This window comes from Octopus bimaculoides, chromosome 2 (genome assembly GCF_046866305.1).
Source record: "Octopus bimaculoides isolate indiv1 chromosome 2, ASM4686630v1, whole genome shotgun sequence".
In the NCBI taxonomy this organism is placed as follows: Eukaryota; Metazoa; Mollusca; class Cephalopoda; order Octopoda; family Octopodidae; genus Octopus; species Octopus bimaculoides.
Window position 1 is genome coordinate 187668379 of NC_142929.1, and position 72089 is coordinate 187740467.

At 36.5% G+C, this 72089-nt stretch overlaps 1 protein-coding gene and 1 pseudogene across 2 annotated transcripts; one reads left to right on the forward strand and one right to left on the reverse strand.

Annotated features, from left to right (window-relative positions):
• Nucleotides 1-6720: 6720 nt before the first annotated feature.
• Nucleotides 6721-59044, reverse strand: LOC106872597 (adenylate kinase 1). 2 transcript variants are annotated; one of them, XM_014919633.3, is made up of 12 exons: nucleotides 58669-59044; nucleotides 35317-35329; nucleotides 25205-25243; nucleotides 23503-23666; nucleotides 22932-23048; nucleotides 20391-20582; nucleotides 17210-17285; nucleotides 16009-16047; nucleotides 14856-15019; nucleotides 12595-12711; nucleotides 10010-10201; nucleotides 6721-7021 (listed from the first exon to the last, which is right to left on the reverse strand). In XM_014919633.3, exons 1-12 carry the CDS (start codon nucleotides 58672-58674, stop codon nucleotides 6950-6952), a joined length of 1191 nt encoding a protein of 396 aa, XP_014775119.1. In that variant the 5' UTR covers nucleotides 58675-59044; the 3' UTR covers nucleotides 6721-6949. The 2 variants fall into 2 exon arrangements, with proteins under 2 accessions (XP_014775119.1, XP_052821744.1); XM_052965784.2 differs by lacking the exon at nucleotides 35317-35329 and having other exon boundaries at nucleotides 58669-58939.
• Nucleotides 22113-22231, forward strand: LOC128247197 (5S ribosomal RNA; annotated as a pseudogene).
• Nucleotides 59045-72089: the final 13045 nt, after the last annotated feature.

Genomic DNA, 72089 nt, shown 5'->3' on the forward strand with positions numbered 1-72089 from the left:
CTGGTTTATGTTGGGTATAAAATGAATATGTTTAATTTATGACATGTCAAAAGTACAGATATGCAAATTAGCCTATTTACTAATTGTTAGTCTAATTTATAAACAGCTGATTCATGCTATTGATTAGATAATGAAGCTGGGTATGTCTTATCTGGGGAGCAGTGAACAAGCTAGTACATGGTTAGATTATGTACTCCCAGATACTTCTAAAAGGATGGGATGGTCATGTCTGGAATGTCTGATCATAAGCTTGCTCATTAAACCAACATCAATACAATGATAATATTAACAATCATAATAATATATGTTTATAATCATAGTCATTGGATTAAATCTCATTGTGCATCAGTTGTGTTGTCAACGATAGCTTTGTTCCAGTTCAAGTGATATTGGGTGGATGGAAACCTTTCAGAAGATTGCCAGTTTGACTGGATGATAAACCTACTCTGTCGATCATTTCAGTATTACCACTTGGTCTTTGGGTGTCCACCCTTGAAAGTTAGATCAGATCTCCAGCTTGATGACAAGTTGATTGAGTTGTGTTGCTTCCCACAAGTGTAACAATCCACGAATCATGTTTTTATGTTTTCATCCTTTATTTCTACCACAAGTTTTGGAATCCCTTACAAAAAAGTCATGAGTACACCAGCCTTCTTTCAACTATGAAAGCAAATCTGGCTTACTACAGATGGTGTATAACACTGTCAAGTGCTTGATGTTTTATCCCTTTTTCTCCTGTAATGTAACAACAACAACATTAACATCAACACCCACAATGACAAGGAAAATGTCCATGCAATCAGGAATGACTGGAAATATAAAACAACAAAGAAAATAGAATTTGGATTTTTTAGAGTATTTTATTTCATATGTATTATAATTGTTAAAGTTATAACATTGGAAAATATTATGTTTATTTGGGTATTTGTTGAAACTTTGAGTCAGAAGTGGACGTGTATATTGCTTAATGTGTGTGTGTGTGTGTGTGTGTGTGAGTGTAAATGTTTAGCAGTTACTTGCAAATTAATATGGCCTGGTAGTATGCATCACACTTCTGCAAACTGTTATAAGTGCTTATATAGTTGCAAGCAGATACAAACACCCTCTCTTCCTTCCCACTCTCGACTCAGCAGAACATCAAGGATGAGAGAGAGAGAGAGAGAGAGAGAGAGAGAGAGAGAGAGAGAAAGAGAGAGAGAGAGAGAGAGAGAGAGAGAGAGAGAGAGAGAGAGAGAGCTAAACCAGCACAAAGCTGGTATAATTCATTTACAGCTGAGTAGACAAGAGCAATGTGAAATGAAGTGCCTTACTCAAGGACACAATGTGGCAATCAATCCAGGGATCAAAGTCACAACTTTATGATCATGAGTCCAATGTTTTAATCACCTGGCCACACAGCCTTACAAATATAAATATGTGTATTTGTGTATATGTAGTCGTCAAATGGTAGAATAAGTTTCTGGATCCAAAGTAGATACTTGAGGGCAAATTACACACCTATATATGTATGTATGTACGTACATATGCATGCATGTTTGTGTGGATAGATGGATGTCTAGCAGTTATGAGTTGACCTAGGCCTACAATTTGAAGTAGCAGCATGTGAAGTTGACTTTGAATCTGTAATAAATGGTATTTCTTTAAAGTAGTTATTTTATGTTGAGTAGTGTTCTAATGGAGCTGTGTGTTTTTAATATACTATAGGATATAAAGTTAAGCCTTTCAAAATCAAGTCAACTGGGAAAGTACTTTAAAATTGATTTGTGTGGGATTAAGTGCGTTGACTTACAAATTTACATACATTTGCAAGATGGAACACCGGACTGTCACCGGTATCATTCACAGAATAAGCTGCATCTACATCTCTCAGACAGGTGAATTAAGATATATAGAATGAAGTATATTTCTGAATGACAAACTGAAGTTATTTGAACTGACCATATAATCTTAATTCTCTCCATATAAGAGTTGTGTAATTTAAACCTATTGCCTGATGTAGTTAAGTCATGTCTGATATAGTAAGATTCTGGTTACAAATTCCTATACCAAATACCAACTCTACCAGATGAGTAGAAGTATGTGGAAATTTCACAAAATTCATTTGAAGAAACATGATGACATCAAAATATTTGGCTGTATTGAATCTCAAAGAAGTCCTGAAACCAATCAAATAGAAAATAGAAAAAATGCTCCCAAAATACATAAACAGAAATATGAATAAGATTCAGAATGGATATTTTGTGTTAAATATTTTCTGCAGTTATCTTATTAAATTTATACTTATTTTTTTTTTTTTGTATCTATAAAAACTGCTCAAGGTTTTCAGAAGTTAGAAAAGCACATAATTATTTAATAAATATTGGTGTGACGTGGCACACATATAGTAGGTGAGGATGTACAAATAATGATCACACACAGGCATAAATGTGTCCACAAATGTGTGATAGAGTGTCTACACACACACGTGTATGCACACACACGTGTATGCACACACACGTGTATGCACACACACGTGTATGCGCACACACACACACACACACACACAAACAAACAAACACAGGCACACACACACACACACAGAGTCAACAGGTGAGATGCACAGATGCTCAACATAGAAGAGATGTAGTAGTGCTCAAATGATTTGATCATACACTCCAAAATATTTATTGCAGGCTAAATCAGCAGCGTAAAGAGTGGGTATAACAGGAATTTAGGTGAGTTGATATGGACATAAAAAAAACCAAACAAACATGCCCAAGCAGGTTCTTTTGTTTATTGTAGGTATATATAAACATATATATACATATATATATATATATATATACTTTATTTAAAAGCAGCAGAAATATAACAAAAGACTGTTACTCTGAGTTTCACGTTCCCGTTCATTGGACAGTTTTGTTAGAAAGTGCTTACTCCGGTATATATATATATATATATATATATATATAAATATATATACTTATATATAGATATATATAAATATATATGTATAGAGATGTATGTATATATATATATATATATATATATATATAAAGATGTATATATAGATGTATATATATGTATCTATATATATAAATGTGTGTATAAATATATATGTGCGTGTGTATATATGTGTGTGTGCATATACAGATGTGTGTGTGTATATATATATGTACATATATATGTGTGTTCGTGTGTTTATAATTTACTTTCTTTTTAGTCATTTTGACTGCGACCATGCTGGGGCAGCGCCTTAGTTGAGCAAATTGACCCCAGGACTTATTCTTTGTAAGCCAAGTACTTATTCTATTGGTCTCTTTTGCCGAACTGCTAGGTTAGGAGGGATGTAAACACACCATCGGTTGTCAAGCGATGTTGGGACACACATACACACACATACATATATATATATGTACATATGTAGGTAAAACCAAAGTCCTAATAAGTAGGAAGATAGAAAAAACACAAACCCCTTCAGGTAGATGGCCCTGCTCGATCTGTAGAAAAGGCGTAGGTAGAAACTCTATAAGATGCACCCAGTGCAAGCTATGGACAAATAAGAGGTGCAGCAATATCAAAGGAAGGTTAACTAGGAAGTTAGTTTTTGTATGTAGCAGATACTCAGGAGCTATAAACACTGTAAATGTGCAGAAAACAACTTCTGCCACATTCCAGGGAGAAAAACTAGACGTAGTTGATAGCTTCCACTATCTAGGTGACCAAGTTAGTAGTGGGGGAGGGTGCACTGAAAGTGTAGCTGCTAGAATAAGAATAGCCTGGGCAAAGTTCAGAGAGCTCTTACCTCTGCTGGTGACAAAGGGTCTTTCTCTCTCAGAGTAAAAGGCAGACTGTATGACGCATGTGCACGAACAGCCATGCTTCATGGCAGTGAAACATGGGCCGTGACTGCTGAAGACATGCGTAGGCTCTCAAGGAATGAAGCCAGTATGCTCCGATGGATGTGTAATGTCAGTGTGCAGTCAGGCGGTACTGGCAACGGCCACGTTCAAAATGGTGTATTTTACGTGCCACCTGCACAGGAGCCAGTCCAGCGGCACTGGCAACAATCTCGCTCGAATGTCTTTACACGTGCCAAGAAGGCGACGCTGGGCATAGGTGCCATCACGATTTCACTTTCGCTTGCCTCAACAGGTCTTTGCAAGCGGAGTTTCGTGTCCTATGAAGGAAAGGTACATATAAGTGGGCTGGCTACACCCCTGGCAAAGGCCATGGCTTATGGTCTCACTTGGCTTGCCGGGTCTTCTCATGCACAGCATATTTCCAAAGGTCTCAGTCACTAGTCATTGCCTCGGTGAGGCCTAATGTTCGAAGGTCGTGCTTCAGCACCTCATCCCAGGTCTTCCGTACACATGCGTCATACAGTCTGTGTTGAACTCTCTATATAAATATATATATACTTATATATATACATATATATATAATATATATATATATACATATATATACATAACATATTTACATATATATATACAGATATATACATATATATATACAGATATATACATATATATATATAATATATTTACATATATATATATATATATGTACACATATATATAATATATTTACATATATATAATATATATACATATATATAATATATATACATATATATAATATATATACATATATATAATATATATACATATATATAATATATATACATATATATAATATATATACATATATATAATATATATACATATATATAATATATATACATATATATAATATATATACATATATATAATATATATACATATATATAATATATATACATATATATACATATATACATATACATATATATATAATATACATATATATATACATATATATATACATATATATATATATATATATATATATATATATATATATATATATAATATATATATCCATATATATATATACACATATATATATATATATAATATATATACATATATATATCCATATATATATATACACATATATATATATATATATCTACATGTATACATATACATATAATATATATACATATATATAGATACATATTTACATACACAATATATACATAATATATATACGTACACACATATATCATATATATATATACATATATGTATAATTTATTTACATACCTTTTGTTCTCACTGTTCTGTTTTGTTTTTACTGTCTTGTTCTCACTGTCCTGTTCTTGTTTACACCTTCACCCTCTGCAAAAATTTCCAAATTTTAATTAATTTGCTTGCGGGAAGGACTGTTCCAACGAAGTCACGTATTGTCCTTGCCTTCGAAACTCAGAGTAGATGCAGCAGGGACAACTGAAGAAAGGTAATATTCTTTATGTTGCATGTCTCGTTTCTCTGTTTGTTTTTCTCGTTGTTTGAAAAAAAAAGTTTGTTTTCTGTCTTCGTCTTTGTTTTCGTTTCTCATTGTGTTTAACGTTTTTTGTGATGTCCTGTACCCATATATGCTTGTATGTATACATATAGATGTAGGTATGTACATATATGTATGGGTATATGCATATAAGTATATATTATTTATATATATATATATATATATAATTTTACATATATGTATATAATATATACATATATACACATATATAAAGTATATATACATACACATATATAATACACACACATATACATAAAGATACATATGCATACACACATGTATATATATTATACATACATATACATGATTATATATATATATATATATAGATATATATATGCATGTGTAAGCATTTACATGTTTCTGTGTATGCTTACATATATGTGTGTGTGCGTGTGTGTGCAGGTGTGGCAATGAAATACTATAAAAATGGTGACCAATGCTGGATGAATTGTAATCAAATATAAAATCAAATTTAATTTTAAAAGAAATTTAATTACATCCAAGTAGTTTGTAATAATTAAATATAAATATAAATAGTTATACATAAATAAATTTATGTATATATATATATAAGCTTAGTTATTATGATCATTATTATTATTTTTTATTATTATTATCATCATCATCATCATCATCATCATTATTATTATTAAGGCAGCAATCTGGCAGAATCATTACCGTTCCAGACAAAATGCTTAGCAGTATTTCTTCCAACTTTACATTCCGAGTTCAGATGCTGCTGGGATTGACTTATCCTTTCAGCGTTGATAAAACAATTACTAGTTGAGCACTGTGGTTGATATTATCAACTTACCCCCTCCCACGAACTTGTAGGCTTTGTGCCAAAATGTGAAACCATTATTAATATCTTAATTATTATTATTATTATTATTATTAGATAATATAATTTATAGAAGACTGCAGCAGTAAATAACAATACCAGCAACAGCGAATTTAATTATAAACATAATAGAAACAATGTTTCCTTATATTGGCTTAAGGTCACAAATTTGTGTAGTGAATCCATGTAACCCCAAATATTTTAGTGGTAAAGGGCCAATCAGATGTTTATTGAGCCAAGAAGGATGAAAGGTTAAGTTGACACCAGTGGGATTTGAACATTGTAGGGAAAGTGTTGTAAGGCAGTTTGTCCAATGTTCTAACCAAGGGTGCCATCTGCCAATCTTATAATAATAATAATGATAATAGCAGTAACAAGGCTGTTATCACTAAACATGTAGTCTAATGCACAACAACAAGAACAACAACGAACAGAACAAATTTGAATATTTTTCATCTACTTTCATGGAAACAGTAACAATAACATTCTAATTTAGTATTTATATTAACAATAACAGATTATAAAAATGGCAATAATAACAACAGTTGTTATAACTACAACAACAACAACAACAATAACAATAACAATAACAATAATAATAATAATAATAATAATAATAATAATAATAAGTATTAGTGATAATTAACAAAAAAGAAGGTATGCAATTGTTGTAAGAGAAGTAAATCTCAATATCATTGATGCTGTTGTTAAAATTCATGAAGCAAAACGTTTCATAGCTTCCTTGGTATGTTCAAACACTTTATCCACTGTGTTGTTAGAATCAATCTGAAAAGATAAAGTGAAATAATCCAGTCATATATTCTCCCTATTTTTTTTTTATTATTTCTTACTTTACTTCTATCTACAATTCACTCTTTATTTCCATCTAGCTATCTGTCCTCCTTTTCTAGACAATAAAGTGTGAAGCATGCAGGAATTACGACCATACACAATTGTACATACATACATATGTGTGTGTGTGTGCGCGTGTGTGTGTGTGTGTGTGTGTGTGTATGAGGGTCACTCCTGTTTATTTTGAAGTGTGAGTGTTTGAAGGAGAGGATTTAAATCAGCATATATCCTGAAACCCAGTGTGGATTTCGGGCTGGGTAAGGCACAGTTGATGTGATTTTTGTCCTTCCACATGTTCACGAAAAAGCTTGTGAGCATAACACTGTGCAGTCTTTGTTGACTTGATCAAGGCCCTTGAAACAATGAATCATGAGGTGCTCTGGAAAATTCTGTCAAAAGTTGGTTTTCCGGATAAAATGATAAGGGTAATAGTGTCTTTGCATGAGGGAACAATGGCAACAGTGATATCTAGTAGTCAATGGACAAAGGCATTTTCTGTTGCCACTAGATCCAAACAGGGCAGTGTTTTAACTCCTGTACTTTTTTCCATATTCTTTTTGGATAATGCTCCAACATGCTTTTGTAGAACGACCGTGCGAACCAAAGGAGAAATGGTGACGAATGGAAAACAGGCTCCCTTTTAAACACGTCACACGGTCGACACAAAACTATATGATATATGTTATAATACTATAACATAGAGAATTCGCATGTGGAATGCGAAGGAATGCTAGTAAGGAAAATGATATTGACTCAACCGATAAAAATGTATAACAGTAAGATTTATTGGAGCATTAAACTGTATGTCTGTGTGTGAGTGAATGCGACATAATAAAACACAATATAAGACAGGCCGTCATGTAAACAAAAGAGTGTGTATACAAATACATGTATGTGAATGCAAGAGATACAAAGCGTAGAAAGAGTCTGTAACACAGGATAATAAGATACCAGTTCTGTTAAGGTACACAGTAGTTAGATTGTCTGTATATAAGAGGTTAAGGTTGCGGCAGAGCTAAGTCACTTTTCGTGCAGTTGAGGCTTCGATGCCGGGCTGGATTCTTGATACAGATGTTCTTCGCAGGTTGAGTTCTGGCTGTTAATTTCGTGGTGAGCAAATCACACAAACAGGGTTAAGAAGCTGCGGAGGCTGTTTGGTAGCTTGTGTACGTAGAGTCGTGTTGACGCCGGGGAAGTTGAACGATGCTGTTGATGTCGTCGCTGGAAACTGGCTGGTTGTGTTACGTGTGTGGTCAACGACCAGATCTTAGCCGATCTGAAGCCGCGACGAACTGGCGCGGATAATTTAGGCTATTTATAGGTACAAGGAGGCTCCAGAGAGCATCATAGAAACACTCTCTCGCGTGACCTTATTATTGGCTACGGTTGGTCGGTTTGCGTCCTGGCGCGAACGGCCTGGAGGCAAATGCCGCGAAAATAAAAGTCAGTCAGGTGATGACACAGAAAGGCAGGAAAGAGTTGTTCCCTGCTACGCTCGCATTTGTAAAATAAAAAACCGTGAGAGAGGTGGTTTCACTACACTTTTAAGGATTACCATGGAAGTTTAAAATTTCAGTTTCACACAGAAGGAAGTCTACTAAACCTAAAAAGGCAAAGACTATGGAAGAGATTCTATGTGACTTTCTGTTTGCTGATGATTGAACTTTGATTTCTCATGCATTTGAGGGATTCAGAAAATAGTTGACAGGCATGCTGTGGTAGCTTGAGCATTTGAACTCTCTACCAGCATCAAGAAGACTGAAGTTTTATTCCAGCCAAAGCTAAGGACAGAACATACTCAAGTTTCAAATGTGATGATTGACAATAAGCTACTCAAATTGGTCAGGCATTTTCTTTGTTATTTGGATGATGATATTTCAAGAGTTGCAGTCCTTGGTAAAAGCCATCCAGTTTGTAAAAATGGATGACTCTTTGGAAGTATTGTAGGCCATGTTCTTTGCATGAACTACTGCAGCACATTTATGTGTAAACTACTCAGGGGATTTGGGATTATGAGATTTTGATGTAGAGGAGCATGTCTAAACAGAGAGTTTTAGTCACCTGTCTAACTACCTCTGATAAGTTATGAAGGAAATGCATATACTGCATGGAATAATTAGCATAGAATGGTTGAGGTTTTGACTAGTCAGCTGATTTGAAATGCCATGAGGTCTGAGAAGAGGGAAGATGTTGCATAGTATATAGGTGTATGATGGGTTGTCAAGAGAAGGAACTAGTTAGATGACCCGATGGGATTGGAGATAGTGATGGTTTGATAGATTCTGCATATGGAAGTGAGAAAGAGAAAAACGCTTTGTGACAGGATAAAAGCTGCAGAAACATGCACCAGGCACTAAAAAATCCTCTAAATATTGACTGAAAGAGATAGAAACACTAGTTCTGAAAACAAGACTGGACAGTCACAGCTTGAATGCTGTTGATCACACATCTGTCTGATCAGTGCTGACCTGAAGTTAAATAATAGCACAACTCCTTAGACACACTACATTGAGTCACAAGGAGTATTTTATGACATGGTACCTGATCATTATTTTTTGCCAAAACATATGTACCTCATTGCAGAATCGTGTTCAGTATGCATGGAGTCTCATAAGCTAAACGCAAAAGGATAGAATTGAATTTGAATTATGATTATTGTTTGTATTTGTGTGTGAGTGTGACTCTGCATGTGTGTGTGCATGCATGCGAGTGTGTGCGAGTGAATGTGTCACTATTTGACTTGTAGTCAGTTTGTCTCATACCATGCAAGTGGTGATTCAGTCAGCAGATGAAATGTCACATATCTGATGAATAACATTTAACACCCTCTCATTTGATTTGTGCTGCTCACTACAGCAATGTCCTACTCTAACAGTTCTCTCTCTAGAATTACAAAGTGAGAACATCAACAGTGATACTTACATTAATAACTTTATTTTGGTCTTGATAGTGATCTATAACAGGTTGGGTGATTTCATGAAAGGTCACAAGTCTCTTCATAATGGTTTCTTTATTGTCATCATCACGACCACTGGTCTTACCTCGGTCCAACAGACGTGCCACCAACACATCATCTGGAGCAGTGAAGTTAAGCACAGCAGCACACTCGGTAATCTAATAATGCAAAAGTTAACAGAAAAGTGGGGAAAATGACACAAGTCAGAGAATGACAGAAACAGTACAAACAGACCAACACTTGGAATAATAAAGTAATAAACAAAATTAGCAGACCAAAGTAAATCGATATCACTATTTTATTCAATCAAAATGAATCAGGCTATCCTGTGTTGATAGCAGCATTACTGACTGCAGTCAGTATAAGGTCAATGATGGACAATGGAATTCTTCCCCACCACTGCCCTTCTGAGTTCATTTAATCTGTCACAACAAACAACAAAGCAGTTGTTCACATTTACATGTTACACACACACACACACACACACACACACACTCCCTCACTCATCGTCCACTTATGCCGCAAAGCTGAATGTGCTCTGATAAACAGATTTTCATTTATAGTTGTACTTAGTGAAACATTATGTCTTATCCAGTGCCCTTGTTTATTGTGATCATGCAAAAGCAGCAACTAAATTATATCCACAACAACAAAATTCTCTCTAGAAACTGGATTAGATTTTGAGCAATTAAACTCTAAACCTAAGGTAGTAGCCAAAACAAATAAACTAATGGTGAACTAAGCCAATCTATAGTGAATGGCCATAAACACACGTCTTTATATAGCCACCATTTCCATGAACTGAATGCCCCGTATATGAATAAAGAAGCTAACTCTGGCTTCTGTGAATAGGAAAAAGAAACAACCTTCTTTACCATTTAGATGTAGGCCATTATTACTAGATTTATTGAAAGGAATATTTGCAACTCCTACAATGGAGATGATAGACATCCCTGGTGTAGCATGTATAGGTATGAGCATGGCTGTGTGGTTAGAAGTTTATCTTAAAAACCACATGGTCCCAGGTTCAACCCAACTGCATGGAACCTTGTCAACCAAAACTTTGTGAGTGGATTTGATTGACAGAAACTGAAAGAAACCTGTTGTGTGTGTGTGCGTGTGTATATATATTCATGTGTGAGTCTTTGCTTGTGTTTCTTTCCCACCAGTTTGATGACTGGTGTTGGTTTGTTTACATCCCCCATAACTTTGCACTTTGACAAAAAGGGCTGATAGAATAAGCATGTCGCTTCAGAAAATAAGTACTAAGGTTGATTTGTTCAACCAAACCCTTAAAAGCAGTGGCCTAGCATGGTTGCAGTCCGTTGACTGAAACAAATAAAAGATAAAAGATATATGGAGACAGAATAACTTAACAAAACTTCTCTATATATGCTCAGTCACTCATTCATTAATCCTTACAGAAAACTCATGTGGTACACATATGAAGCTCCACTTGTCTTAGAAACTGTCAATGTGAGGACACTAAAGAATGTTGGCATACATGCAAACCACCAGACAGCACAAAACAAACATGACATCAATTTCCATGACATTTGTGGCCACATTTTAGTGTCTTGAAGGTAATCAGACCTGAGGATTAGCTAAATGGGTTTTGTGTGGGTTACAAGTTATGTAACACACTTTGTTTAGCTATGAAACATATGTAGTCCTTCTTTACCGTTTCCATTCCTTACATTCTTGAACTTTGATTCACATATCTGACAATTTTTGTTGCTAAACCATGAGTTGTATAGAGAATGTTAATTTATTGAAATTTCTGTTGATTTCATTATGGGATGAAGTGTATAACATACGACGTTTACTAAACTCTTTTTACTATACATTGTCCACTTTATCATATATTGTCATCTATAACTAGCACTACACCAGTTATGATGATGAGAGTTCCATTTGATGCGATCAACGGAACAGCCTGCTCATGAAATTAACATGCAAGTGGGTGAGCACTCCACAGACATGTGTACCCTTAGCATAGTTCACTGGGAGATTTAGTGTGACACAGAATGTGACAAGGTTGGCCCTTTGAATTACAGGTACAACTAATTTTTGCTGGGTGAGTGAATTAGAGCAACATGACATAAAGTGTCTTGCTGAAGGACCCAACATGCCACCTGGAATCAAACTCATAACCTTATGATCGTGAGCCGAATACCCTAACCACTAAGTCATGCACCTTCATTTGTCATCTATACGAGCTGTGTACATGTTTGAAGCTTATTAACTTCCTATACCAGGATCTTTCAGATTGTACTACCCTTTGACTATATATTTGTGGATTGATCACACTACCAATGATTTAATGTGGAAAGAATGTCCACAATCTTCAAGCAATCTATTAAAACATGCTGGTAATCACTTCCATTTAGGACGAGATCATGAAAATTCTTTCTACATAAAGCATTGGTAACATTGTTAATCCATAAATAAAGAATATTTATTCACCAAATGCAGTGTTGAGCTCTCATTCTGATAGTATTGTAATTGTGTGTGTGTGTGTGGGCGTGCGTGCATGTATATTATATCTCACCTCATTCTCAAATTTCAAACCCTGCTGCAACTCCCGAGGGTAACCGTCAAGGAGGAAACATTTGGTGTAAGATGACCTGCTGACCAGAGCTTCTCTAAGAAGCTGTAAAACCACTGTCTGTGATTAGAGAAAAATGGAATGAGGTTAAAGTGAGAGTGGATGACAGGGAGAGAAGGTCACATAAAAAGTGAATTGATGCAAGATGAAAATGCAATGAAAGTAGAAAAAAAAATGAGTGGATGTTTGTGAGAGTGGAGATTGAGTGTTACATGTAACTCAGTCAACTGATAAGATCTTATACATATACTTGACATGTATAAAATTGTTTCCTGACTCGACATGTATAAAATTGTTTCCTAGCAAACAGATGAACTTACCCATTTACCCATTTACTACAACATAAAACTCATTAATTATCTGTAATCAAAGAAAGATCTTAGAGCTGTTACCTGGTCTATACTTTTACCATTTCTAAGCATTGTTCATAATACTTAAATACACAACTACAGCAAAAGCTTAACTCGTCTGATATTGCAAACTTTACACAGAGCTTTTTTAAGAATAACATCTAAATTAGATATTTTTGTAAGAAACTCCAAACATATATCCAAATTTAGTGGACCCAAACATTCAATGATACTCTTTAATATTTCAACCTAACGACAAGTTAGGCCAAATAGTTAATCCTAACTCAAACACTATCTAAAAGCAAACATTAGCAATAACAGGTTATTGGAAATTAGGTTAGAGTCTATAACTAACTCCTGAAATTTTTTGGCCTCATCCTTTAGGTTTCATAACTTTCTTTGAAGAGTTTGATCTTTGCCTCAACATATCTCAGTTGAGTTTTTCTTGTTGTTACAAACTGACTTACAGAAGGCTCAGAAATAGTGATCAATATACCCCCCCCCCCTCACCGCCACCAACACCACCAACTACACCCTTGCCACTAAACGCCACACAACACCACTAAATAACTATGAATAACTATTGCCAAAATATGTTTGCCTGTCAAAGTGACGAGGACCATCTGCTCATACTTAGGGATGAGTGTATGACTTGTGCAACGACTTTGTGTAAAGTGAAGTAGAGTAGCACACCGTCACCCCCACTCTCTTGTCCATGACAATCTTCAATCCAGAAGCAAAACAGTATAAAGACAACTGGAGATGGAGACAGACACAGTGGATGACAAAGATGTCTTATTGCATCCTGCTCTCTGCACACCACAATTTGTTGTTGCAGTCACCTTTCCCTCCACTTGAACCTTGAAGGTTTCTTCCACAGAATCATCAGCTAAATTCAGTCTCCACATGCATAGACAGGCAAGCCTTAATATGCTAATTAACCCAGAACTTGAACCTGACAAGTGCTACTACTTAAGGTCAGAGCAGACCTGGGTACAATAGTGGCTAAGAGGTGGTTCCACACTTCTCGGAGCCCTGGAATTTTCAAACCAGGGCTCCACTATCTGATGCAGTTTAAAGTCATACCCAGGACACTGTTATCACTACCAATAGTACTCTCACTACAGCTGGTGTTACCATTACTATTATTACTACCATCACCACTACTGCTATCTGCAACTACATCATCACTTCTATTACAAATAATATCATCATGGATTACTCTAACATTACTACCTTAGTTAGCCCGCCTTACTGTTACAGTCACCAAGACAACTATTTAAACTGTTCTCTCCACTGAAAGAATAGTTAATTAGTCAATAATATCAGCAATTATCCCATTAGGGCACAGGAGTGGCTGTGTGGTAAGTAGCTTGCTTATCAACCACGTGGTTCTAGGTTCAGTCCCACTGTGTGGCACCTTGGGCAAGTGTCTTCTACTATTGCCTCGGGCCGACCAAAGCCTTGTGAGTTCATTTGGTAGACGGAAACTGAAAGAAGCCCATCGTATACATGTATATATATATATATGTATGTGTGTTTGTGTGTCTGTTTTTGTGCCCCCACCATCGCTTGACAACCGATGCTGGTGTGTTTATGTCTCCGTAACTTAGCAGTTCGGCAAAAGAGACCGATAGAATAAGTACTAGGCTTACAAAGAATAAGTCCTGGGGTCGATTTGTTCGACTAAAGGCAGTGCTCCAGCATGGCCGCAGTCAAATGACTGAAACAAGTAAAAGAGTAAAAGAGAGAGTATTCTACTTAGCCTATTAGAGTCGACAAAGTAACCCCCTCCTTCTACACTCAGGAAACAGTAACAAGAACATGAAAAATAATGAAATATAACAGTTTTACCATTGGCACAAGTTCACCTTTCTGCATAGTCTCATTGAGTTCCTTGCCTCTAGCTGAGCCAGAAGCAACTTCTTCACGAAGCATGTCTCCAGATGACAGGTGACAGAAGCCATAATGCTGTACCAGTTTGGCACACATGGTTCCTTTACCACTACCTGGACCACCTGGATAAATAATGAAGAATTAATTAGTAGAGGACATAATTTGTTGTTAGTGGGGAAAAAAAGAAAACATTGTGTGAACAACTACAAGCAGGTGCTGTTCTTTAGCCCAAAGTCAACCTAACCTTGATCCAAGATAGCTAGGATCAAAAACATTTCAGCTGTGATCACTGTTTTTTCAGACAAAGTGTATTTAGATCTACATTACCCAATGTGAACTTCCATTTTTAAGTGGTTATGATGAAGGGAAATTTTGCTGTTATTTCTAGCAGATTGAATGACCATGTAAAGAGACTCTCATTGCCTCAACTACAAACTGTTATAAATAATGTTATAACACCCTCTTTATACTCTGCCAGGAAAACAGACTTACCTTATGTAATGGTGTGTTAGAAAAGCTGGATAAATAAATCCTCAGACAGTTTTTAGTGATGTAACAGACTTAAATGTACCAATTTTACTTGGCTTTACCACTTGTCATAATTAGCTTACCTGTTTTGCTATCTGAAATGCCTGATGAACTCAATACATTCCTAATTTCAAACTTCAAATTCTAACTTGGCACTCAGTGACTCACTTAATCCAGGTTTCACTACACACACCTATCTAGAGTATAGTGAAGTCATATTGGCACCTCATACTTTCTGACCAGCTAAATCTGGTAAGTTATTAGTTTTTTTAAATCTTTATTATAAGGAAAAGTCAGACTGCCATTAACTGAAATGGCCAAAATAGTTTGGCAAGTACAAGACTGTGGAAAGGTTAACTCTTTAGCTTTCAGATTACTCTATCAAATTTAATGCTTTTTGATTCACACTGTTTTGAAGTAATCATGCATTATCTGGTAGCTTTAAGATTTTGATGATGTGGCTGCTTAGAATGACATTTGGCAGTAGGTGTGAGAGGCTGAACATGAAAGAAGTAGAATATTTGGGCTGGATATGGCCAGTTTAAATACTAAAGGGTTCAAGTTGTAAAAAAAGGGTACATACCCACAACAAAGATGACTTTGCATTCATCCAAGCAAGGTTCTGGAAATGAAATGAAAAGCTGAATGTAGCAAAACTTATCCTTCTTAGATTTGCAATCCATCCCAATCTTATTCACCACACATTTGTTACAGATATTAACCTGGGTAAGTCAATGGGAAGGATGCTAACAGCTACGACATTGATCTTCATTTGCTTTAAAGAATTTACAACATCAAAAGAAAAATTTGTTTTTATTAGATGTTTGGCTTAAGGGCATCAAATAGTTAGGGATAATTTGGTATTAAATCATAACTAGGACTAATACAGTTAACTAGCCAATTAGTTGTAAGCATCACAGTATGATATAATTCAATGTACTGTGTCCATGATCAAGACACTTAACAGTGCAATCTACCTAACCAAAGCTAGGCACTGTGTGGTGTAGTTCACTATCCTCTGTCCTTAATTAAGGCACTTAACTATCAACAGTTCACTTAAATGGAAGCAGACACCATGACCAGAATACGGTCATACAACATTTAGTTCTATATATATCTACACTCTGAATTTAAATTCACAGTTATATTTCATCTTGAAATGAAGCTGAAGTAAATACTAGAAATATAGTGTGTTGGTGATTGTGTGGTGATACAGTGTGAAACAATGTAGTGTATTGATATAAAGAGATGCAGAGTGGGACTATTTAACGCAGTAGTGTAGAATGGAGCAATGATAGTGTAGTTGTAAGGAGCGAAAAATATAGTGTAGATATGCAGAATGGAACTGTAAAGTGTCTTGTACAACAGAGTAGTGTTGGCGTATACAATGTATTGCAGAGGTGTAGCATGCAACACTCTAATGCAGTGGGGTAAAGTGATTTAGTTGTTGCTACTGTTTACATCCTGCTCAACACTAACTGGATATGTCAATGATCATAGGCTTCCACTATGACCACCCTATCTAATAGTATATCCAGGGGTGCATTTCCTGATGTATCCTTCCTTTTTCAGATGGTAAGGCATAATATCAAGGAGAATCAAAACGTTAACAAAATTCAGTTAATGAAATAAGGTTACACGAGTTACCTCCCTGTTTAACACCGTTTTCTTTATAATAAATACATCAACTGGCGTGCTCAATTACGGAAAGATGTTTTTAACTACCCTTACCTTTCTCTATACCTCAATTTTAATATCTTCAAGAAGGACAAATATATACTCACTCAGTTTAGGGCAGCACTCCTTGAAGACCATCTCCACTTGGTAAAATACTTCCTCGGGGCTACCTTCAGCTTTAATCTGCAATACACAATAGTTATATAATAAATATTTCTCATGGTACATGTTTGTAGTAGGTTAGACCTGCTAAGGAAATTTATTGCTTAAGTTATTTCTTTCAGATCACTTAGATTCCTGTAACAGTAGTAAGAATCTATATTTAAATCAGATCTTACAAAACAGTTTCTTTCTTATTTGGTGTATCTGTTTCCACACTATTTTTCAGTTTAAATATCTTTTTTCATTCTTATTTTCTTCTCAACAGATCTCTCTTTTGACCCTGCTCTCATCCTTGCTTCTCCTCCTTTCTCTGCCTCTCTTTTTGATATGTGTGTCTATGTGTGTGTATTCATACAGAATGAGAATGCATTTGCCCTCAACGATGCATTAGTAACATGGAAAAGTTACCAATGTAGGGTTATTGAATGAGAAAAATGCAGAGAGAGAAAGAAAGAGAGAGAGAGAGAGAGAGAGAGAGAGAGAGAGAGAGAGTATCTTATGTATATCCAACTGAGAGACAAGCCCCTGAAATTGACAGTTATTTTACTTCATTAAACAGGCTTTCATGGGTTGGAAGGGTCATTCCCAGTCTGAGTCCATTCTTATTTTTGTTGTTGCCCCCATCTCTAGTTAAGCTGGGGACCGCATTCCACTCATAAATTCTACTTTAGGTATGATTTCTGCAGTTGGATGTCCTTAATACCAACCACTTACAGAGTGTACTAAGTGCATTTTATCATGGCACAAGTACTAGTAAACCCTTCAGATTTTTGCATGTACACTGTTTCATCTCACTCACCATATTCTCTATATAATATTTAATCTTTAACACCTAAACTCTCTGTAAAATGTCTCATCTGCCACCAATTCTTTAAAAAGTGCATAAACAACGTTGGACTATATAATCACTGCTTTACATCCATTTCTCTTCAAGTAGTTGATCAATAAATAACCTAACAGCATTGTTTCCTCCCTTGTTTCGTATCATGATATAAATTAAACTAAGGGGGGTAACATCAATTTATAACTGAATTCTCTCCCCTGTTAATATTTTTTTCTGTCTTTTTTTTTTTTGTGTCCTGCGTATTTTTCATATTTCCTTTCTAGTCCTCAATGTTCAACTTTTGATAATAACATTCTGAAGTCCATTAACGTTTCAAGACCTTCTCAAAATCGTCATCAGAAAGAAATGACGATAGTGGTGCGTTGTTGGCAACAGACGATTATAGGACTAACGTTATAACTGAAAAACAAAAAAATCCTTACCAGTAGATTTAAAATTGCTGTATTTATATGTTAATTTTTCGTTTGTAATTTGCAATTGTAGTAGATCATATTTCGTGGTGGCTGTAATGCTGGTGGATCTCAAAACCCCATTTCTATTTACATACAAAAATGTAGCCTCAGAACATTTTAGAATATCTTGCCATGTTCTTATTTAACCAAAGATATCTTAACTGCAGTTCAGGCAATGCTTTACAGTGGATTCTTAGAGGATATTCTCTTATTTCTTCCTCTTGTGTATATATTTGGCAAACTCACATTCTTAGAATCTCTTTTATACACAGGAACAATATATACCACAAAGACACACTTGTATAATTATCAATATATTCGTATTTCTGTTCTTTTGTACTGAACTTTCCTTCAACTTACTATAACATTTTTCTGATAGAAAAAAGAATATTTAGAATGAAAATGGAGATTTAAAAAGATAACAGTATCTTATTTTTCATCATGATTATTCTCTTCTGTTTTACATTCTGTAACTCCTAATTCTATTTGATGACTCATTGATAATTTCCTAACATCCAATTCTAGATTATCTTTGATGACCCAGCAAAAGAACTCGCATTTTCACCTGGAACAAGACACATTCATTTATCATAATAATTAGTGAAATAACTTTTGAACTGGAATCAAAGCAACTTTTCTGTTTCATAATGACACACTATGAACAGATATATATAGATATAATATCTCTGTCTTATTAACTCTCTAAATGAGAGTTGGAATTATATTACTATAGAAGCCCAACAAGGACACACATATTCCAACACACACACACATATATATATATATGGAGGCCTGATGAGGACAAAACACAATAAAACACACCAGTGCCTTGTGACCTTGGCAAACTGTGCTTCTGTTATTTTCATCACTGACACAACAAATGCATATTGACTATCTTCTTTTTTTCTTTAAGGTCAGGTTCCAACTCAGGTCACAGCAACAAAGTCCCCACACCAAACTTCTTGGTCCGACATCACTGGATAGGTTCTTGGCCCGTGTCTGTGATTGAGTTGTTGATATAAGTGTGACAATATTTTCCTCTATTTATAACATTATGAAGTGGGTTCCACTAGACTAATTCATGGATTTCAGCAAAGTGTTTGACAGCATCCATTATGACAAAATGTTGAAGATCCTTCGAACATATGGCATTCCAGAAGAAATAGTTCTTGCCATTGCAAAGACCTACAAGAAAACCAGAGCTTGTGGGTTGTCATCTGATGGAGAAATGGAATACTTTCAAATACTAGTTCGGGTGCTACAAGGAGACACACTTGCATCTTACCTGTTTGCAATTGTATTGGATTATGCAATGTGGCAGGCTATAGACAACAGTGATGAAGATCTTGGTATTGCCATTGATCAGCAAAGATTGTGGAGAGTACCAGCAGTAACGATCACAGACCTGGACTTGGTAGATAATATAGCACTCATATCTAATGAAATAGATCAAGCATAAAAGCTGTTCAGCAAAGTAGAAACATCAGCTGCCAAAATTGGACTGCAAATGTCAAGAAAATTGAATACATGTCTTTCAACCAATCGTGTGATGCTGAACACTTTGCTTTGAGTGGCTCCAAATTGAATGTTGTTGAAAACTTAAGTGGTTGGGTGAGCAGTTTGGAAGCAGGCATCAAGATCAAGAAGGAACAAGCATGGACAGCCTGTCACAGATTAAAGAAGGTCTGGAAATCCAAACTACTTGGATGAATCAAAATTGACTATCTGACTGACAATCAGTGTTTCTGACAATGTCCCCTAGGTGTCCAACAGATTATTCACTTCAAATGCGATAAAAGCAACAAATTAAAAAGCTGTCAGAGAACTTACAGTTTGTAATTTGTTGTTCATGGCATAGTATTCAAGTACTGGAGTGGTATGTTCATGGAATGTCAGCAACCGTTTATTGATTGTCTCTTCATTATCATCGACTCGACCACTGGTCTTGGCACGGTCAAGTAACCGAGTTTTCATTGTCTCATCGGATACATCAAAATTCAGCACAAATTTGCAGGAAGCAATCTGGATGTGGAAAAAAAAAACAAATGAAAATATAATATGTGGTTAGGGTGTCTGCAATGTCAGTTTGATACAGTTAGTGGGTAGATTAGTGAAGATTAGTATGGTAAAGGTTGGAACATTCTGGGTGCTAAGTAGATCACATATCGAAGTGTGAGAGGATTTTGGAGAAATTTACTGGAGAAATATGTATTAGTTTTGTATGTGATGAAGATGACACTGATGATGAATGCAGTCTTGTAGTGCACCTGAACATTGAATGCAATAAGTTAATAATAATAGTAATGATGGACAATGTATGAGTGTTCAGCTTCTACTGAATGACCAGCACAAATGATTTGTTTATAGAGTTCAAATGTATGTGTTGTACATTAGCTTACTCTCTCCATCAAACTGCCTGAACAGGTGCATGGCATATAATATGAGATGAAGTGTTTTGTTCAAGAACACAGTGATCCAGGAATTGAAACCATGATCTCACGATTGTAAGTGGAACACCCTAATTACTGAGCCATGCATCCTCACAATAGTAGTATTAATGATGATAATAATAATAATAATAATAATAATAGTAGTAGTAGTAGTAGTAGTAGTAGTAGTAGTAGTAGTAGTAGTAGTAGTAGTAGTAGTAGTAGTAGTAGTAGTAGTAGTAGTAGTAATAATAATAATAATAATAATGTTTTAAAAGGATTGATGTAACTCTTCACAAAGGTAAATAGACAATATGAAGAGTGTGATGTGATTGCAGTACATATTTTATTGGTTGAAAGATATTTCGACAGTTAGCCTGTCTTTGTCAAGTTCAAAATAAAAAGTGATAAAAATTGAAAATTATAGAAATTCAAATCTAAAATATGAATGAGAGCAACTAGTGTCCCCATGTTGATGGAATGACATCACCAGTTGTCAAACTTGAAGTTTACAACTGGCAAAAAGAAAAGGAAAAAGAAGAAGAATATTTAATCAAATAGTTTTGCGTAAATATGATGAAATTCTCCTGTCATTTCATTCATTCCTCCAGGGCGTGATAACCCACAAACATATTTCTCCTCATGCATTTTGAGTACTGAAAGTGTAGCAAATTCAGAATATTTTCTGAGAATATGCACTTTCAAGACTTTTTTAAAATTGCAGCCATTTGATGCAAAATGTTCGGCAAGTTCTGTCGAACTACTGCTATTGCACCTGACGTCATATCTGTGCCCATGGAATTTTTTGTTTAATTGTTCTGTAGTACAACCAACATAAATCAAGTTGTGTTTTGTGCATTCTGCTGCATACACCAAATGGGAATCTTTACAGGTCCTCCCTTCTGTGTAAATTATAACATTTCTGTTAAGATTCCTGATGGAATTCACTTGATTCATTTTGTTGCTGGGCTTACCTCTCTTGTGGTTGTTTTTCAAGGTACAGCATGCAGAAACTCCAATGTTAGTTTTCTTGGAGTCAGAAGTAGAGGTTAATAGTTCTCTTATAATTTTATTTTGTCTAAAGGCTACAATAGGTGGCTGAAGAAATTTTTGTTTGAAATCAGCTTACGGCCATATTATGTTGAGAGCACCAGTTCTCGTCCGATCACTAAAGTTAAGCAATGCCGAGCTTAGTGAGTACTTAGATGGGTGACAGCTTGGGAAACCTAGGTGCTGTAAGCATCACACACTATGGTGTTAGGAAGGGCATCCAGCCGTAGAAACTCTGCCAGATCAGATTGGAGTCTGGTGTAGCCATCTGGTTCGCCAGTCCCCAGTCAAATCGTCCAACCCATGCTAGCATGGAAAGTGGACGTTAAATGATGATGATGATGATGAACATGCTGGTAACTCTCATATAACACTTTTGAAATGACAGTGAAATTTTAGCACCAATTAATCACTAAAGGAATTCTATCACATATTGTACTATATTTGTTAAAATTATGAGTGAAAGTTTGACTTTCTTTGCTAATCTTAACTTTGTTATTTCCTTTAATCATGATTTTCTGTAACTGTGTTTGACATAATGGTGTACAAAAGCATTTACCTGTTTCCAGTAATCCCCTATGTCAGTACAAATCCATTTTATCCTCAAAAATTGGACTCTCAGGGGCCATACGAACCCTGGTTGAGAACCACTGCTTTATTTAATATCAAGGTCTGTCAAAGAGGATCCTAGTTCACACAGTTTCAAGGCATAATATATAATATGTAAACACATGCAGTAAATATATAATCTTGTATATCTAGGTGTGCCTTTTAAATGTTAGGAGTTGCACACTGTTTGTGGTCTTATTAGATTCTATAACACTGATAGTTTCATTGGGGTATGTGTTGGTTTGTGAGTTCACTGGCAGATCAAGCATAGGGGTTAACTTACCTCAGCTTCAAAACGCTTTCCCTGATCAAGTTCCCTTGGGTATCCATCAATGAGGAATCCTCGGGAATTGGCAGCTCGGCTGAGCATGGCTTCCTTGATAAGTTCAAGTACAGTATCCTGAATAAGAAATAATGAGTAAAATATCAGTATGTGATATCAAATATACCAGAGGCGATGCTCAAATGAAGAAAAATGCAGAACTATACATAAACAATTATCTTAAGTTCTATAATGTGACAATATGCTTTTCTTGATTATCTATAATTTCAATTGAAAAACTACTCTTGAATTTACCACTATGTACTTTCAAAGTTAGATGCTACAACTGAGGAAAGCACTTCATGAAGGCTAACACTCAAGTGAATAAGAGTACATAAGAAATTTAAATGATTGTAAATGATTGGAAAGGAAATGATAAAGATAAATTAGATTCAAGAAGAGACTAACAGAAGGAAACCAAAATACAGAATTAGGAATTGTGGATGTTTGTGTGTTGGAAATATTAGAGCTCTGTGGCTATTTGGATTAATACATTTTAAAGTAACAACAAAATTGTAAGAAACAAACTCACCATAGGCACAAGCTTTCCTGTTGCCATGATGGCAGTGAGTTCTTTACCCCTGGCAGACCCAGAGGCCACTTCTTCACGGAGAAGGTCTCCGGATGAGAGATGGGTGAATCCATATTTGGATACAATTTTAGCACACTGGGTTCCTTTGCCACAGCCAGGTCCCCCTTTATTAAAAAAACGTTGGATAGAATTTATAATTAAATAATGTAGTAGAGATTATACAAACATAGATATATACATACACACATATATATATAAATCATCATTGGCTAGAACTCGCTCAAATTTTATATATATATATATATATATATATATATATATATATACTTGGAAAAGGATGTGTGGCGTTCGATCATATAATGATATAAATAATATATAAATATATGCATATATCCATACATATATGTAATACCTACATCTATATGTATACATACATGCATATATGGGTACAGGACCTCAAAAAAACGTCAAACACAATGAGAAAAGGAAACATAGAAAACGAACATTTTTCGAACAACGAAAGAAAACAGAGAAACGAGACATGCAACATAAAGAGTATACCCCTTCGTCAGTTGTCCCTGTTTCATCTACTCCGCGTTTCGAAGGCAACGCGGGGTAGATGAAACAGGGACAACTGACGAAGGGGTATACTCTTTATGTTGCATGTCTTATTTCTGTGTTTCTTTTTTTTCGTTGTTCGAAAAATGTTCGTTTTCTATGTTTTTGTTTCTCATTGTGTTTGACGTTTTTTTGATGTCCTGCTCTAGATGTCAGTAAAGCTTTTGGTCCATGTCTGGCATGCAAATCTCCTATCAAAACATGCTATCTATCACCCATCCATCTCTTATCTTTTGAATTAGTACCTTCTTATCTGATCACTCTCAATCAACTCTGGTTTTCATCAGAGTTTGGTCTTGTCTATTATTCTCTTCCTCCTATACTTCAATGATCTTCTTACCTCCACATCCAACAATGCCAGCTATCTTATGCAGAAAACACAACCCTACGTACCTCTCTAACTTTCCCTAACCATGCATCATCTACATGCCAACCTTGCACTAATTCAATAAACAAAGACCAGAGAAAATTCTTTCATGGGTGCCACGCCAACCTTGTTTCTTTTAACAGAAAAACTAACAAACCAAAAGCATTACTTATATGAAGAAAACATTGCCACATCACACGGCCATTAAATATAACTGGCTAGAGTTCTTCAAGTTACTCCAAATGCTGGGCCTCTCTATCACTGAGGATCTCTCCAGGAAAATACACATCCTTAACATAGTCAAGACTGCATCTCAAAGATTGATTCTCTCTTCAGAGCCAGAAAATATTTCAGCCCTCAACAGCTACTGACACTTTATAAGGCCCATATATAGATATCACATGGCTTCCTTTGGTCAGAGCTGACCATGAGTAGTATCCTTGCTGTTTTCAACTCAGCTGAAGCAGTGTCTCCACTGGCTAAACAGACCTATTCATGTGTGACAGTCTCTGTCACATGGAGCACATGTGTATATGGTTTTAGGTCTGTTGGAGTTACTGTTCTCCTTTTGCCAGGCTGCTGCTGTGTCCATTAACCTCTTTTTCTCTGACTTGAGGTGTTCATTCAGGGAGCTGCTCCATGTGAACACATGCTACATACATACATGCATATGTTTTACACACACCAGAAACCTATGTAGAAATATTGTGTACTTACCGATCACAAAGATGACAAAAACATTCTCCAAGGATGGAACTGAAACAAAATGTTACAGAGTGAATTTTTTAGGTTGGTAGTGCTTGTGAGAGTGGTATGTTATACCAATGTGTACTGAAGTACATTGAGGTATCTGTCTATGTACATGTGCATGTATATATGCATGTGTGTGCATGTATGAAATTTTTTATGTGACTGTGCAAGAAATAATTTGTTAAAGCTTGTGTATGTGTGTATGGGGTAGAATTTCTGTGACATACATGCATTCATATATGTGGTATACATAATCAGACATGTACATACCTACAATGCATGTATACATGCATTTTAGATTTTGTATATATCTATATATTTTATTGATTTATGAATTCACTTACCTTTATAGATATGATGGAAAAGAATATGTGCATGTATAAATTATGTACATACATACATACATACACACACATACACACACACACACACACACACACAAACATGTATATGTATATTTATGTATATATGTATACATACATAGTATCCTGCTTCAAATATAATATGTAATAATCGTTTTAGTAGAGTTGATACAATGGAGTACAAATGAGCTGAAAGAAAAATTGGGCATAACACAAATCAGATGCAGTGTGCATGAGAGAAGACTGTTGGTATAGGAATGTAATGGGTATGGGTAACAACAGTTGCATAAAAAGTGCTGAGCATACGTAGTGAATGGTATCTGTAGAAGACATGGGATGAAGTGGTGACGACTAACCTCAGTATTTTGCAACTCACAAAGGAGATGGCAAAAGATGGTGTTTTTAAGAAGACTCAACCACTCATGCAAGCATGGCAAAATGTATGTTAAAATGGGTGCAATAATGGAAGCTGGAATATATTGAGTCTTTTGCTCATTTTGAACCAGCTAAGTTGCCACCTGCTGCCTTTTCTAGCCTATCTGATACCTTTTCATCTTTGTAACTCATTTTTCCTATACACTAGTTTGTCACTCATGGAATGACAGAAACATTAGATCCCCCTATATTCAGACCCCAACCTTTATCACCATCTCTAGTTCTTTCTCTATGCTTGAGTAACAAGGGATTGTTTTGGATCTAACAACACCTGATATATAACTTCTTTAACACCTGTACTGTTAGCCAATACTCTCTTTCCATCTGGTCACATTACTATTGACATACACCACTCTCATAACAGCTAGTGTTACTTCTCTATACTGCTTATATTGACATCCATCACAACACACACACACACACACACTTTCTCTCACTACCAACTACATCTTTCTTGCTGTCTCTCATCATCTCTACTCTCTTTCTCACACACTGACTTCCTCTTCTCTCACTCTCACCACCAACCACTGTGCTCTCTGTCTTTCTCATCAGCATTTAGTATATCTCTCATCTCTCATCACTTGCTGTCATTTTCTTACCAACACCTAGTGATGTCTGAATGTTGAGGGATTAGATTGGGTTTGTTGTTACCTGATACAATCCACCAGTTCTATCTTCCCCTCACCTGTAAATATAAAGCTGCCATTAGTATTTCTTCTCCAGTACAGCATCTAATGAATAAGGAGTTGCATCAGATCTTCTCCTCCAGTCTTCTCTGCATCTCCTTCAGGTATCTGTCAGCCTTTTATCATTGCCATTCTATTCTACACTTGTGCCTTTTCTTACCAGCAAACTTTACCCTTGATATTGTTGCTCCTACACAGTTGCAAATGATCCTTTTACAACTATCTGTTATTTGCTCTCTCCCAATACTCTCAAACACTTTTCCCTCTTCTCCATTTCTTGTCTTCCATGCTATAACCTCAATAATCAGTAATATTCTAGCTTCTTCCTTTTAATCTTATTCTTTTGCAATCATCTACCTACATGAACATAGACAACTTAGGACAGTGAGGGTCATATATGCTTTGCAGGGTATAGGGAAACCTCACTATTGCTGATGCCACAATACAATGCATCTAGTACACACTGGGAGGTTGTTGGTGAAGGAGTGGCAACAATGCAGGGTCAGGAGGACCCTTAGCTCCTTTTTATTTACAACCTCTCTAGTGTTGATATCATGGAAAAATGCATCCAGTACACTCTTTAAAATAGATTCCAGCTATAGAAACCATGCCAAACTTAAAGATGTGTGAAATGTGATCCACCATCTCATCTAGCAGGACAATAATTTTGAAGAAGAATTAACTCTAATCTATACCAGTGTGGAAAGCTGATGTTAATGATGGTGGTAATCATCATCAGCATCCTCACTACTTGACATCCATGTTGTATGTTGGCATGAATTGGATGGTTTGACAGGACTAATAAATCCAAAGACTGTATTGTACTCTTGCGTCCGTTTTGGTATGGTTTTTATGGCTGTATGCCCTTCCTAACACTAACAACTTTATTGTACTGGGTGCTTTCTTTTTCATGCCACCTGTACTAGTGAGGTCCCTATGCAACTTAGTTACAAAACTAAGAACCCTTTCAACTGAGTGGGGTTACAATAGAGAGGGCAGTGGCCTTATGTTATGGAATGAGGTGTTAGACTATGAGAGAAGTGGCTAGAACTGAACAGGTTTCTTGCAGTAGAGGAGCTGCATAGCTACTCATTATAGAAAAAAAGGGCAGAAGTGATGGGGTGGAAATGGAAAGAGATAAACAGTACCGATAAGGTGCTTGGGTGTATCCTCTCAAAATATGAGGCAATTAGAAGTGAGTGGAGATAGAAGAACAGGAGTGTGGGTAGGTGGACGTTGCTAGAGCATATGAGTTGCTTAGAGACAAGGAATGAATGAGAAGGTAAATGTAACGAAGAACAAGTACTGAGGGGTGATATGTAGTGAAGGTAAGGAAGAAGGAGGAGCAAGTGACAACTTAGAAATTGAGTAGGGTTAAGGGGTGACCAATGGTACATGAGTCTGGAGAGAGATGTCTCACACACACATAATTGGCTTCACTCAATTTCCTCTTCAAGACACTCCCTACCACTTGGTATCTCTTAACTGCAGCCCTTCCTTGACACCACTTAATTTTATCCCTCTTATCTGTTATCCATTAAGACTGTTCTCTTCACACACACACACACACACACTTTGCACTGACTACCACTCCATCACTGAGCCACTACATTATCTCTTCTCCTCCAATACCATATGTCTCTCACTCTCCTACCCCACATCTGCAACCTATCCAATCCCATAACATCTCTCTTTTTTTCTTTCTCTGTATCATCATTACTGTTCTGCTGTTCTCACACCAGAATTTTTCTGCCTGTCAGTCATCTCCTATTCCCTACTCTCCTTAACTCATGCATCACTGGTCATCCCCCACCCCTTATCCACTATTTACTACATCTACCCTTCAATCCTTTCCAGTTGTTGCCCACCACTCCACCTTTCATCCATTCCCCATCTCTTACTCCCCCATACACTCTTGCAATTATATATGTTTCTTTGGTCTTATTCTAAGGTTGATGGTTTCCATTATTTCTTCATATGAAGTTACAGCAAGTGCTTTAGGATACAGCATTTCTTGTAGTTTCATGATAATTCCATATTTCAAGAGAAATGATTCCTTAGTAGACACACCTTCAGAATCTTTAGATACCTTTAGTACATTAACAGTTGCTTTAAACTGAAAAGGCCATGAAACAGCTTGATTTGTGTCTTCAGAGCAAGATACTTAGTATCTTTTGATATCTTCACCACCGATTGAGTGTTTATGATATTTAAGATAATTATATAAGTTCTCATAAGTGAAGTTCAAATCTTCAGATGTCTCTTATGATAGCATATCATGAGTCACCATTGTTATCAAACCAGTATGCCATAAAAAGCGACCCATATATTGAAATGGAAGTCACTTTAGATAATCCTGGCCATGTGTGAGTATACAAAAGTCATTTAATGTCATTGGTGTAACAGGCACTCCACTGGTTATGATGAGGAGGGTTCCAGCTGATCTGATCAATGGAGCAGACTGCTCATGACGTTTATTTGCAAGTGACTGAGCATGCCACAAACATACCCTTAACCCTTAACTTGGACTGTAACAAGGCTGGCCTTTCGAACTATAAGTACTATAAATTTTTGCCAGCTGAATGACTGAGGCAATGTGAAATAAAGTGTCTTGCTCAAGGACACAATGTACCACCAGGAATCAAACTCACGACCTTATCATCATGAGGTGAATACCCTAATCACAAAACCTTCACTGTTAATATAGCATGCACCTTCACTATTAACATAACAATGATGACATCAAGTGGTTAGATAATGTGCAGCTTGTTTATGATAAGCCAGACAATATAAGAAGATATTCAAAGTGCAGTTGAAATAAAGGGTGTATAATACATTAATACCCATTAATTATTATTTTGTATGAACATCGATGTCCTAGGTAGACATTAAACTGCATACGGTGATGAAGCTCCAGTTTGGGAGTTCTGGAGTTGTGGGTAATTAAGTCACCTCTTAATTGCCATTGTTCCTCAGTCTAATCTGATAAAAAATGGTAGTAGCCATCTAAGGGTTAAACAGGTTTTTTTGTAAGGTTAAATTGAACTTCTTAGCTGCAGTGAAAGAAATCAGTCCAGGAGAAGGAAAACTCCAAAATTAATTCCCTGTTCCAACATGTCCTAAGCTAGCATGGGAGAATATCGCTGATGAAACTAACATGAGATATGTTCAATAAGATGGATTCATACTATGGAGGCAACTGTCTTGTGTTAGTATATATTCTTCCACAAGTGGAGATAGCAGGAAATGATGATCAATATCAAAGCCAATAGTAACACAAATAAATTAACATGTTTCACATACAAGAGGATATCATATTTTTCTTTGTGTATGTATGTGTATCTGTATGTATATATATGTGCATGTGTACATGTATTTGCATGTATATGTGTTTTCATATCTATCTGAGTGTATGCAATGAATGTATGTGTTTGTATGTATGATTATTATATAGTTTGTAGTAATATTAGACTTTATGTCTATCAATATATATAACTTGTAACACATATTACATGATATATCACACACATATTATACATATATGTTAACCATGCACATAGGTTAACTAATATACACATGTCAATATATTTTGAGAAAATATGATAACCCCCTAGGAATCATACCACATGTATTATTCTGCCCAAGACCACATGTCCAGTACCTACATGTCAAATAATTCAAGTCCAGTACAATAAGTCCTGCATCATGTTAACACAGTCACCAGATGTTCAGCCTCAAATATGCAAGTCTCTCAAGTGTCACTATTACCTAAACAGCATCTGAAAGCTTCTTTATAACCAACCTGTTCTATGTAACAAGCAATATGTCGCACCAATAATTAAAAAAGAAATCTCTTTATAAAGTTTCTTTAACCAATACACAAACCACCCCAAATATACCTGTTGTATTCACAGTAGCAGTAGTTAAGCTAAATTTAACATTTCTAATGGACTGTCTATACTAAACAACATGTCCTTTACATTAACAGTACTTACAGCTACATGTTGAGCTTGCACAGAAGTCTATGCAGGCATTTGACCTACAAGAAATAGTAGTTACATCTTCATCAAATACTACCCTACTCTATTCAGAAATGTTAAATATATACAGGATAAATTAATGCTGAATATGTCAGAAAAGAAAATAGGATAGTCAGAGTCGGAATGTGAGTCAAATGACAAATGCTTGGCAGAAAACAAACAACATGAAACAAGCTCCATAAAACCCTACAAAAGTAAAGGTTGTAGAAAGTCTTCAAAATACATTAAAATCCAAATATCTCAGAAAGATGCATTTTCCACGAATAACAATACTAACAACATTAAAAACAGGAAATACTATTATCTGCCTTCATAATGCCCAAATTGTGAACAGAATACATTCAAAAATAAATGTTTCATACAAGAAAATAAATTTCACAGACTAAAAGAACCCAGAAAGTCCTGTAATACTTCACTATCAGCATTAAAAATACGTTCATAGAATTATAAAAAACTGCTATCATCACTCACAGCATTCATGTAGTAATAATTCAAGAAACCCTTTTATAAGTAATAATCTTAATAGCTGCCATCCTAAATTGCACCCAGATCAGACTACACAGATGCTTCTACAAAAGGACTGGTCTTATATAAAAAGAATTACATTCAATGACATTTGTAAATTAATAAAGAATAACACTATGCTAGAAATGCAACCTTTCAGAATAATAGCAATAGAAAGTAGATAATTATAATAAAAAACATATATACTCCCACCATGCTTACTAATTGTCCTACCAAATCATACACACAGCTATAGCACTTTAACATTCAAACATCTTCATTGGGATACATTTCAATGCACACAACACTTCTTGGTTTTCTAAAAGTACAGACAACAAGAGAAGTGATATAAATATTGCACTTACACTCTCCATACAGTTTTAACAATCCACACCAAAACACACACACACACACACACACACACTCACACCTAAGTCAAGTGTAACCAGATGTTCAGAAGTTAACACCACAATCAGTGTAGTACATGCCTTCAATAAAATAGTTACAGATGCATTTAAAAAATATGGGAGTAATCCCAAAAGTAAGGTCTCCAAAAATATTTAGAAATCACAGAAACGTTTATTCTCAATGATGTTTACATCATTTTAAAGTTTGAACATTTATCTATTTTTCTTCATAATCACCATTTCAGTTGATGCATTTTTGTAGGCACTGGGGTAATTTTTGTATGCCCATGTCATTGAGGAAGCGTTGAACCTCATCTTTCACCTCGTCGTCGTTGCTGAAGTGCGTTCCAGCCAAATGTTCCTTCAACTTAAGGGAACAGGTGGTAGTCACTGGGTGCTAAGTCTGGACTATAAGATGGATTGCCGTTTATGGTTTTCTGTGAGCATTCGTGGGACCCATCTTGCGCACACCTTCCAATATTGCAACTTTTCACTCAAACCCCTATGAATGGTGCTTCAGGAAACCTCAGGAACTAAAATGTGGGGATCATCCAGAGTGATCCGCTGATTTTCACGCAGGATTTGCCAAACTTTCGCGACTGTCTCGTCGGAAATTGATGGTTGCCTGCTTCTTTTTTCGTCATGAATTTCAGTATGACCAGCTGTAAACTCCCTACACCACTTGCAGACGTTTTTCCATCCATGCACGACTCACCTCACACTTCCATTAATTGGTGATGAATTTCAATCAGTTTAATGCCTTTTGAATTCAAAAATTGTATAACTGTGCAAACTTCACACTTGGCAGTAGTGTCAATCGAGAGGTCCATCAGATACGACTGCCAAGCCAAGACTCGGCATAGCAGTGAGACACGTGCAAGGGCAGGTGCATGCTCAACAAACACAATAGTGTGGCCAATAGCTGCATGCACAGTTTCCCTGCGTCCCCAGTGCTTTGAAGACCTTACTTTTGGGATTACCCTCATATATTCAGCAAGACAATATAAAAAATATGACCCCAATTACAGTTTGGAATTATCCACCTCATAAAAACCAGAAACAATCACAGCCACAATACACTAAAACCATATACACAGTCAAAATAAAACTCAACATCAAACAAGGCAATACCAAATAAAAGGAGCAAACAATTGTGTCCAACATAAACTACAAAACCAATAGTAAGACTTTATATAGAGTAATTAGTGGCATCTCAAAACAAAAAAATGACGCTCACATCTCATGCCATAAAAAACTCAAATAATATACTGATACTACAATACCAATTAAATATCCTTTCCAGATACTTCTTGAAAATTAGCTCTCAAAACCATACAAATGAAATAGGAACACAAAATACAAAAGAAAAAAATGCATCTTATATCTAGAACATGATTTTAACTCCCTTTTTTCCATCAGGAACCCAAAATGTAACTGGGAAATTTAAAAAATTCAGTAACCTCAAAGTAAGACAAACTCATAAACATACACTGAAAACATTTTGGGAACTTTGAAAGAAGCACCTCAATCATCAGCATCTGCGACTGCTCATATCAGCATGGTTAAATTCCTAGAATCTGGAATCTGGGTAAAATTATAACAATTCTAAAGCCCAACAAAACCACACGTGAAATAACATTATACAGACGTTTTACCCTCCTATGCACATCCTCAAACATTCTAGAAAGGTTAATCCTTGGCATCACTAACTCACATACATTCTGTAAATCATAAATGGAAGTTTGACCACATGTATCATTCTATTATCAACGTCAACAAAGCTTTTGAGTCCAAATAAATGAATAAATACTCAATGTTGAAATAAAACACTAGCTAGCTAATTACCTGTCAGGTCATATATAGAGTACAAGAACAACACTTTCAAATCTGTAACTTCCTGAATGGAGTAAAACAAGGATCCATCCTCTTACCTACGCTTTTCAGTCTGTGACCATCCCACATTTTCACAAAGCACATAGACAGCCTCTTATGCTGATGAAATCAGATGCATATTCACTACCATTCTCCAGTCCTTCCACGAAGTGACATGAACATACTACGCACTCAGAAGACAGACATCTCTACTACATTCACAATACACATGGAAGATATAGTAAAGAAAACAAAATCACACATATTTATAACAAACATGGATACAACATTTGACCAAAAGAAGGAAACAACAACAATGTATGTACATTACATAAGATCCATCATGGGCTGCATCATTTCTATTTGGGACCCCAATCTCTCCACAGAAAATCCCAGCAAATTACAAAGTTCATAAAACAGCACACTATCTATTATAACAGTCTGTACACAACCCATGCACACTAAAGCAAAAATATCAAAAATGTAAAACCATCTGGATATATGAGGGACCAACCAGCACAATCCCTGCTACTACATGAAAAAGCTTCTCTGAATATCCAGACATATGTACATTACCTCCAGAGCACTGCTACAATAACATCCTAAAAACATTATCCTTCCCATTCAACTGGGATAAGTATAAAACATACAGAGTAACAGCTGCAACAACACTTAGTACACCATTGAAAATAAGTGCATAGGGACAGCAACTGTCATGTTAAAATCTAGTCCGCCTTCTCACAGCCTTGCTGCCACTTTGGCTAACACTAGTGTCTATGAGTGTGCAAGAATGGGCTGGACAGCAGAGATACTCGTGCAGTGCACTCTATATGAATCATCATGGCATGTTGGGTATGCAGTGTGCACATAAACAAAACATAGTATAACTGAGAAGATGGATTTATGGGTCACAAATAGTTGTTCAGTCGATCACCTGTGTGCTACAGAATTGTTCAACTGAGGTAAAACTGAGGCTATACAACATATCCAATAACCACTAACTGGCTATTCCAGCAACAATACCTGTCATCATATGCCTATCATACAAACAGTACCTACCACTGCATGTCCACTACGCTAACAGTACTTATCACTAAATGTCTATCACATAAACAAAGCTAAACATAGTGTTATGCACATTAATTGTAACTAACCCCAAATATCCCCCAGTTTATCAATGTAACACCAAGTTAATAAAGTTTTCACAGTGTCATTGTAAGTGTTCCCATGCTCAGTAGGGAGTCAGTATCCTTATCCTGTCAACAGTTTCTATGTTAAGTACCACTGTCATCATTCTGACAGTTTAACTCTCATGTTAAGCAAACGGCCAGTGTTTCCATACTGTCAGTTGTTCCCATATTAAGTGGATAATGAATGTCTCCATTGTGTCAATGTAAATGTACCTATGTTAGCCAGACAGCCAGTGCCTCCACTTAGGCAACCATTCCAATTTTAAGTAGACAGTCATATCCCTATACTCTCAATGTAACTGTCTTCACATTAAATAGACAGCTAGAATCTCCATGCTGCTAATACAAATAATTCTATGTTACAGAGACTACCAGTATACCCGTACTGTCAATGTAACTGTCGCCTTGCTAAGTAGACAGTTAGAGTCTCCTTAGTGTCAACTCTTTCCAGTTAGTGATCCCATGTGGCTGATGTAACTGCCTCTATGTTAATCAGACAACTAGTTTCCCCACAGTGTCAGTGTAACTGCCTCTATATTCAGTAGACAGTCAGTGTTATAAAAACATAAATCCTCACACTTACCTTTTGCAACACTCTGGAATAAATGAGAGAAAAGAGAATGCAATTAGCAATGCAACATTAGACTGCACTTGCAAATATGCAACAGTTAATGGTATGTGTGCAGTGTTTAAGCCTGTAGAAAGTGCACAGCATGTATGTGTGTGCGTGCGCGCAGTATGTGAGTCTGTAGAAAGTGCAGAACATATATGTGTGCAGCTTGTGTTGAAATTAAAGCAGTGCAATGACTGGTGGTTGTTGGTGGTGATAATGGTGGTTGATGATGATAACGATTGTGATAGTAGCAATGATAGTGATGATGATGGTGGTCATTGCTAAAACAAATAGTGGTAATGATGACTGTAATGATGACTGTAATGATGGATGCAGATGTGCTGAAGAGTTGATGGTTTATCAGTTCATTGACTATTTAAGCAGTGAAGAATGTCTTTGTGTGTAACAACCTAAGAAATTGAAACTAGAACCATATGGCAGACTCCCTATAACAAAGAGACCATTTCACTTCCTTTAAAAAAATTGATAAGTAATCAATTAGTTTCTTATTCTCCCACCATTATCCTCTATTCTAGGTCACTGATTTTGTGAATTTTGACTTTCTTGAAATACTTCCCTCTATCCAACACTTTTATCTTTTCTTTTATTTGTTTCAGTCACTATACTGTGGCCATGCGGAGGCACTGCCTTGAAGAATTTTAGTTGAATGAATTGACCCCAGTACTTTTTTTAGGCCCGGTACTTATTTTATTGGTCTCTTTTGCCAAACTGCTAAGTTACAGGGACGTAAACACACCAACATCAGTTGTCAAACAGTGGTGGTGGACAAACACAGTCACAAAGACATACACACATGCATGAGTGTGTGTATGACAAACTTCTTTAAGTTTCTGTGTACCAAATTCATTCACAACGGTTTGGTCAGCCCAAGGCTATAGCAGAAAACTCTTGCCCAAAGTGCCATGTAGTGGGATTAAACCCAGAACCATGTGGTTAGGAAGCAAACTTCTTAACGCACAGCCATGCCTGCATCTATAGTTGACCATTTTCTTGTGTTTTCCATATGCTACTATCAAATCACCCAACTCTACTATCTATAGTCATATGAACTACCTCTACTCTGGATGCTGTCCACTACAATCTTATAACTCATTTCTACTATGGTTACAGTCCACCAGCATCTGTTCTCTGCAATATAGCAATTTCCTTGGTCATTTGTTTAATTGTAGCATGGGTTGGACACAAAATCTATGATAATGATGTTGGGATGGTTTTCTTCAATTTCTCTACCAGTTATAATTCAGAATAATGTGACTGATGTCTTCAATGAATTCTTCTATCATTTGTTGTCATGTCTGTCTTGCAGTAATGATTTATATATTGGCTAGTGAATATTTAATATTCACTCAGTCATGCCTGTTGTTTGTTGCAAAATGCCTAACTGTGAAGAGCGGTTCAGAGTGAGACAAGTCTGTGGCCTCATTTTAATTTTTCAGTGACAGCAACTTAACATTCCTTTTATTATCCATATCAAGGGAAGTGAATAAATATTTTTCCATTTCCTCCATAAAACAAATCTCATTTTTTATGCTTAATTATTATTTATTCATTTATGCTTAATTAGAATCATCTACTATTATGCTTAATTACTATTAAATTGCTATTATAGCATGCCATGCAAAATGTTTAGTGGAATTTCATTTATCATTACATTCTGAATTCAAATTACATCAAGGTTAACTTTGCCTTTCATCCTTTTGGGGTCAATAAAATAAGTGCCAGTTGAGTACTGGGGTCAATGTAATCGACTTAACCGCATCCCTCAAAAATGCTGGCCTTGTGCCAAAATTTGAAACCAAATTACTATCATTACAAGTGGCATTTGGCAGAATTGTAGGAATATTGTAGAAATATGTAGGAATAAAGGCGTCGAGCTGGCAGAAACGTTAGCACGCCGGGCAAAATGTTTAGCGGTATTTCGTCTGCCGTTACGTTCTGAGTTCAAATTCTGCCGGGGTCGACTTTGCCTTTCATCCTTTTGGGGTCGATAAATTAAATACAGTTATGCACTGGAGTCGATGTAATCGACTTAATCCCTTTGTCTGTCCTTGTTTGTCCCCTCTATGTCTAGCCCCTTGTGGACAATAAAGAAATAAGAATTGTAGGAATATTGGACAAAATGCTTTGTAATAATTAACTACAGTTCTTTGCATTCTAAATTCAAATCCCACAGAAGCCTTCTTTGCCTTTCATTCTTCAGGATCAATGAATAAATCAGTGGTCAAATTGGGGTTGATATAACTAACTGTTCCCCTACCCACAATTTTATGGCCTTGTGCTTTTATAAGAAACAATATAATTGTTTTTGCAGTTTGGCCTCAAGTCAGCTCTGGTCAGTGTCCTTTCCCTTTTAAGATAGCTGGATAGGGTTTTTGGGGAAATATGACTGATATTTCTAGCAGAATGAATGTCCACAGAGAAGCTCTCTTAGTAACATGCTTTCTCTGATGTTGTATGTAGTTGTTGTTGACAGACAAAACAAATAAAGTGCTAGAGTAAAGTTTATGGAAGAAGAGTAACTTTGATAACAATGATGATTACTGATAGCAGTAGTAATGGGAGTAGTATAACAAAGGTGATGTAGCAGTGGTAGTATAGAGAAGTATAGGAACTTGTGAAGGTGGAGATGAAAGATAGTGAAAGTAGAACAGTAGTGGTGATAGTGGAGAGGTAAAGGAGATAGTTGGTGGGGGTGGGGGGTATACGCTATGAAGAAAAGACAGTGGGTAAAGGTAGTGAGGGGCAGCGGGGGAAGAGAGGTAATTAAGGTGAGTTAGAGAAAGAGGTGATGGGAAAGAGGTCATGGAGATGGTGGAGGCATAGCTTCTTTTATCTTTAAACCAGACAGTGGCAAAATGAAACAAATGATGTAACTGGCTGCTATTATTGAGTGATCCTGTCGTGGTAGTAGTAGTAGTAGTAGTAGTAGTAGCAGTGGTATTAGTGGTGGTGAGGTAGTTGTAGTGATGGTAGTCAGATGTTATTAGTAGTAATGGTTATGTGTTGTGACATGGTAGTTGCGGTAGTGGTAACAGGGCAATAGTGGTGAGTGAATGGTAGTGGTGAGGCGTTAGTTGTGATGGTGGTTAGTTGGTCGTACTGATATAGTTTAATCTATTTTCTCTATTATATCGAAATCAAATTCGATGACTGGCATCTGTGCTAGTGGAGTGCTAACAGCACCATCCGAGCATGATCGTTGCCAGAGCAGCTGTCTGGCTTCCGTACTGGTGGCACATAAAAAGCACTGATATAGTTTAATCTATTTTCTCTATTATATCGATATAGTCGATGGAATATATTGATATCTATCTGATGAGTATACCATGACTAGCCAGTTATACACAAAATTATTTATTGATTAATCAAGATGATGACCATAATGTCACTGATGGATGTGTCTAGGAATAGCTGATAAATCCCTTTTTGCTGTCAATGTGGATGATTCTTGAGTGTTGCCAAAGTATGCAATTCTGTTGTCTGTATTGCCTGATCCTTGATTATGATAGTAAATGGCCTGTACTTCTTGTAAAGATTTTGTTAGTATGAGACTTTGGTTTTCTTTGGGTTGATGGTGAGGCCAAAGCCATAAGAGAGAGAGAGAGAGAGGAGAATCTGTCCATGCACAGCTACATCTCAAACTGAGAATATACTGAGAGCAAAATAATTTGCAAACATCTCATATTGATGAGCTAACAGTTAGTGTGGTAGTGTATACCAAAGCCATTCTTCTCTGTTCTGCACACCATGAAGATTGTGCCATGACCCTCTCTCAAGCTACATTGGCTCTCAAACAAAAGACTCTGTTCAAGGTAGACAATCAGCCAATTCAACATTATTTGGGCAAGAATCTTCCCTGTGACATTAACAGTGATATGCTCCGCTGGATGTGTAATGTCAGTGTGCATACTCGACAGAGTGTAAATACCTTGAGAGAAAAGTTGGACCTAAGAAGCATCAGATGTGGTGTGCAAGAGAGACGACTGCGCTGGTATGGTCATGTGGCGAGACTGGATGAGGATAGCTGTGTGAAAAAGTGCCATTCCCTAGTGTTTGAAGGAACCTGTGGAAGAGGTAGACCCAGGGAGACCTGGGATGAGGTGGTGAAGCATGACCTTTGAACATTAGGCCTCACCAAGGCAATGACTTGTGACCAAGACCTGTGCATGAGAAGACCCAGCAAGTAAAGTGAGACCATAACCCATGGCCTATGCCAGGGGTGTAACCAGCCCACTTATGCATACCTTTCCTTCATTGGACACTAAACTCTGCTTGTGAAGACCTGTTGAGGCAAGTGAAATCGAAATCGAAATCAAATTCGATGACTGGCATCTGTGCTAGTGGAGTGCTAACAGCACCATCCGAGCATGATCGTTGCCAGAGCAGCTGTCTGGCTTCCGTACTGGTGGCACGTAAAAAGCACCATTCAAGCATGATTGTTACCACCATCGCCTTACTGGCATGTGAAAAAAAACATTCGAGCGAGGTTGTTGCCAGTGCCACTGGACTGGCTCCTGAGCAGATGGCACATAAAAAACACCATGTGAGCGTGGCCATTGCCAGTACCACCTGACTGGCCCTCGTGCCAGTGGCATGTAAAAGCACCCACTACACTCTCGGAGTCGTTGGCATTAGGAAGGGCATCCAACAGCCAGATCAGATTGGAGCCTGATGCAGCCATTTCATTCGCCAGTCCTCAGTCAAATCATCCAACCCATGCCAGTATGGAAAGCGGACGTTAAACGATGATGATAATGATGATGATGATGCCTTAGTGGTTGGCACGTTATTTGCCTGACAAAGATGCAATCATAGGCCTATCAGTCACTCTCCTGTGAAGACCAGCAAATTTCTTGGCAAAAGAACCCTTGACAGCTGCAAACACCATGAAGAGTGTGCCACGACTTTTATGATTTTCTTCCTCTTTGAAAATATGCACTATTGAAGAATCCTTGAAATCTAGTGGAATATCCTTCTGGTACCACACCAAGTGGAAGAGTTCAGTGAGCCTTGAGACAAAGTGAGGACTGCCAGTCTTGTGAATCTCAGTGAGAATAGTGTTTGTTCCAGAGGCTTTGCCACTAGATAGCACCTCTATAACCTCCTTGATCCCATCGTCAGTATGATGATCATCACCAAGAGAAATATTACTGCTTTGTTGACAGCAGAGAAGTGGGTCAGGATACAAGGTACTGAAAAGCTCTCTCTGTCTTTTCAGATATCTTTTCCAAGACGCAGGAGTGGCTGTGTGGTAAGTAGCTTGCTTACCAACCACATGATTCCGGTTTCAGTCCCACTGCGTGGCACCTTGGGCAAGTGTCTTCTACTATAGCCTCAGGCCGACCAAAGCCTTGTGAGTGGATTCGGCAGACGGAAACTGAAAGAAGCCCGTTGTATATATGTATATATATATATATATGTATGTGTGTTTGTGTGTCTGTGTTTGTCCCCCCACCATCACTTGACAACCGATGCTGGTGTGTTTACGTCCCCGTAACTTAGCGGTTCGGCAAAAAGAGACCGATAGAATAAGTACTAGGCTTACAAAGAATAAGTCCTGGGGTCGATTTTCTCGGCTAAAGGCGGTGCTCCAGCATGGCCACAGTCAAATGACTGAAACAAGTAAAAGAGTAAAAGAGTAAAGAGAGTATGTCTATTGTAGTACCTATCTGTCAGCACTCAACAGCAAGATGAGCCAGAGACCTGTAGGCCATAGACAGTTTTATAAGAGTCAGAGAAGCCTCATGAGTGATTACTATCGACATAGGACTAAATCTAATCTATCATTGTACCAAAACAAACAAATTTGCATCTGGTGAAGCCTGACCTGGGCAATTTTGCATACTGCAATGAAAGCATCCTTCTTCACTTAGGATGATGTATCATTCTGGTGAATTCTCAGAGTTCACAAGAATGACATTACTTCTGCTCCAGTATTGTCACTGAATCAGTCTCAGTGCTTGTGCACTCTAGAAGCAAGATGTTTGGTTGACATTGAGTAGAGTAGATCTCTGAAAGTTTAAGTTTTCATGCTGAGATGCGAGACTCACGGTTGAAAAAAATCATTGGGAAAAGGAATAACACTCAAAGCACACAGAACATGCAAACGTAATAGCAAGGCAGAAAAACCTGAGAGAACAGCTCCAGTTCCAGAAAGGTCTCAAGGTAAGATATAGATATGAACTTTGAGTGAGAAACACTTCACTGGGAGTGGGGGCAGGGAAATAAACATGGATAAGCTACACCTTTTGGATCAATTGTATTACTGAAGAATGACATAATTCTGAAGTGAGTTACTGTCAAGGGTTGTTTTGCCGAGAAATTTGCTGGTTTTCACAAGAGACTGAATGATATGACTGCATCTTTGTCAGGCAAACAACATTTCGATATTATCAGTGCTTAGAATTTTTATTCGTTTCCTCAGACTTTATCATAGTTGGTATTTATGAAGAAATGGATTTTCTCATCAGATCTCAGCCAAACCATGGCAACCTTATTGTTCTTCCCAAATTCAATGCCAGGGTTGGATTTGTTTGTGCGAACTCAGAGGAATTCACTGGATGGAATGGAGTTAGCAAGTACACAAAACACTCAACACCTCATTAATAAACAACACAAAATTAAATCTAGAAACTATCCATCTCCCACCAAGCTCCTGAGTCTATGTGGGATATAAAAGCAGCACATTCAGACTTTGACCCTCTACCTTAGAATTATGTGCTACAAAGATTCAATCTGTAATTCACACTTTAAAACCTATATTTGCACAAAACATACACACAACCTCATACATAGGTGACATCATACTCACATATTCCTATAATTCACAAGACAGCTGCACAGCTCCAACCTTACATCAACTACCTAGAATCCTGACTCTACAACAATAGACTTAAAAGTAGCACCTTTTAAATACACTGTCTTTATTTTTACCAACACCACCAAATACCTCACACTCAATAACATAGGCATACTATAAGATACACAACGCAAAAATACTAGAAATTACATACAACCCTCCACAACATTTACATCACATTCAAAAAAAGAGAAGGAAACAAAACAATGTACTATGAAACTTAAAGCACTGATAATTACTACATTTATCAACAAAGACAAGCGAATGCAGTAATGTAGAAGCCTTCTGTAACAAGAAACTATAAAGAATATAATACAGCACATTTCAAATTGTAACAGGTTGTACAAGACCACCTACACAATAAATCAAAAATGTTAAAAATGGAAGATTAACTGGGCATGTGAAAAGTGCATATTGTTATTTAATGAAACTTTAGCCCTTACTAAATACCCAATCATGTCTAAATTAAAATACTGTGCACAATAATTAATCATTAACCGTCAGAATGCTGACTATGGTCTTCAACCACATAGTGGTAATGGTATATCCTGTAACAATGGATTGTAGTTGACACCGAGTCATTCAGCTGAAATCTGCTTGATTAATGCTGAGATGTTGTGCAACAACAAAAACCTTCTCTCCTCTATTACTATCCCAATTCATGTGACAATGGTCAGAGGTCAGTGAATCATTGCCAACAATACAACCAACATCATTGTTGCTATCATCATCATTATTACCATCATTATTCTCGTTGTCACTAAATTGAATTCTATTGCAGCAACCACCACCAAACCTCAATCCATCATCACCATCATCACAGCCAATATCCTCATGGCTGTCTTCACTGTCACTACTAACAGCATCACTATCATACTTAACTCCCAGACAATGCAACCACCACCACCACCACCACCACAACCATTTCCATCATCTACATCATTATCGCTTGTATTCAAAGATATCTTCCAGTATATCAGGATAACAGCAATTGGTAACTCGAGAAGTATATGTAACACACCAGGAATGCTGCAATGTAGACACGCAACCATAAATTTCTAGATGCAAATACACATAACTCATGCAGCTTTTCTGTAAAAACTTTATTCCCATGAAAACATTTGTGTATTTACCATCGGGGTACCTGCACATAACGATGTAGTAACTACATGTAGTGATTGATTGTAAATTAAACTTCATCTATCTCTACATACTGTTGTAATATACACTTTTGCATAGTATAACTGCACAGTGGGATATGTTATACAGCTGTACATAGTCTACTTGTACACATTATTACACTGCATATATACTTGTAGCTTTTCATTCTGTACAAAATGTGATTTTGTAAACTTGCATTTTGTATCCTGCACATAGTGCTGTGTTTTAACCCATACCTCATATATTTGTGCATATTATTTCACTGAATATGTAAACTTGGTCAATCTCTACAAACAGTCATGCTGTGCTGTTATAAGTGGTCTATCTGTATGTACTGTTACACCGAATGCTTACATTTAATCTAGTTCTAAATATTGTGATAGCTCTCTCTCTCCCTCTATATATATATATATATATATATATATATATATATAGAGAGAGAGAGAGAGAGAGAGAGAGAGAGAGAGAGAGAGAGAGATAGAGAGAGAGAGAGAGAGAGAGAGAAAGAGAGAGAGAGAGAGAGAGGGAGGGAGAGAGAGAGAGAGAGAGGGAGAATGAGGTTTGGACTGCTATGTAGGCTGGTAGATGGGTGGGTAGGTTGTAGGTAGGTAGGCAGGTAGGTAGCTAGGTAGAAATGTTCTGTGTAAGATTGAACACAAATGGCCCAAATGTATGTAAAGTTGAACCATTTATACTAAATTTATTTGTATACATGAGAATATATAACTATTCTTGATATTTCTGCACATAGTTTTGTGGGTCTAAAAGTAAAATTACACTTTAACTTACTATACACACTTGCATACTATAAACCTTGTCTTAGCTTTTGGTCATAATTACGCTTGGTCTACCAGTATATAAAATTATACACTTACTCTTGGAATATCTATATATACTGTTAGATAATATACTCAAAGTTAACCTGTACATCTATTCTTGGTTCAACCATATGTACACTTGGGCCATTTGTGTTGAATTTTACACAGAACATTTCTACCTAGCTACCTACCTACCAAAGCAACCCAACCACCTACCTACCTACCTACACACAAATTATTATATAGGCCACTTAGTATTGGTGTATCTTTACATCTGTTACAGTTACCATTGGTTGATATGTATGTACTGTTATACCTACTCAAGTGAGAATGCACTTATACACGATCTATCTTCACAATGTTACATTGCATACTTGCATTTCATACATCTGTACATACTGCCACACTGCTAATCTTTTATCTCAGTCAACCAGTACTGTAAATGTGTTCTTTAACCCTTTAACATTCTTATTATTCTGTCAAATGTAATGCTTATTTGTTCACATTGCTTTAACTTAATCATGCATTATCTTGTAGCTGTGAAATTTTGATGAGGCATCTATTAATTTTTTAGAATGACATTGTAGGCTCGGTGTGAGAAACCAGATCTGTCCTCTTTCAACATAAAACAAGTAGAATATTTTGGTTGGATTAAGCCAGTTTAAATGCTAAAGGGTTAAGGGATACTGTACGTTTAAACTTTACCCAACCACATTTGTCATCATTATCATCAGCATTATTTAATAATGATGACGATGATTATACTTGATCTAACTTGTACATTGTACTACTTTGTATATTCATACCTGGGATATATATATGTACATGCTATTACACTGTACATTATACTTGGCCTATCTGTACATACTATTTGATTGTGCTTTTATTTTCGGCCTTTTTGAACACAATCTTACACTAAAATCTTTGTATTGTACATATTTGCATATAGTCTTGGCCAGGTTATACATACTCCCACAATGTATATTTGGCTTGGTCTGTATATATCTTTATACATATCTATTTATACTTACTCTTACATTTACTCTTAGCTTATCTGCACAGACTGAAATATTGTACACTGACAGTTGGACAATCTGCTCTTATCATTACCCTGCACTTTTCTACTTGGGCTATTTGAGATATAGTTACTCTTGGTTTTACATTATATTGTTATATCATACATACTTACACTGACTGTGCATAGTGATTTATTGTACATTTATTAGTGATACGTCTCTACATATAGTTTCATTGCACATATACATGTGATCTATCAGTATATACTCATATGTTATTCACTTTCAATTGTACTATATGTATATACTGTTGCACTGTATATGTGCATTCCATTTCTGTAGATACGATGACACAAATACACTTATATTTAGTTTATATCTAAAATATAGTTATACTGCATTCTTATACTTACTATTATAGTGTACATTTAGTTGTGATCCAGCTGTACATACTGTAACAATATATTTGGTCTATGTCTACATAGTTACACTACACACATACTTCATCTGTCTGCACATGTTGTTAAAGTGTATACTTAGTGTTGGTTTATGTGGACATATTGTTAAACTGCAAACTTACATGTGGGCCCAGTTGTATATCATAATTTATACAAATGTATTTCATCTACTTGTACATAGTATCAAACCATAGATATATTTTGTCTTGACCATTCTTTATATAATGTTGCAGCTTTTTTTAAACATGTCTATCTGTACTTGTATGCATTACATATACACAAATTACTCTGGGTCATTCAGTACATACTGTTAGATTGTACACTTATACTTGGTCTATCTGTACATAGTATTTCCCAGTAATCTTCTTTGTCTATCTGCTGATACTTTACAACTGTACACTTATACTTGGATCATACAATTTTCCCTGGCTATATGCATTACACACTGTTACTAGATCTACTTTCACATACTGTTAGATTATACACTTGTTGTTTTATCTATCTTTAACCTTCTGCAACACCTACTTTTGGTGAAGGGATATATAATGCAAAATTGTACACTTACACTTGATATATCTTTACATACAGTAACACTGAACAATTATTTTTCATCTTTCGGTGAATACAAATATTTGGTATGCCCATACTTGGCCCAATTATAAATAACGATATATTAAACATTTATCATTGGTCAATCTATATGCATTGTTATATTATACACTAATATTTGATCTATTGTTACAAACTGTTGCATTATACATGTGCACTTAGTATTAGTCTATCTATACATATTCCTTAAATCAATCTTGATCATTGTGTACATTCTACTACACTTCGTCTATCAATAAATACTTTAAATTTTACACTTACCTTAGATGTATCAGTTTATAGTGTAACTCTTACTTTTGTTCTACCTTTACACTTATACATGATGTAACTGTACATAGTGTTGCACTGTATGCTTATATTTGGTCTATCCATATGTACTTTTAGATTATATACTTACTTTTGGTCAGTTGGTACATACTGTTACACTTATATTTGCATTATCCGTACAAACTGTCACTGTTCACTTATATTTGCTGCAGATTAACATACTGTTAGTTTGTACACTTACCACTTACTCTAGCTTTTCATGCTGTTACATTTATTTTTGTTCTCTTTCTGCAAAAACTGTAAAATTGCACACTTATACTATGTCTATCTCTACAGAATGGTTCCTATATAGGCTGATGCACTGGTTCTGTAGATCATATATTCTGCTTTGACCAACTGCCTATGTATGATAGGTCTACTTGTTCGACTTATATTCCTATGGGAACATAATAATATCAATGATATTCAAAGAAAAGCCATGAAAACTTTTGCAGTCAAGAGTTAACATATGATAAACTATATTATCTTGGGACTATGATTTCTAATTCTGTCCCAGGTCTACCACCCATCAACACGTAAAATTACAAGAGATACGCTCGTGCCAATGTATCATTCAACTGAGATGATCTCAGTCATAGTAATGAGTTCATAATCTAGCAAAATCTACAAACTCTTGTAACTGAGCCAAACAGAGCTTTTGACATTAAAAAGATTGTAATAATTCATAAGCAATATTAGATCTATCTGTACATGTGTTTATACACACACACATACATGTATGCAGATTTTCAAATAAACTACTGTTGCCGCTGTTGCTACTACTACTACTACTACTACTACTACTACTACTACTAATGGCTCCAAATTGTGGCACAAGGCCAACAATTTCAGGAGAGAGGTTAAATTGATTACATTAACTCCAGTGCTAAACTTGTACTTATTTTATCAACCCTGAAACAATGAAAAGCAAAATCAACCACTGAGGAATTTGAACTCAAAATGTAAAGATGGGTGAAATGCTGCTAATCCTTTTGCCTAGTGTACTAACAATTCTGCCAGCTCACTGCCTTAATGATGATGATGATGATGATGATGTGTTGGTTGAAGGAGATATTATTACAAAGATAAGTTATACATAATGTAGGGATTTACATTGAGTAGGAAGAGGATAAGGAAGAAGAGGAAAGATGAAAGGGGAAAAGTAGGGAATGAAATAGAAAGTATACAGGGTATATAAATACATCATCATCATCATCATCATTTAACGTCCGTTTTCCATGCTGGCATGGGTTGGACGGTTCAACTGGGGTCTGGGAAGCCAGGAGGCTGCACCAGGCTCCAGCATGCTCTGGCAGTGTTTCTACAGCTGGATGCCCTTCCTAACGCCAACCACTCTGAGAGTGTAGTGGGTTCTTTTTAAGTGCCACTGGCACAGAGGCCAAAAGGGGCTGGCATCGACCATGATCGGATGGTGCTTTTTATGTACCACCAGCATGGAGCCAGTCAAGGTGGTGCTGGCATTGGCCACGTTTGGATAGTGCATTTTACGTGCCACCAGCATGGGGACCACAACTACAATTTCCATTTGATTGTGATTTGATTTGATTTTGATTTTGATTTTGATTTTGCTGTTGATGTACTTGACTCAATAGGTCTCCTCAAGCACGGCATGTTGCTCTACGACATTACACATCCAGAAGATCATGCTAGCTTCATTTCTTTCTGAACTTTGCCCAGGCTATTCTTATTCTAGTAGTAACACTCTCTGAGCATCCCCCACCCACCCACTACAGACTTGGTTACCTGGGTAGCAGAAGCTATCAACTACTTCTAGTTTCTCCCCCTGGCATGTGATAGAATCTGTTTTCTGAGCATCTGTGGTGTTTATTGCCTCTGTGCATCTGTCGCACACAAAAGCTATCTTCCCGGTTAATCTTCTTTTGATGTGTCCAGACATAATTGATACTGCTTTCTTGATACTGGAGGATCTCTGTTTAGTGTCAGTGGGAGAACTGCACAAATCCAAGACCACTGTGACTGCCAAAGGCAAGTGCTCTCTCTTGAACCTGTACTTTGCTAAGCTACAGTAATCTCATCCACTCTAACCATTTTTGCCACAACCACTCACCTTTTAACAAATTCACAGGAGGAGAGTACTCTCCCCCTCACTTCCATTTCCAAGAAGAACTTAAATTCTATACCTAGTATTAGTTTGTCTGATTCTCTATCTATCTACTGTAATATCATGTGTTCAGTCTCTGGACAGGGCAGCATGTGTCCTTGAATAATGTACTTCATTTAAAACTGCTCCAGCCTACTCAGCTGAAAATGTGTAGCAGTAGTAGCTGGGTGGATTAGAGATTTAACCTTACAACAAACTGGCAACCCATCCACAGAAGACTCTTGTACTCTTAGTGGTTTATATGGTTCACTAACTAGGATAAGCCCTAGTCTGATGAGGCAGCAGCTTGAAACATACTTTATATTCTTTTAACATGTGTGTGTGTGTGTGTGTGTGTTTTTATATATATATATATATATATATATATATATCATTATCATTTTATATTCATTTTTCATGTTGTTGTGAGTTGGATTGGATTGTTATCATATTCCAAAAACTAACTTGGACTGAGATGGCTATACAATCCATGCCAGCATAGAGTGTAGACAAACTGAGGATGCCAAAAGTAAACAAGCAAAATATTTTCATTTGGGGATTTTAAATTAGTTTAAGTATATAAACCTCACTACTTGTTTTAAATTTTAGACCCCTGTTTCCATACAAATAAGAAAAAAAAGTACTCTCTTTTGTATGAAAAGATTTATTTCATATACTTTTAACTTGCTTTTTTACAAATCATGAAATAATACAATACACCTATTAATTCTGATATAAGTTCTCACTACTATGAAGGTTATATAATTATTCTAATTTAAATTATAAATGTATTTTAACACTAGCATGGTTGTGTGGATACAATGATCACCTTGCAACCACATAGTTTCAAGTTTGGTTCTGCTAAATGGCATCTTGGACAAGAGTCTTCTACTACAGCCTGAGGCTGCCAATACCTTGAGATAGAAGTGGTAGATGGAAGCTGTTGTGTGAGTATATGTGTGTGTATGAATGTTCGCATTGACAACATTGGAGTAAAGAAGAAAAACAGTGACATTGTGTATATTCTCCAGTTGACAAATGTCCCATAGTTTAATAGATATGTGCAAATAAGTGGAATAAAAACATACCACTAAAAAAAAAAAAAAAAATTAGATGGGTGTTGGTATCAGGAAATGCCTCTGACTGTAGAAACTCTACCTCCATAAGTTTCATCTTACCTAGTCCATTATGGAAAAACAGGTGTGAAAACAAAGGTAGTGATGATGCTTTTAAAATCTAAATCCTATAGACATCTTTATTTCTTTTTAAAAAGTCAACTGTCTCAAAATTTAATATTTTAATATTTGGAACTTTGAATTCTTTTATTTTTTATAACTACAGTTATCTTCATTATTTACGGATATTTGTCCTCATCTTGTTTATTGTTAACACGTTTCAGCTGATATACCCTCCAGCCTTCTTCAGGTATCTTAGGGAAATTTCAAACCTGGGTTCTCATTCCTAAGGTATTTTTCGATGTTACTATTATAACAACAAACAAGATGAGGACAAATATCCGTCGAATGTAAAAAACGTAAATAACGTAAATAGTGTACATAATACCTCATCACTTAAATATAGAACTGTATTACAGTTATCTTTTTTAAAATAATTTTTTCTTTATAGACATTATATTAAAATAGCATAAGTTTCATTTGCCATACCACTTTTTGTCAGTTCTCATCAATGATAGCCATTATTTATGAATACTATCTACATCATTATCATCATTTAACATCTGCTCTCCATGCTAGCATGGGTTGGATGATTTGACTGAGGACTGGCAAACCAGATGGCTGCAGCAGGCTCCAATCTGATCTGGCAGAGCTTCTACAGCTGGATGCCCTTCCTAACGCCAACCACTCCGATCAACTCATATATATATGTCGGCAAATAGTCTTTACTTTAAACTTCTGTTACTGAATGTCTCTAGTTGAGAAATTTAGAAATAATATGTCTATATATATATATGTATATATATATATATATATATATATATATATATATATATATATATGTTTGACATCCCTTTGAAGGATTGCGGTCCTCACCACTTTTATATATGTGTATATGTATTTATATATATTGTACATAACATTTATAATAAATAATCTATACATATAATTATATATTTTATACACATCTCTGAGGAAATACATTGTTGTATTTTGGTAGTCAAATCAACTAATAAACAAACACAATGAATTCAAATTGATGATGGCAATGGAGATATACTGAAAACACAGACATGGTTTCCTGTTTAAGAAGTTAGACAATCATCCGTGTTTCAGTTTTGTCCAACTGTATAGCACCTTGGGTAAATGTCTTCTTCTACAGGTTGACCAATATATATTGGAGTAAAACTTAACAGTAAGCGTGCAGAGGCCTGCTGGATTTACTGTACCTGTTTCTTCGATGTTGACTAAAACCATACCTGGTTTAATGCCACCAACTCCCTCTTTGGTTGCTTTAGCAAAGTGAACTGTATTAACAACATTTGGATCAAATGTCTGATCTCAGAAAAACTTGATATTTGGATACTCTGCCTCCTTCTCTTGTATCATGGTTTTCTTTCACCTTTTCCCCACCACTACGGGAGTTCCCATAAGGTTATGGGTGCCACTGGCTGCCCTTCTTCATGTAAAAAAGTGTTATTTCCCTCAGTTATTTTATGTTATGGAAAACCTTTTAAGTTGTGAACACTAATTACTGTCTTTGTTTGTTACTTTGAAAATATTAAAAAAGGAAAATTTCATCACAACATTATGCCAATAAGATTCTGGCATAAATCATGCCAGAGTCTTATTTAACATTCATTTCTCTGATAAAAGAGTAGTCACAAAATCAATACCAGTCATGTATTTAGGTCAATTCTGTTAACGTAGAGCCCTTCTCTAAAAATGCAAGGTCTTGTGCTAATGCAATTAATTATTCTAATCAATTCTATTTTTCTACACTAACCAATCATTTCCACATTATTTCAATAAATACAGTGAAGTCTAAACCTTGCTGATGAAAACAAAATAAAGCTGAAACTTGTTTAAAATTATCTTTCATATTCACTGGAAAATGAAAATAATATTTGTAATTGACTAATATTTTTCTTCACCAGATATTTCTTGCCTACTAATCTCTGAAACCTTCACTGACTTAGTCATCTCTAGTTATCTTTTTAACGTTTAATGTTTTCTTATATTAAATTTTAACATTGGCACAAGGCCTCTGTTAAGTATTTTATTAACTAATATAACTAATTCATATACATGAAATGTAATTATCAAGCTACATAAATATCAATTTCACCAAACCTTAATGCCAAAAATGTATAAGTAAAAAATATTTAGATGTTTCTCTCACATACATACTTACGTATACAAAACATATAGATTACTCTATTTCTCACTCAATTATTTTCAGACACACACATGCACAACACAAATATGAAACTGTTATACATTAGCCTATCTCTTTCACTCTCATGTATACTTTCATATATACAGATATAAAACATACCTACATAGTTCTGTCTATTACATATGACTATAACACTTACATGCACACCCATACAGGTATAACACTTACACCCATTACTCTAAACTTCTCACTCTTAGCTCTTCCCTATTTTATATCAGTTTTATCAGATCCCTTCAGAAATTGCACATCTGTTCTTTAATTTACCTCAGGGACTTTTATAAACCACAGGAAACTCTAGACTAAGAAAAAGGCAAAGCAGCTGGGTACTTTAGTTATCATGTAATTTTTAAAGAATTTATAAATAGGACATGATGAGTAGCACACATCACCTATTTGGTGTGAAACTTGGCAGTTTACAGATTTGTTTCATGTGTTAGTCTGAGGATAAAGAGAGTACAAGGGGGGGGGGGAGAGCTAGTAGTTTTTTTTTTACAATGGTTGACTGAGGACAAGGAAAGCAAGAAGAAAACTTGTGGCTTTTGTAAAGTCTGAAGAATAAGGAAAGCAGGAAGAGTTGTTGAATGTTTAAGTCTTGCTATTCCACCGGTTTACAGAGATAGCAATGTGAGATAAACAATGATTAAGGGATTATGTTAAATTACAGCAAGGAGTTTAGTCAGTTGATTTACTGGGGTGGTGGGGTTGTTAAAACATGCATATGGAGTTCCCGGAGGAGGGGGAGGAGAGCCCCTGCTTCTCATGTAAAAAGCATTTTCACAAATAGTTTTGTATGAGAGAAGAGAGGGCAATGAGAAGAGAGAGAGAGAGAGAGATACAGAATTGTAATAACTTAATATAAGGAGGGTTCAGACTCAGTACAGGTTGAAATGAGCAGAGATGATAGCAGTAGTTGGGAAAATAAGGGTAAGGGGACACAGGACTTGGTGTGTGCGAGTGTTTGTGTGTGAATATTAATGTAAGAGATAAGAGTTCAGTAAGGTAATTATGTGTGCCATGTAAAAGGTGAACCATTACTTAGAGCTGAATCCCATTCAGGCTCTAAAAGGGAAACATTTTATGAAGCAGTCTTAGCAATTATGGGTTGTCATAAATAGGTAGGAAGTTAGTTTTAGTTATAATGAATGGAAGAGCGATGTTGGGGGGGGGGGGTTCAAGAATTGTGAGTTTATATACTTTGAATGGGTTTTATTGTTTGTGGGAGGCAGGTTAATTATTTTAAAATTGCTACAGTTTGAAATAAATAATAGAATTTCAACAAAGAAGTTCACAGGACTGATCTCCTATAGGTAGATAGCTCTGATGATGAGAGGACAATAGACATAGGATAAATATATATAATCATCTCTTCTTTTATTTTCTAATATTGTTCAAATATATTGTTTTTAAATGTTTGTGAAATACGCAGTTGTTAACCCCAGATCAATTGCATCCATGACCAAAGATATAGTATCTATTACTACATTATCTAATGTGTCCTTTTTTTAAAGATAGTATAGTGTGGTTTTAAAGAGATTCAGTTGCTGTTTCTAACAAGTCAAATGACTGCATCTATCTTGGTGCTATTGAACAAGACTAGATTGTTAAGTAAGAAGTGTACTGTCGATGTGCCAATAAAGGAGATTAAATTTGTAAGTGAGATGTTTACCATCTGTGTCATGGCACTAGTGAACGTGATTAGACTGTCAAGTGAGAGAGGTACCATTTGTCTTGCTACCAGTAAATAAGACTAGGTGTCTCTGGTTACAAAATGTTTTCTAGGTCACCGTTCACAAAGCTAAAGGGTCATTTAAAAGTTGCTTGTGGACAATCGCTGGTAATGTTAATGTATCATAGAAGAAACAGAATAATTAATGTTAATATAATACTGAAAATATTCAAAAGCTAACTATAAATAAATACGCAGAAAAAAAAAAAACAGTGTTAGTCAATGACTTAATATTTTCTCAGCATTCATGCAGTCAACAGTGAGGATTTGAGGGGAAATGGGCTTAACTATTAGGATGTTTATATAACCTTATATAGTTGGCAGTAGTATTACTATTAGAATAATTATATCACCTGACATTATTGAGAACATGTTGTAAAGTTAACTTTGTAACCACAAGGTTTTGGTTCAATCACAATGAGTGGCATCTTGGGCAAGTGCCTTTTACAATAACCTTTGACTAACCAATGCCCCATGAGGGAAATTTGGCAGATGGAAGCTGTATAAGAAGCCTATTCTACATATAGGTGTGAGCATTTGTTTTCAAATGTCTTCTGAATAATAAATAGCTCAGTGGTTTCATCAGTTTAGACATGTGATGACAATTGGAATAAAAATACCCTTACTTGAAATATAATTAAGGATTAGTGTCAGGAATCAACAGCTGAAGGAACAGTGTCTGTTGTTCTGAGCAGTTAAAGATAAATGTAGGTCACTTAGATCACTTTGTGAAGGAAGGGATTAAAATCTTTCACTGAGGATAATTAAGGAATACAATTTAGTACATCTATAAATTTAGAGATTAACACCTTTACTTTAGGGAGTACCATTTGATACTTATGTAAATATTACTTATGTAATACTCACAGCTAAGGACTATTAGTGAGATAGAAAGATAGACAGCTAGATAAATGGAGAAGCAGACAGACAGTGACAAAAAAGACAGCAAATATGAAACCCAACCACTTTCAACTCAGACCTCCTTTTTTGGACCAAGGTTTTTTTTATTTCTGTTACTCATGTTACTCAACAAAATGAGGGCAATTAAATAGGGCAATGAAAGAGTATGTTCTGGTGCACATGTAAATTAAGAGATCAACAGCTATTAATAAGGGACAATAATCTGACATTCATACAAGTGAAGAATCAATATTTGTTCTGAGTGCCTTTAGTGCTGGGTCAAATCTTCTAGTTAAAGGTAACTTCCTCCCCTCTTCTCACCATAACAGAGACCCTGAAAAAGAGACAACTGTTGTCCTCTCCTCTTCTGATTAAATCATGTACAAAATACAAAGAATTGTCCTTTTGCTACCAAGATGAATGAAGTGTGCTATCATCATCCAGTGATGTTAGGACCTAACATTAGACAACAATAACAACAGCTCTGAGGTGGGAGAGAGCTGGTTTCCATGGTTATGGTTAAGGCTAATAAATGATTCAGCAGTCATACTTTAATGTTTTGCTTTTTAATTTACATAACATGCAGACAAGATGGTGGCGGTGGTGGTAGTGGTGGTGGTGGTTGCGCTAATGACTTGTAGTTATGGTCGTGATTGTTATGACTGTAATAATGAAAATGATAATTGTATGGAGGTTGAAGGGGTGGTTATAGTGGAGATTCTTGTGGCTATATTAGTGATGATGTTGTTGGCGTTGGTTAGCCCTAGACTAGCCCTGACCAAGCAGGCTCTGATCTAAGCATTCCACTTGTAACAATCCCATTTATCCAAGGTGCAGTGGAATCTAGGACCCCATCTTCCAATGTATCCCTTTCTAAAAAGGTAGATTTGTCTGCTGTTTCTAGTCGGCCGAACGCTCACGTAGAGGCTCCCTCATTGGCTCGGTGGTGGTTGTACGGAGACGGATGACACCCATGGTTATAACAGATTTCGTAACTAAATGAGAGAAAGGAGGGGGTAAGATAGTAAAAGAGAGGAGAAACTTAGTATGAGGGAGTGGAGAGGGTGAAGGTTAGTAAGAGGGGGTGTATGTCGACAGAAACGCACAAAAACATACATACATGTAAAGTTGAGACATGCACATACACACGCAACAGACGCATCGAAGAAGACACTTTGATGCAATGTATACACATACACGCATCTGCACATACCGATTCACACACATACACATACTTAGAGTTAGTGACATAGAAAGATAGATAGATAGATAAATAAATAAACAGAGGTAGGCAGACAGACAGTGACAAAAAAGACAGCAGATACGGAACCCAACCACTTTCAACTCAGACCTCCTTTTTTGGACCAACGCAATGTGAAAAGCTATTTTCAGAGAGAATGTACTCACACACACACACATAGAGAGAGTTGTATACCAGTAAATGTATGTATGTATGTATGTATGCATGTATGTACGTCAGCCTGTTGAATGCAGGCATACATAAACATACGTATGTGACTATAGATATATGCATGTACATATACGGATACATATATCTATAGATCTATGAATAGGGGTCTATATACATACTTACATACACAAACCTACACATACACATATATAAAATGCACTGTACATACATACACACACACATATATATCATGTCTATACACAAATGCATGTATATGTACCTACATCTATGTATACATAAACATAAGCTTGCATATGAGCACAGATATGTATGTATGTATGCATATATATATATATATATATATATATATATATATATATATATATATATATATGAATGTGTGTATGTGTGTGTGTGTGTGTGGTCGTAAATTCGATTTCGAGTATAACCACTTGCTTTTTATTTCTCACATGAGCAGGGAATAAGTTAGTCAGTTTCTCTGTAATGGGTCCTCAGATGAGAAGCAAGCCCCAGTCTTTCATTTTTTTTTTTTTTTGTTGCAGCAGATGCAGCACGGAATTTGCCAACGATCTCATCAACAGAAGCTCCGCCTTTGTAAACTCGGCCAAATGGATTTCCAACCCACCAGTAGATGAGTACACCTTGGGATATAAAGGATAAAAGCGCTTCAGCGGAGTTGATGGAAATGCATGCTTATAGACATTCCGTGTTGGTCTCCAAACATGTGGCCTTTTATGGGTGAGGCATTATATGCATGAATGTACGCGCACCCACACTCGCACGCATGCACGCACATACACACAAATACACTGCTAAGGATGCATTTATTTTGAATGTATATACAAAATATATACCTGATTATGTAACTGGTCGTTCGTACTTATACACGTGCGCGCGCGCACACACACACACACACAGAGCCTGCATAAAAGCGTAAGTTAAGGCTAATACCCTTAACTGAGTCTTGGTGGCACTGTATGGAAGAGATGGTTATCACTAGCTGCGGACCAAAGTTCTCGAAGCAACTCACAGCTGCTGCAAATCAAGTTGACTAAAACAGTAGCAACAGCATACTCTCTCACTGTTAACAGTTAGGAGTTGCGCAACTTCAGTATTACAGTTATTTACCGGTTGAGTAGATCAAGCCACTTGTGAGTTGAATATTGTCCCCTGGTGACGTGCAAGGCCAGGTTAGGGCCAACTCATGCCCTAAACATAGCCTTCCAATGGTGCTTCTTCCATTATTTAGCTTTAAAGACTCTAAGATATAATAAATATTGAATGTGAGGTAATGGATCAAATATTCAGTTTTGTTCCGGGTGTCCTCGAGGCCAGATCCCGAAACTATATTAATCATAACCGCTTTTCAAGACAGTTTTTTAAAAAATTATTTAATACTAGATAGCAGTAAATGAAATAATATAAATCTACTTATAACAAGAGCAACAGGATAATTGCAAATGTTCAACCCTTTCAAGCAGGACCCTATTACAACAATACCTTTTGCACCTGAAGTGAATCAGGCATTGGAAATAACTTTGGTGCTTCATAATCTGTCTGGGCGTGTCTACTAGATATGAACAGGAAAATTTATCAATTGGCAATTGCCATACCTTATCGACCAACTGTGGTTCCTACAGTTTCCACTCTCCCACCACTGTGTTTATCTGTGTGTCTTTCATGCATTTTAGCAGTGGTGGCGGCCATGGTTGAGATGTCGCTAGACACAAGTATGTACGTACATACATACATACAAATGTCAGTGTAAAGATGTGTATAAATAACTGTTTCAACCACTCTGTTAATACTTTTGCACACGCACACACATATCCCATAACATATACATTGTGTGTGTGTGTCTGTGTGTATGTATTCATGTAACAGCTGTATATACGTACAGATATACACACCTCTGTATGCATTTCACTCAAGAATTATACACATTAATCTTCAAGTGGGGCATTATATATATATATATATATATATATATATATATATATATATATATATAATGCAAACACAAACATATCATGCACCATGCATAACAGTTCTATCTCATGCAATTATATCATAACTAAATGGATTCTATACAAACGTGCCTACATACTATTATTTTTAAAAAATGGCATATTACATACTTCCGCGACACATCTGTGCACAAATAATACACACACGTGACATGTAACATATTTAATAAAATGTAAATAAAAGATTCTGAAAGCTTGGAAGTGTGTATTAAGGCAAAGCCATCTCGAGTAGATGATTGATTTGTGGTAAAGGAGATGAACTTGTGAATGTGGCAAAAAGAAAAATCGGGCGTGAGTGTATTCAGATGTAAATAAGTATGAAATAGGCGTATGCAGAAACAAAAGAAGACAAGCTGATGAATGGACGGTAGGTAAACAGATATAATGATAGATAGATGGATGGACGGATGGATGGATGAGAAAGAGAGGGAGTGACTGAGTATATTTACTTACTGGCATTCTCGACTGAAGTTATTACACTTGTTGATGTTACAGTTGTTGTGATATTGCTATCTTCTACTCTTCACGTTTTTTTTTTCTCCTTCTCTCTATCCTTTGAGATAGATACGTGTGCGTACAGGTTGTTGTGTGTATGTATGTATCTATGTCTTAGTACGTGTATATATGTGTGTGCACGCGTCTGTCTGTGTCGACCTTCTGGGATGCTGACAATCGAATACCGATGGAACTCCAAACTGACACTGTTGAAATACGAGAGACAACTAACCAGTCCTTACCCTTCTCTTTCTTTTTCCTTCTTCACCTTTTTCTTCTATCTTCTCTCTCTCTCTCTTTCTCTCTCTCTCTCTCTCTTTCTTTATACCTGTTTCCTCCTCCTCCTCCTCCTCCTCCCACTACTGCACTACTATTTTTCACGTCTTTTTCTTTTATGTAGAAGAAGAGGGCGAGAAAGAGAGAGAAGCAGGAAAAGAAAGACAAATAAAGAGAGAGAAAGAGATCAAGAGTAGAAGTTAAGCGAGGGAGAAAAAAAAATTTATAAACAAAGAGAAAAAGGACAAGGAAAATAAATGTTCATAAAGGTAATAAGAGAGGGACGGAGAGCAAGAGTTAGAAGAAACATGGGAGGGGAATAGAGCAGAAAGAAGTAAAAATATGAAAAAGAAAGAGAACGAAAAAAAGCAACAGAGAGGAAAAATGAGAAGTTAATAGGAGAGAGAGGAAGAGAAAGAGAGGCGCGGGGAAGGGCAGCTGATGTAATGTGAAGTGACAAGTAGGGAGAAGAGAGAGAGAGAGAGAGAGTCGGAGAAGGAAAGAAAATCAGGAAATCCCTCATTACGCCTGTGGAAGGGGTGGGCAGAGGAGACACAAGAGAGATGTTACCTATTAATGTGTTTATCTTTACACATACATAAAGGAAGGCGGAAACTTTTTCTTGCTGCTGCTGCTGTGTGTGTGTGTGTGTGTGCACATACACACGCATATATATATATATATATATATATATATATATATATATACAAATAATAAATGAGTATATGCATATATACGTACATGTATGTATATACTTACATCTACCTGTATATATAGATGCATATCTGGGTACAGGACATTGCAAACAACACGTAGACAAAATGATAAACAGAGTACAGAAAACACACAGGCCACATAGAGAACATTTCCTTCAGGTACATACATACATACATTCATACACACACACACACGCAACATGTACATACATCTAAACACATACTGGTGGGATGAAAGCGGATGTTATTATGCTCAAGCCAGAAACCAGTCCCGAATGCTTGCAACGGTCAATTTGGACCCCACAAAAGTGACCAAGGACCATGTGTTGATGTTAAACTGAGTGACAGATTGAGTCTACAACTCATGATAACACACTACGGGTACGGATATGTGTGCACATGCGTGTTTCAGGGAATAAACAAGGCACGAAACTTTAGAGACGACCACGAGCTGACAAATGGTGGTGGTCGTTTAACCCTAGGTCATACCTGATGGGGCAGACTTATGATCAAAGTTATTTCAGTCGCAACAACACCGTTTATTTAAGGGTACAATAACAACATATAATTTAATGTGACTTTTCCCTTTTCCACGATGGCAGGGTGTGATTTGAAGAAGATTTGGTTATCATTTCTAGTATGTTAAGTAACTCAGTCGTTGGATCGTGGAGGCAGTAGAAGTGCATACTTTTATTGTTGGAGGTAAAGGTAGCGGCGTATAGTGATTAACATAGTATGGCGTTGACGGTAGTGTTTAACAGTGATGATGATGCTGGTGGTGTGTACGTTTAGTGCTGTGTTAAGTGTTGAGAGAGAAAGTGACAGTAGATATGGTATGCATATATATATGGATAACAAATGTATTATATTTCGAAAATAGTGTAAACGGCACGAAAAGAACACAAGGAACATGAATGGATTTGCTGAAGGCGTGCGGTATATACGGGGTGGAGTTGACATTTAACTTCACATCAATGAGCGCAGCGTTTGGTCCAAACAACACTATACTGTGCTTAACCGAAATAAATTTTGTACCGTGGGGAAGACGAGAGGTACACATTTTGGCATCCCCTGCACATATCTAGCTACCTGCCTGCCTGTCAGTCTGTCAATGTACTTTGCATTTGCATTTTTTTTTATATATTTACAGAAACGCAAATGCATATGTATTTTTGTCTACGTGTTATGTATGTTTGTATATATTTATAGAGAGAGAGAGGGAAAAGAGTGAGAGAGAAGGGAGAAGAAAGAGAGAGGGAGGGAGCGCAAACAGATACGTGAATGTGTACACATGGATGTATTCTGTGCGTGATGTAAGAGCAAGTATTACGCCATTGGAAAGGTAAAAGTCGAAAGGTAGAATGGCTGCTGCTAACATCATGAAGAACTGTGTCTGTATTTGTATGCGCGCGCGTCTTTTATATATTCTCTGTTTCTCCCTCTGACACACGCATACGTACATACACGCTCTCGCGCGCACACATACAAGTGCACGCACACACACACATGCATATCATACTAGACTGCAAATGTTCTACTTTTACTCTATGTTTAAGTCTTATAGTTGGCTAGAGTCAAAATAGGACAGGTGCCGTGCTGATGACGTCTATTGAGGTAGAAACAGATCAATTGCTGCATTCATGTCTTCAGTTTTTTTTTTTTTTAATGGTATGTCAATTTCAGAATATTCTGAAATCTTGAGGTTATCTTGCCTTATTTGGAATCGGTCGCAATTGCCACTAGGTGTTTGTTTATCGTCTCTTGAAGTGAAGACTAAATCAAGAAGTTAGCTTGCATGGCATTTAATATACCTTTGTTGTTTTTGTTAACCAGATTCATGCAACTGGCAATTTTGACTTGCTTTAGTTAGCTCATTTTTGTTTTTAAGGTATGTATGTGTAACAGCTTATGTAACAGTTGAATCGTTCAAACTCTGTGAGACAGTATAATAATCAACATGGATAAGAAAAATATCGGTTACAGTTTTTTTTCGTACGTAGGGTCAAAGCAGTTCAGTGGTACAAGGAGAATGACAAGAATGAATGCTCGCGCGCCCTTAGCTGAGTCTGTGAGGAAAAACTGCTTGCTAGAAAGCGAAAGACGTACAGCGTATGGAAGCAAAAGTACAGTGCCCTTACGTGCGAATAAAAACTAAGCAATATTTTTCTTTTCCACGCTGATTATTACGCTGTCTCACAGTTTGAACAATTTAACCGTAACATAGCCTGTTACATACGCATGCATGCACGATCTTGAGACTCACTTAGAACGAGCTATTCAGAAAATATTAACCTTCTTCTCCAGTGCTTGTATTGCTTTTGGATTTATTCCTGGAGAGCCGTATGTGGAATCAATTATAATTATCTAAGTAACTAAACTTGATACAGTGGATTTTTTCGTGCATTTTGGCAGCTCTGCTTCCAGGGATGGTTCATTAGATACTGAAATCAACTGGAGAATCGAGATTTCAGTTTGAGAATCAAGATTTCAGTTTGAGAATCAAGATTTCAGATTTCAGTTTGCGTTTGAGGTCCCGGCGAAATGAATCTGAACAGACAAAGATCTGAAGCAATCCACCAAACTTTGCATCTATGATACTTGCGTCACTATTTCATGGGTACCGTATCACCGACATTTTTTTCCTTTTTCTTTTACTTTTACTCGTTTCAGACCGCGGTTATGCTGGGGCACCACCTTGAAGAATTTTAGTCGAACGAATCGGTACGAATACTTATCTATTTTTTTAAAGCCTGGTACTTATTCTATCGGTCATTTTTGGCAAACCGCTATGTTACTGGGTTGTAAATAAACTAACACCGGTTGTCAAGTTGTGGTGGTGGACACACACACACTATATATATATACATTGCGGAACTCCGTCGGTTATGACGACGAGGGTTCCAGTTGATCCGATCAACGGAACAGCCTACTTGTGAAATTAACATGCAAGTGGCTGAGCACTCCACAGATACGTGTACCCTTAACATAGTTCATGGGGAGATTCGGCGTGACACAGGGTGTGACAAGGCTGGCTCTTTGAAACACAGGTACAACAGAAACAGGAAGAAAGAGTGAGAGAAAGTTGTGGTGAAAGAGTACAGCAGGGTTCGCCACCATCCCCTGCCGGAGCCTCGTGGAGCTTTAGATGTTTTCGCTCAATAAACACTCACAACGCCCGGTCTGGGAATCGAAACCGCGATCCCACAACCGCAAGTCTACCTCCGCACACACATATATATGTATGTGGCCTGTGTGTGTTCTGTACTCTGGTTATTATTATTTTTTTGTCTACGTTTTGTTTGCAATGTCCTGTACCCAGATATGCACCTATATATACAGGTAGACGTAGGTATGCACATACCTGTAGGTATATATGCATATACTCATTTATTATTTGTTTTATATATATATATATGGTAAATGAAAAACGGAAGATAGGAGATACGAGAATTTTTATTAATCACTACAATTGTTTCGACACATCTAGCATCCGAAAAAAATTTTTGTATTCGAATTTATTTCATGTAAAAAATTGTCTTATTTCGATAATTTCTACTAATCACTGACGTCTATTCAGTTAAAAACAGTTAGCGCTGTAACGGTGTATATCGTATTAATCCCCTAACCCTAACCCTAACTAGACTGTTAACCCTAACCCTAACTCTAGAATCAGAACTCTAAAATTGTTACACACATAGATACGCACAGCGTAATTTATTATATAAACAATATATGCGTATAAATTACGATTAAACCGGATGAAATATGTCACAGGGAATAACATTTTTATGACCGCCCAGCAGTAACTCTATTAAGCTGAATAGACGTCAGTGATTGGTTGAAATTACAGAAATACGACAACTTTAACATGGAATAACTTGCGAATTCCTTTTTTTTGTTAAGAAGTTTAAGAGTAAAAGATGTTTTATATGACACATTCTACCAGTGTCCCAAGTTTCAAAGTGTTTCGTTAAGAAAATACTGGTGCCCCCGTTTTGAAATAGATCCTCGATCCCTTTTATTTTCCATCTATCAAATCTATTCACAAGGCTTTGGTCGGCTTAGTAGAAGACACCTGTCCTTGATGCCATGCAGTGGGACTGAACCCGGAACCATGTGGATGGGAAGCAAACTTCTTACAACACAGTCACGCCAGCACCTACATTAAAATACTCGAAAGACTTCACGGAAAGTTTTTCTATATTAAAATAAACATCAGTAAAGAAACTTTTACACAATTACAGAAGTGTTAGAAAAGGCAATCTGTCTGTATGGAAGCGCATACCATACCATATACATATCATCAAGTATGTTATCGAACGAGTTTATGTGATAAAAAAATAAAATCCAAGAGTGCAAAGGAAATTTGGCAATCGTCAGGCAGGGTTTATCAGAAGAGTATAGCTTGGACTACAAGAGGTCTGAAAAGACAAGATCTGGTTTATGAGTTTCAGAGATGTTAGAAGAAAAAAAGAAAGAAAAACTAATGAAAAGTCTGAACAATTTTTGTCTAGAGTTCCATCAGAGTTATGTCCCTTGGATCGGTCTTTTTTTTTTTAGTCGTTTTACGTAATGGCATGCAAATGACAATTGTCCACTCCAGGTTTTGTATATCTGATTGTGAAAATGTTGAAAGGCAAGGGTGAGGAAGAGAGAAAGTGCAAGATTGAGAGATGCTGGGGAGGATTCTTTAAATGTGCGTGTGTATATGTGTGGTTGTGATGGAGCGCTGGATGCGAAGGAAAGCACAACTTATTATGGTGAAGGTACTTCATATGGAACAAAAGCTAATCCTTACTACTAGGATGGAACCAAATATATACCTCTTGTCAGGAGTAAAAGAGAAGAAAACTTCACTTTTAGAGTTCAAGAAGATCCATGGGCGAAACGAATTCTTTATAATAATCCTTTTCTCTGCTAAGCTGAGTGTCTATTTTAGTTGTACATCTGTAGTGAAACTACCTCCCGCCATTAAATACAAACTACTATCGCCATTACATACAATCTTCTCATTTAAATATAAATAAATGCGAGCGTAGTAGAGAACCCATTCCTTGTCATCACGTGACTGATCATTATTCGAATCGGCAACTTCTTCGAACCGTTCCCGCCAGAACGCAAACTGACCAATCACAGCCCTTAATAAGGTCACGTGATAGAGTATATTTCTGCTATCTGGTGAGCCCCCTTAACGCTATAAATAGATCAACTCATACCCACCAAATTTGTCTCGGTCCAGTTTCTCTTTGAGATCTGTTCCGTGTACCACACGACAGCAGCAGCAACAAGTAGCCAGCGACCACTTCAACAGCTTCGTCCAGCCAACGATGACCACCGCCGTCGCCACATCAGCAACAAGAGTCTACGACTACTATCCAGCATCATCGTCATGACCAACACGATTACTACCAAGCAGCCTCTACACCACCAACGTCAACACGACTTACTATGTACACCAAACCAAACCTCCGCGGCACATCTCTCTCTTCGATTCTGTTAGGTGACTCAGCTTCACCACGATAAATAAACAGACAAGAGTTCTTAAACAGACAAGAAATTCTCAGCCAGCGACGAACATCTGTATAACAAGAATCACGGCCCGGCATCGATGCCACGACATCACAACTAGTGATCAGCTCTGCCACACTCAGCCAACTTACTTCACATACAGATTCATATTATTGTGTACTAAAGAACTGGTATAATTGCTCACGTGTTATTGACTCTCTTTCTATCTGCTGTAATAACTCACACATGTATCACTCACATACACACTTTTCTTTGTATGACGGCCTGTCTTTGATTATGTTCTTATATGTCGCATTCACACTCTCACACAGACATACATCTTTAACGCTACAATAAATATCTCTGTCATTCATCTTATACGGTTGTGGTCTTTCATTACTGGTCATCTATGTTATCGTCGCATAACATATCACGTATATCATATTTGATATATATATTTTTGTGTTCGACCGTGTGACACGTTTAAATAAAAGGAGTCCTCTGTTTTTCCATTCGTCACCATTTCTCCTTTTTTGAGTTCGCACGGTCGTCCCTTACACATCTAACATAAAGCAAATTTTGGTAAATAGATCCAAACCAAGCACAGAAGAGATAACGCCACATGCTTACAAAATGGTCAATGTGACACAGAGACTATAGTGTATAAGGCAGAGGTAATACCGAAGGATCCAAGCAGGTTGACGCAAGCAGAGATATGTTGGTGCTACAGAAGGTCCTTTTAAACCAGACTGAATAATCACATGACATCTTTTAAACCCAAGAAGAGAGGTTGCGTCACAATGGTAACAAAACACATAGGGTTATTAAAGGAAAATGCTGCACAAAGCTTGACAAAAAAAGTGTTGACGATGTTTTGGGCATGAAAAGGGAAGATAAAATACGAAGGCTGTGAGAAACAATGATGTCAGTCACTGGTTACTGCAGGGATGGGAGGTCATGGGTTTGTAGCTTGATCTTCTATGTTCTGCTTGACGAGTATTGAACATGGGAAAGAATAGCAAATAGCGTTATGATCTCCAGCTGACAGTTTCTGGAGACCGCCGCCACCACCACCATCACCACCTCCACCTCCACCTAAATCTTAAAATTACAAATTTTGAACTGATACGAGTAGATATGAAAAATAGGAAACGGAATAAAGAACAGGAGCAAATCCACTAAGAAAAGTCAAAATAGCTCAAAGCTATATTCCAAGGTGATAGTCTATCATCTCTTGTGTTTATCATTGCTCTGATCTCGCTCTTCCAAGATTAGGACATAACTTAGAAAAATATAAGGATATAGTTAACCATTCATAGAAGACCTAAAGTTATGCGGGAAGACTGAGAGGGAATTGGAGATCTTTGTCAGGTATTTTCAAGTGTCGAACCCTTGTGATGACGGGAAGGAAATATTATAAAAGTGATGGAATAAATCTACCGAACGAAGAGAAAATTCGGAAGATTGATACAGATAACAGATATAAATATCTAAAGGTCTTGGAAGCTAATAGGATAAAGGGTATAACAAAATCAGGAAAGAATATTTCCGAAGGACATAATGACTACTAAAATCCAAACTCAATAGCATAAGCATGATCGCTGCCATAGATTCACGAGCCGTATCCGTCATCAGGTATCGTGCCGGAATAATCAAATGGACAAAGAAAGACCTTGAGAAAGTAGCTAGAAAAACAAAGTTGCTGACAATCTATACCCTCAGGCAGATGATGACAAATTGTATTTCAACAGAAAGGACGGAGGAAGAAGACTAATAAATATACTTTGCTGCTCTAGGTACAAGGCCCGAAATTTTGGGGGTGGGGGCCAGTCGATTAGATCAACTCCAGTATGTAAATGGTACTTAATTTATCGACCCCGAAAGGATGAGAGGCAAAGTCGACCTCGGCGGAATTTGAACTCAGAACGTAACAGCAGACGAAATACCGTTAAGCATTTCGCCCGGCGCACTAACGTTTCTGCCAGCTCGCCGCCTTAAAGAGGACTGATAAATATAGAAAACTGTGTAGGTCCAGAAGTAAAGAGGTTAATATGTTGTTGACAACGAAGGTGCGCTTCTGATCGCAGTAAGAATAGAGGATGCGTTAGATGAAAGAAAAAAAGTGAAGTTCCCGGAACTGGAAAGTAATGATGTGAACAACAAAGTTTACACGGAAAGTATCTTTCAAAGTACTAAAAAGTATTGAGACAAGGAGTAACTGCACATTGCTAGAGACAGAAAGCTGGTCTAGCTATGCAGAATCAAGCAGTCACAGCAAGATACACCAGGAATAACAAAAATAAGGATGGCATCTCGGCTGAATGTAGAATGTGTAGTGAGAGAGAAGAGACGGTAGTGCATATAGTTTCTGAATGCAAACTGTTTACTCAGAGGGTTTGGACTGGAGGCAATATAAGTTGCCATGATCATACACTGCCAAATGTGTAAAAAAAGAAAATATAGATTTGAAGATATGGTAAAATGGTATGACCTTGAAACAATATAACATTGAAAATTACCACGTTAAGATAAAAGTTCACATCCAGATTTTGCCGTACTCAATACAGAGGAAAGAGTATGTTATTTAATCGATGTTGTATAACCGTTTAATAAAAGACTGGTAGAAAAAGAAGGTGAGAAAATAGCAAGATATCAGGACTTAAAATATGAACTTCAAAGAATCTGGAATTGCTGTAGAATTATCATGATCCCAATTGTAATAATAGCTTTTGGAACAGTTGCAATAAGTCTGACTGGTTGGTCGAAGATGTTGGATATCGAGATGAACTTCCGGTCTCTATCAAGAACCTGTTTGCTTAGCATGGCAAAGTCTCTAAGAAAAGTGCTAGCTACATAAGGTCGCAGAATACAACATCATATCTAGCAATCTAATACCGACAAGACAACTAAATGTTGAATAAACGAAAAAATAATAGGCATTTCAACATAAGGCCAACAATTTTAGTGGTGAGGGGGAAGTCGATCTTCAATCGACTTCAGTATGTGACTGGTACTTTATTTTATCGACGTTGAAAGGGTGAAAGGCAAAGTCGACCTATGCGGTATTTGAACTCAAAATGTAAAGAGTTGTAAGAAATTTTGCTTAGCATTTTGCCCAACGAGCTACTGATTTTGCCAGCTCAAACAGACACGTACACACGGATATGTATTTACATATTTATAATTAAACATATTGATATTTCCTTATATTTCCATATGACTGAAGATGCCAAAACAACCGACACAGATAAGAAATAAGAAGTTTATATCTGTTTATAATGTTTTCCTATCTTGAAATGCATACTCATGATATATTTATTTCTGTATGTATGTGTGGTATATACATGTGTACGTATATACACATCTATGCATATTTGCCTACCTATTTAACTACATATCTACACAAACACATACATATATGTATAGTGGCGCAGGCATGGCTGTGTGGTTAAGAAGTTCGTTTTGGCATTACATTGTTTCGGGTTCAGTCTCACGGCGCGGCACGTAAGTATATAATATGGCGGACGAAAGAAACCGAAAAAAGTCCATCAGATATATATTTGGATCTTTCTTATCTTTTTAGTCAGAAGACTAGGTAGTGCCCACAATCCGTTACAGGGCTTCCAAGATTGGGGCAAGGAAGAGAGAGGAAAGCATCCTCAAACCCGAAACCTTATTTGAATGCTTGCAAGAGAGTGGAATCCAAGATGTCAGGTGGTAGTGTTAAATGGAGCGACGGTTTAAATCAGTCATAGCTAAACTGCGGCCCGCGGAACTTTCTGAATGGTATGCTTAATGAAATATCTTTTTTTTTTTTAAAGTAATATGGTCCGATTAATGACGAGCCATGTCTCATGCAGCCCGCTTCCCGTGAAAGGCTGTCCATGCATGGTTTAAACGCACCCACTCAAGTAAACCAGGGTGCGATTTAGACACAATGCAAAAAACTGAATAAATATTGCAAGGCATCCGGTCTGCCCTGGATTGGTGCTGTTTATCGATTTCAAAAGGCTGAAAGACGGGATTTGAACTCAGAGCACATAGAGTCGAAACAAATACTGCGAAGCATTCTTTCTAACGAAAGACACTACTAATTCGCCGCCCCTGCGCGCATCGTCTTTTTCTTCACAACCCATGCTAATTACACATTTTTAACACACACACATAATTGCTTCTATTTTAGGGATGAGGGAAGCACTTTTTGAGTGGAACTGGTTAATTGATTGCATCAACTCCAGTTCATGACTCTTAATTCATTTTATTGACCTCAATGAGCTGGAAGGCAAAGTTGAATTCGGGGAATTTGTATTCAGAACTTAAATGAGCCGAAACAAATACAAGGCATTCTGTCGGACGCTCTACCGATTCTGCGAATCCATCACCTTTATGCATACATACATGCTTCTATCTATCTATCTATCTCTGTGTGTGAATACGTCTTTCAATGTTTATCTTTTTCTCTTGATCATGTTTGTTTACGTAACATACTATTTCATATTAATTTACATGGAAAAATGTCAAATATTTAATTCACTCATCCACCCCTCCACACAAAATAAGCACACACACAGTTATGCTTATACATCTATAATCTCTCTCACTCTACATGCGCATGCGTGAATGCACGATTGTATGTGCGTGCAGGTTTGCATGGGTGCATACCATTGCCTGTGCGAATCTATATTTTGACGGAGGTATGTAAAAATGTCGATGTGTACAAGCGAGTTGTTGTATTAGGATCTGCAGCATAAATTTGAAGTAATGAATTCAACATCTATCCAATGAAAGAGCATGATTGCTTATCCCGCTAGAAATAGAAGCGAAATCTTTCTATCATTAAGGGAGGGAAAGGAGGAGAATATATTGGAGAATATAGTCATAGATATATATTTTTAAAAAAAGTTTAAAAGAAAACAAGCAAGCAAAAGGGAATGTTCGTAGCTTCAACGTCTTTGATCATATATGGTAACTGAAACTGAACCAGCCAAGAGCTAAACAGCAACGTTGATAATGATGAAAGCAATTTCAATAGCAAGTAACAGTGGTCTCTGAAACGTCATGTGTCTAAGCTGATGGAGGTAGAAGGGCTTGTGAGGTGCATGCTTGTACTAAATGAATCACAGTTTAAAAGTGAATTTGTTCTATTTAAGAATTGAAAGTGTGTCTCGAAGACGTTTCCACATAAAACTTACCTTTTTACCTGAGCGAAAGCAGTAACAGCATTTTTTGCAAAACATATCCATAGACTGTCAAGAACTTGTCGAGAGTTCAATGAATTGGATACTGAGAACTTTAGACAATAAAAGATCCAACAATGATGTTCACGCTCTGGGTAGGTTGGACTACTGGTCACAACTTCGGTCTCCTAGCATTCCAGGCCTTACTAATCTGCCAACTGCAAAGTTTGTAAAGAAAAAAAGCTTCGACCACGACAAAATAGCCAAAGCCAGAGGCTTGAACTGCTGAGAACGCCATTCTCTCATTACGTCTTTGCTCTCTGGAACGCCACCGGAACGCTACGCCATTATGATTTACTCGTTGATGACTCTCAAAATTCTTCTGGCACCAAACTTTGTTGGCAGACAAGAAATAACGAGCAAGAATAATTGGGTAGGAACTGTTCAACGATTAAATTTCATTTCCCAGGTTCTCGCATCAGGAGCTAATACAGTCACAGTTTTGTTTATAATTATTTGATTTCATTTTATATGACATGTTGTAAAATAATAGCATCGTTGGTTACAGATTCCCAATGAACCATTCACTGTTTCACTACTTTGCTGGCAGCGAGAGCAAGAAAGAATTTGTGTAACTCGGACTAAATAATATCACGGTGCATTTTCACACAAAAGCACTGTTTTTTCAGTTTTCTCGCAAATATTTATCATCTTTTGCCAATGTATATCAGTGGAATACAAACTTGCGCGTATGCACTCATTTGGCGCCCTTCTCAGTTTTTACCATAACGTTTTAATAAGGTATATTTTTCATGCATTTATGCAGACGTACCTTCTCGCAGATTTATGTTTTTTTTTTTTTTGAGTGACCATGGTAAAAAATGTAAGGACTTCTTTTCCTTCTAAATAAAAAAAAATCACATTTTTTAAAAATATCATCAACAGCATGCACATACCACCCATTTTCGGCAGTTAGGGTTACGCCGAAAACGGGTGGTGCACGTATTCTTTACCTCTGCCCACCTTTAAAAACCCATTGCCATAAAATTTCATTAACACTGTATTATTAAGAAAGTTATGAAGGAACAAAAACGAGGTGGGGATTAAATGCATTTTTTTCGGTTTGACAATTTTCTCACGATTCTTTTGAAAATTTCTGCACAGTTCCAGGTTTCATGTTAATTATGAAATTTTAAAGAATATTTTGTAATCTTAGACAATCAGGTTCATCCATTTTCGACAGGCCATCGCGAAGGCATCTTTTTTTCTTTTTTTTTTGCTTTTGGAAACACTACGTTATTCATTTATTTACTTTTGAGAAATTGATAAAATGTACGTTATATTTTAAGAAATTAATTCTGAAAAACTTTACAAAACTTTTAAAGATAAAAAATATTTAATGAAAGGAAACAACAAATTAACGTTGCAATGGAATTTTGCGATGCACTATAAACCCCAACCACAAGATGGTTTCAATTCCTTGCTATGGAAATATTTACTAGTAATATCATCTGCTGGATGGGATGTGGAGAATGAATAAATCTAATTAGCTACAGTTACAAAAAGATTAATCGTAAGTTTGTAATTTTATTACTCTCTCGAACATTTGTTAATTTCTTAACCAGCATAAAAAACTACATCTGTGTAAAAATTTTCGAGTCGGAGGCTATGATAGAAGCCGTTGCTGTACAATGAAGGAATC

Excerpts from the sequence above, each read along its gene's own strand:
- LOC106872597 (XM_014919633.3), bottom strand. Across the intron at positions 16,048-17,209 it reads GGAGTGCTGCCCTAAACTGA|AACCTTGCTTGGATGAATGC; the intron begins GTGAGTATATAT and ends TTTCATTTCCAG. Across the intron at positions 15,020-16,008 it reads CAAAGTCATCTTTGTTGTGG|GTGGTCCAGGTAGTGGTAAA; the intron begins GTATGTACCCTT and ends TTATTTATCCAG.